General features: G+C 41.6%; 2 protein-coding genes across 4 annotated transcripts; one reads left to right on the top strand and one right to left on the bottom strand.

Moving 5' to 3' along the window:
- Window positions 1-3,123: 3,123 nt before the first annotated feature.
- On the bottom strand, window positions 3,124-8,906 carry gba3 (glucosidase, beta, acid 3). 2 transcript variants are annotated; one of them, XM_034676998.1, is made up of 5 exons: window positions 8,519-8,902; window positions 7,074-7,298; window positions 5,467-6,269; window positions 4,872-4,995; window positions 3,124-4,265 (listed from the first exon to the last, which is right to left on the bottom strand). In XM_034676998.1, the coding sequence occupies exons 1-5, from the start codon at window positions 8,595-8,597 to the stop codon at window positions 4,069-4,071; spliced, it is 1,428 nt and encodes a 475-aa protein (XP_034532889.1). In that variant the 5' UTR covers window positions 8,598-8,902; the 3' UTR covers window positions 3,124-4,068. The 2 variants fall into 2 exon arrangements, with proteins under 2 accessions (XP_034532889.1, XP_034532890.1); XM_034676999.1 differs by having other exon boundaries at window positions 4,095-4,265; window positions 4,862-4,995; window positions 8,519-8,906.
- A 1,937-nt stretch (window positions 8,907-10,843) lies between these two features.
- adgra3 (adhesion G protein-coupled receptor A3) lies at window positions 10,844-51,459 on the top strand. Of its 2 annotated transcripts, none has more exons than XM_034676594.1 (19): window positions 10,844-11,877; window positions 25,392-25,463; window positions 33,223-33,294; window positions 38,692-38,763; window positions 39,537-39,608; window positions 39,862-40,022; window positions 42,098-42,311; window positions 42,396-42,560; window positions 42,896-43,097; window positions 43,198-43,350; window positions 43,854-44,012; window positions 44,886-45,053; window positions 45,168-45,375; window positions 45,543-45,751; window positions 45,983-46,107; window positions 46,438-46,561; window positions 47,166-47,311; window positions 48,927-49,022; window positions 49,743-51,459. In XM_034676594.1, the coding sequence occupies exons 1-19, from the start codon at window positions 11,693-11,695 to the stop codon at window positions 51,172-51,174; spliced, it is 4,035 nt and encodes a 1,344-aa protein (XP_034532485.1). In that variant the 5' UTR covers window positions 10,844-11,692; the 3' UTR covers window positions 51,175-51,459. The 2 variants fall into 2 exon arrangements, with proteins under 2 accessions (XP_034532485.1, XP_034532487.1); XM_034676596.1 differs by having other exon boundaries at window positions 10,872-11,877; window positions 42,896-43,085.
- Window positions 51,460-52,054: the final 595 nt, after the last annotated feature.

The following is a 52,054-nucleotide window of genomic DNA, read 5'->3' as shown; positions in this document are numbered from 1 at the left end:
ATACTCACTCCGGATCTAAAGGTTCCATAAACTGTCTCTTTTCCTTTTCTCACTTTATGTTCACTCACTTACACTACTTCTACTGTTCCCATGAGACGCGGGGCTCGGCTCATTGGCCACCGCACACACGCACACGCAGGGGGGTTCTCTCTCTTTCCCGCCACCACCGCTGGGCTTACCCACCACATTCACACACACCCTGAATACCAATCTCTGCATGTGCCCCCCAACTGAGCACACAGGGTTAGCTGAATATTCTAGGAGCCTTCAATTTTTCAGGCAGGTCTGCGAACCCCCTCCCCATCACGCAGCGCCATCACACTCAAGGGAGTACGATTTTCAACAGTCGTTAGCGGGGTCATCTGCAGTCCCTGAGGGAGGGACTTGAAAGAAAAAGATTTGAATTGCCTTTTCTCTCTTTTTGTTCCCTTCTTATCTCCACTGCTTTAGCTCTCTGTATGGGTCTGTCATAATTCTACTTCCTGTCTTCAAGGCCTCGCAATTTTCATTCCCCACACCCAACCCCTTTCAATCTTGTCTCCGCCGCCAAATTCGTCAATCAAAGACGAGGCCTTCTAAAGCGCTTTTTATAGCTCCGATGTCACGCTTCTTACGCCACTGTCAAAAGTGGTGACAGAGCCGCTGGTTATGCCACGGTAAAGCGTTTATCCACTTGTAAAATGTACTGTAGTGGATCAAATACAGGATGTGAGGAAAATGGCTTCCAGCTGAAAGAGAAAAAGAGAAGGAGGGGGTGGTGGGAAATGAGAAAACATTTCTTCTTCTAACTCTTTTGCACTAAAATGAATTCCCAGTGAAATGTCTGGCGAAGTAGGTCAATGGGATTTAGAAAGTTTGTGCTGTTTTTTTCTCTTCTCTCCCCTCCCTCCCTCTCCTCATACTCTCTTGTCAATGGAAAATGAGCAATGCGATTAGGAGAGAGGAAGATGATGAGCTACTGAGTGGAAAAAAAGAGCAAGTGAAAAAGAAGAAGACAGGCGGAGGGGTGGTTTGGGCCTCACGTGGGTCCCTCACCAGCTGACGGAGACACCCAGACAAAGAGAGAGGGAGAGGAAGAGGGGAAGAGAGAGATTTGTATCTGCGCTCCAGAGGAAAGGAGTGGCTGATGTCTCTTCATCTTGATATTGAAGCAACAATCTAATTATACAATTTCTCCGGGGAATATGCATATGAGGGTAATCAGTAAATAGAAAAAGGTAATTATTTGCCACAAGTCATACCCTTTGCACCTGTAAGCACTGCACCGATACACAAGATTGTGCTTTTTCCTGCTCTTCACAATGAAGATCATCATCTAAATTATTTAGCTAATTTATAAATGAATCTCTCAGTTATTGAATATTTCAGCGCCTGTCAAAATGTAATGAGTAAAAGTTTGGTCAAATACAAATGGGCCTCTCTGGGTAATTTGCCAGAATGTTCCTCGGGGGTAAATCTCCGCCAGCGAATGTGATTGAATGTTACAATTAAACGTGCTAATTCATTGTCAAAAGCAACTTATCTATACACATGATATATTTGGCGCTTAATTGGAAAGCACATTTGGAAATGGTGTCTTGTGTGACTTTCTACATCGCGGCTCTAATCAGAATAAATTCTGTGCGCTGTAATGAATTGGAGTTGAACATTCGTAGTTGAGCTATTAAAGAGACTTGAGGGGTGAATTATTTAAATGCTAATTAATGTTTTAAGATTTCCAACCTGCAATAGGGACGTATTATTCCATGTTATTCCTCATTTCAACGTACTCTAAGCGCAGGGTAATGTATAGCTCATATTTCATTCAATCAATTCAGCAGCACTGGTGTTTCTTCCACCCATGCAGCTACCTCCAGTCAGAGAAAGAGGAAGATGGAACCCATCAATACTGAGAGACAGTCGACGGAATTACTAATCAACTCCCATCGCAGCACTGAGGAACCATGGGCAACAGGAGTCAAACCTGCTACAGTTGAGAAAGTAAGAGCATTTTTGATAGTGTCTTAATTCCTTCCGATCATGAAAAATGCTCACTTGTTATCTGTTTTTTTCCACCACTGTCTCCATGTGACAAGTTGCATCTGTTATGTAAATGTTCAGCAGCAGCTTCTGACACAGCCACAGATATTAGACAAACTTCATTAGCGTTGAAATAGCGTGAGATATGGCTCGACTTTGCGTTCATAGCATCCTGCAAAGAAGTTCTAATGCGAGCGGAAGTGGCATTATTCATGTTTCCACAATAGCTTGTTATTCATCATAAGACAAAGGAGAATCTCACTCAGCTTGACATAGATGGAGGAGGGCCACCAGGGTATTACTCACATCTGTTGAAAACGGTATGCACAGCCAACTGGATGTCACGATACACCATGCTTATTAATGCAAACAAAGTCTCCCAACACGGAATATAAATGACATTTTCCTTCACATCTGACCATAAATATTAATTGTGTTAAGTCTGTGATGTATTGTGGTTGGGGAGCTGCTTTAGTTGTTTATTGTTAAACCAACAGGATGAATTTTATTCATCTCAGCAGCACATCTTGTGACACCATATTGTGAAGTGCAAACACATGCTGAACTCAGGGTTGTAGTTCCATTTAATACCACAAGGTGGCACTGTAGGCTTACAAACAGTTCTTTGAACATGCACAGCAAAGTCTGTTTTCTGATGACTTCAAAGAAGAAACGTGAAGTGGATTTTGAACCTTAACCATCACCACAGATCTACCATATTTGACCTTTTCAAACACACTTCTACAAACTAATATCAAAGCTTTGTATTCAGTGTATTTCCTTGTCCTTGTAGGTTCACTGTGCATTGTTCAGCACTTCATATGAATTATTCTACCTTAACCACAGACTGCACAAAGAATCAACAGAAGGCTTTTCACCTTGTTCCCTCTTTTCCTTCTTTTAGTTGCAAGTTTGCACAGCTGCCCAGGGAACACAAATGGCATTGAAACTCTTTCCCTGTGGCAGGACATCTGTTGCTTTCAGCTGGCATCCCTTCTGAACTTACTGGAGTGTGCCTTACACAGCCTGACAGCATTATAAATACTGAGGTGACTGTTTTATGTTTTTTAAGGGTTGGTTTTGGATGTGTTAGAAAAGGGGGTGCAAGTTTTGGAATAAAAGAAACAGATTGTGTAATGTGATTTATTTCCCTTGGTATGTCAAGTAACTTTATCAAAGAAGTCATGATGCCATTTCATCCAAATCTTTATTACAAGTGCATCCAAAGTACTTTTTTGTCATTCGTCTTTGCCCTTTCAAAGTAAAAGTGTTATCTCAGCAGACCATGTTTAGGCATGGTCTTTTCCTCAGATTAGTCCCTGCATCACTACATTTACTGACTTAAACCTTTCGCTCAACCTGAAACCTCCAGAGCACAATGCAAGGTATTATGCACTGTGTGTCTTGAAGTTCATCATGGTAGCTGTGTACCAAAGACACATTCATCTGTCTCTCACCGGTAGATTGAAGGAGAAGATAAGCTCTTAGAGATGCGAGATAGACGGTCATATCGCGTCATGTTACACCAAGATACACCGTGTGCATACACATACACAGGCAAGTCACAATGTTGCTATTCAAGCGGATACCACCATTGATAATGCTGTAAATCCTGTACAAAACAAAGCATGTATACATATCCCCCTGCAGCCTCTTGAGGTGGTTGTGACAGCTTGGTGTTACAGCTGCGAGGAAGTCTCCCCTCTCCATAAACTCCTCATACAGGCTGACTGGGAGCCAAGCAGGGCAGAATACTAATTTGCATTCCATTGAAACAAGTCTGCGCTCATGTCATCACTTCCCCTCACTTGAAGTCAGATTTTCTGTGAAGGCAACCATGTAAGCCCATTTTTTGGACCGAAGCCTGACCTTTTTAACTGTAACACAAGTCGAAGACAAAAGAGTACTTTACATTTAGGATTTCTGCGAAAGAAAGCAGAGGCCTTGTTGACCAGTTGAACTGGTTTGACTTAAAAATGCAAAAACTGTTAGTTTATGTCGAATGTATTCAAAAATGACATGATCTTTCTGTTCCTCTATTGTTTATCTTCACTGACTGAATTTATGTTTCAAGATAATCTTTGAGTACTCCCGCCCAGACTGGTACATGGTTCGGCTTAGCTTTTCATCCTCGAAGTCCACGTGGTACAATCCAAAGCGAACACTGTATCCATCGGCCCATTCAAAGTTGTCCAGCAGCGTCCATGCAAAATACCCACGGATGTCGACCCTGTCTGCCTGGACAGCTACAAACAAACAGAGTGTTAAATGATAGAAAATGCTTGTCATTTGAAAAGATTCATTTAAAATTATAGAAGTAGTTTTCTTTTGTATTGTGCAGCATTGGCAACCTTGCAAAGGCTTAAACACAATATTATTAATGTCTTATTTAATCTTATATGAATTCTGTACCACCATAGATCCAAACATTAAAGCTCCGGAATTTGGCAGATAACCTGCAGTATCTTTGAAATAAAAAATACACAGATTGGCCAGAAGGTGGGGCTTAAAGGTCGACTTGAATCTATTTGAGCTTTAATTCTTTGGCTCTGAGGTCTAAAAATAACACAAATATGTTTTTTCTTTTATTTTAATAAGCAGAGAGAATCTACTGCACAGTTTTTTTTTGTTTTCTAAACAATAGGTAATCAAATTGTAATCAGACTTTCCAGGTTATCCAGTGAATATCCCACCAAACTTTAGACACAGTTCTCAAAACTTCCCTTGGTGCACAGAAGCAGATATCTGTATACTCCATTAAGGGGTGAAGGTATATGCAAATTTAAACAACATAAACAATATTAACATAAGACATAACTCTTATTAGAAGCTGAAGATTTACCAGCTTTTACCTTTAGCAATTTCCATAATGGTGTCCTTGTAAAACTTTGATCGTTGATCATCCTCAATTTGCAGCGGCCCCACCTGAGAGAAGCCGTTCTCTGTGATGTAGACTGCTGGGTTTTTAAACGTGTCCTGCAAAGTCGTGGGGCAAAATATTATCGTCAAACAAGGCATCTCAGCTGTCAGACATTCCAGACGGAGACAGATTGGTCTACAATGTGCCGTTTAGCTGCATTTCAGCGGTGCCAAGCTCAAACTAATGGTCTGTGACAAGTCACAACAGCAGGAAATTGCAATTGCAAACACTTTCAGCAAAGTAACAGTTTCATTCAATGTGACAGCACTAATGAAGCATCAATGTGTTTCTGGAGGTGTTAAGAGGAGATTACTGCTTAGAAAATCAATAGCAAGGTACTAAACAAATGTCAGTGTTGTTTGGTTGAAGGCCATTTGTCTTCTTGTTACTCAATTCCGTTTGATGCCAGGAGAAAAATACAAGAAAAATGACTTCACGATTTATCACATTTCATCAAATTGAATTTAAAAGACAGGATGAGGCATATAAAATGAACCTTCAGGATGAATCAGTAGTTAAAGATATACCTTGATATACTTGAGAAGTTTCCTTAAACCATCGGGCACAACAGCAAGCCAGGAAACACCGCAAATAGGCCAGGACGCATCTAAAACTTCTCCAGCATCTCTGTCGCTCTTCATGCACAAAATATTTCCACAACCTTCTCCTTGCTTGATTTTACGAGACGTGTAGTAGTTCAACGCAAAGAAGTCAGCTGTGCCCAAAATGGTGGGTTCATCCTTTGAGAAACTGGGCAGTCTCGAGCTGCCGTTGTATCCCAATTTCTTACTTTCTGCATCAATGGCAGATCTCATTATTTCTGGATAATCTCCAGTTACAAACAGAGGCCAGGCGAACCACCCCAGAGTGAATGCAAGGTAGCGTTCAGTTGCGGCAATATCCTCTTCGCAATGTGTGTTTAAAGGCTCAATCCAGTCACTGTTGATGGCCAGAGACACCAAGCCCCGCTGCGCTGTCCTGAAATAAGAGTTGTAGCCGTGCCAGGCCATGGCGTGGGCACGCAGCATGTTATGACCCACCAGGTAGGCAGTAACCCCCGGTTCTTTCAACCCTGGAGCATGGATGCCATCCTCATGGCCCAGTTTGGCGCAGACATACGGCTCATTGATAGTGATCCAGAGTTTGACGCGGTCACCAAATGTTTGGAAGCAAAACTTGGCGTAGCTCTCAAATAGGCTTGCTATACATGGAGACTTCCAGCCACCCTGGTCTTGGAGAGCTTGAGGCAGGTCGAAGTGGTAGAGTGTTACCATTGGGGAAACATTACAGCCCACCAAATCATTTATCACCTTGTTGTAGTACTGCACACCTGTTGGAAACATGAACAATGCTTGTTTATAGGTGAAAAAAAAAAGTACTTTAACCATTAAAAAACTTGTCCCATTCAGACTTCTTTTGGTCAGATATTTAATTGTTCTGAATACCCCCAATCACATGACAGCTATTTTGTCCTGAAATCACATTCAGGCTGGGAAGCACATTGTTTTTAATATTGTGGTGCAGTGTTGATATGGTGTACAGTACTCTGTAGAAATGCCAGCTATCAGTCAAATCTTAAATGTTGTTTCCATATTGATAATTGGTAGACAACTGACACTGACAATCCAGAGGAAAAGTACTCAAAATTTCAAGTTTAACAACATATTTGACAACAAAATTGGTATCCATTAGAAAACATCTGATTTAAAACTTCAATAACTTCCTTGCTAACACTACTCTTAGCTAGAAATTGGCTGAATGCAAACTTACTTTTGGATTGTGTTGTACAATAGAATAGGAAAGCTGTAATTCGCTAACAGTGGTTGAATGCTAACATTAGTTGTTGGTCTGGTGGTCGCTGATAGATTTATTTTCCCCCATAAAGCTATGTCTGTCATTGCCTCTTTGTATCATATTTTACAACACTTTTGGAAAGTAATGTTAACATTAAGTCATTCTTGAGTTATTATTAGTTGGATATGGCTTAATGGTATGATCAGCAGTTATCTTACAGCAGTGGTTTATCAAATATGTTCTTTCATACTTCTGTAAGACGTTCCAAAACCATTTCAGCATGGCATCAGAGGAAAATGGCGGCTGTGTAAATATATGGTCAATAGGGGATGATAAGTACCTTTTTGGTTAACATGTCTTGTAGTCCCATCAGGCAGCAGGCGGGACCAGGAAAGCGAAAAGCGATAGTGCGTCAGTCCAAGCTGCTGGATACACTCCAGGTCCCTCTCCCACAGCTCGTAGCTGTTACAGGCGACATCTCCACTCTGGTCCCCAAACACTCTGCCTTTCTCATGACAAAATGTGTCCCAGATACTTGGTCCCTTGCCATCTGCCTGCCAGCCACCTAGATGTGCACAAAAACAATTGTTTCATTTTCATTAAAGTAGGTCTGTGAAGGATTATGACATTAGAAGAATCACAGTAATGTTTCTTTAGGGACTGAAGTTTCACTGTGGGTTTTATTCATTGTGACAGTGTCTTGAGCTTATCTCCTGTAAGATTTATGGCTATATTTTTAATACAGTTTATGCTCTGTTAGAGGAATACTTGGATGTAGGTACTTGTGCATCAGTGGACCTGTGAATATGTTTATCTTCTGTAATCTAATGCATTTAACCCCTGATATGACTCCTTATGGTTTGAGTGATTGACATTTTAAGGAAATGGGCACAATACTATCAACGATCACCTGTGTTGTGTAATGCAATCATATACAAGTGTTATGGCTGAGAAACATCCTGAAGCCTTTGTTGTTCATTGTGAGTGTGTCAGACTCTTTGGCAGGGGCGTTGCCAGGTATTCTTGGCCCCCTGAAAAGATATGAGTGGGCCCCATCACCACAGCCAACCCTACAAATATAATGCTGCTGCTATAATACTGGTTTATTGACATTAAACAAAAACATATGCTTAAAACTATCCTGGTTAACTCACTCAAATCTAAGCTAAATATCAATATATATATATTTTTTTTGTTTACAATATTAACCTTCAGACTGTCCACCTCTTTAAACAAGATTATTGCAAGCCAAGTGACTTGTTGATTAACAACAAGGGGGCATTATTTGGCATAATCTAACCTCATGAAGTAAAATAAAACTCTAAAAACCTACAGTTTGCTTTCAATCAGATTCAGCCACACATGATGCTATATGAAAATATGACAATTCCCCATTTTAGGCATGAGACGCATATCTCATGGAGCTGGAAATAAATTCCGGAAATGAATTCTGAATGTTTGTTTATTTAATAAGACAATTTTAGTTATCTTATTTCAGTTATAACAAAACAAAAGAAAAGCGTAGTAGAAAACACATTTTATTTCAGGCCCATTAAGGGCCCCCCTCCCCACTTTGGCCCTAGGTAGTCAGTCCCACTTTTCCCCCCACTACGACGCCCCTGCTCTTTGTACACTGTTTCAATTGTAGTGTGCTGCACGGCCATTCCTCATAGTGTCTGCATGTGTTGATAAAGTTTGCTAAGACAAACAAAGTAAGTTCCAAACTGTAGCCTATCATTCACACACTATACGAATCGAATCATAAATGCCATTGTATTTACTTGCCTTCTACTTGATATGCAGCAGTTCCAGCTCCCCACGCAAAGTCGCGTGGGAACATGTTGGCATCCTGAATTAAAGCCATGTTATTGTATTGTCACCTGCATGTTATATTTGAAGAGCGATGCTATGAGACACCTTGCATTTAAACGTGTTGCGCTTGCACTAAAGATAACAACGCGGCCGTAAATCCTCCACTCTTCGACCAGGAAGGACTACAACATGGAGCGTTTAGGACGCATTACGTTTGTTACGCACAACATGTATGACAAGTCGAAGGGGAAATTGACTTTTTGCTTCGTAGTGGGTGAAATTTCAGGAGTGCTGTGATTAAGAAGTCATTAGTAGGAAGTACTTTGTTTAAAGAGTTCAGGCTGTCTATTTTCCCTTGAAAGCTGTATTTGGAATTTGGTGCCTCCATCCACCAAGCAGCACTTGAAAGCAGCACAATAAGCTGCAGCCCAGCGTGATAACTCGTCAAGTTGGAGCTGTGTGCCCAGGCAGCTTTTAACTTTGAGTTTAATGTGTAGTTTTTCCGAGACATAAATTCATGTTTATTATCTTTTTTGAATTTAATGTTAAGGCTAAAGAAAATAAAACATGTGGAATTCCTTTCATTCCGAATGCCTTTTACAACATCCCCTTGCCCCTTGACTGAGAGTGGTAAAATGGGACACTTTTCTCGCTTTAAGACACTGTTTCATCCTTTCTGCTACATGCAACAATGTGACATCTTTTATGTATGAGGACAAAAAAAGGTTAAAGGTTGCTCGTCAAATTGAGTCAATCCACACATGCTCTGATAACAAATGAACCAGTGGAGGTCAAAGCATAATGGCCCGAGGGTATATGTTTCTCGACCTGTGATCACTTCAATGCTATCCTTTGGTTTATTTTCTATAGAATGAAGAGGCTCACTTGACTTGATCATAACAAAGAAAATGTATTGATTGCCAGAGGGCAAGAACACCCATATTAACTAAATATTGACTATAATATTAAAAAAACATTTTATTCTTGGCTTTTCTGTACAGCCTATAGCAAATAGAAAGAAGTTTGTGTCAAGGCTGTAACAAATGAATAAGAGGATTATGAGTTGACAATGTATTGAGAGTAAGTAACCTACAAACCGTCATGACGTCATGAGACGTCTTCCAGAATATATTTTTTAAGCCATCTAAAAGATAGTACATTTTACACATTATATTACAAAATATAGTAAAAATAGTAGCTAACCTTGCAACAAAACCTTGAAAATAGAAAATTTACTGAGTTTTCTGCCTTTCTTCTTGCCAGATGACGCCTTATACAGGGTTAGTAAACAGTTAATTATGGATAGCATCAGTAGCAGTAGGTCAATTCATAAAGGCATAGGAAACACAGCCACATGCTCATATAGGTATGCTAACTTTCTGCAGACCAGCTAAATTAAGTCACATTATATCACTTTGAGGGACATTAGGGGTCACAAATCTTTGGCACCTATATTTTGGGGGTAAAAAAAGGAACAGTGTGGGCAAAGAATCATGGGATACAAACCCCTTAATTTGAAATACACTAAAAGGTCGACAGACAATGGAAACAACTTGAGGAGTAGGCCTTCAAGCAACTACCAACTTTATTCAATTGTTGTTAATTTAACCCAGTGATTCTCAAATGGGGGTACGCATACCCCTAGAGGTACGTGGGAGTACCTCAAGGGGTATGTGACAAATGCAAAAAAAAAAATCAAAAAGTTGCATCACAACAAATAAAACAGAAATCTGATTAAAAACAACTTTATCAACAGCATTTCATTTTAATTTCAATGCAACATCAAATAGGGCACTATTTCCAAATTGAGCATATTCATTCATAACATATCATTTGCAAAACCGCTTGGACCAGACAGCCTTCAGCGAGCAATCACATATATTTGCATGCTAATAAAAGCGAGGCCAGGAGGATAACAATGGACAGCTGGTTGAAATGCTTCTTGTTTGACAGAAATAAACTGGTGTGCTCCTTGGGCAATCAAAGGTATTAGCTGCCTTAATCTTTAACCATTTCTGAAAAATATTGCACTACAAAGGTATAGAATTTGTGTCATCTTTCATTTCAATGTTATTATGACATTGTAAAACCACATGCATACATTTATTCATGTTAATTTCCCATATTATTTCCTGAATTTTTTTCTCGGCCATACAAGGGGTACCGAAATTGTTTTTGAAAAGGGGAACACAAACCAAAAAAGTTTGTGAACCCCTGATTTAACCAACGGAAGTAGAAGAAGAGGTGCGCGAACTTACCGCAGCTGAGCCTTTATTCTGAAAAGCAAAACGGATGTGGTTTTAATCTTCTCCCACTTGACACTGGTGTCTGCCGGGGCAGGACCATGGGAAGAGGACTTCCCAGTGGATTGAGAACTGCTTTGAACACTTTATAAAGACACATTGGAGCTACAAGAGAAACAGCAACTCATTGGATATTTTTTTACAAGCGACAGCGAGTTTTTAATGGAGTGTTATTCGAGCATTTTTAGCATATTTGGAACTTAAATTCGTTGTTGTAAGCGCTTTTGTCTGTTTTTTTTAAAGTAATTTCCTGTTGGTGCCTGGGAAAAAAGATAGGGGGAAAGTTTCCTCCCTCTCGTTTAGTCTTCTACATACCAAAGTACTGGGAAATGAAAGTAAGTGTTTGAAAAAGAGAAGCTTGCCTTTATTTTCTGAACGTACTGCGGATACACTGGGAATAAAACAGCCGTCTCATGTGGAAAAGACAACACTGTGAATCGGTCCCACGCTAGGAGCAACAAAGGAAACCTCCTGGATAAGTTATTTACCAAGCAGCTCGCATGCGCAGCTTTTAAAAACTGAGGCACAGGAGTGTTGAAGGAAATGAACACAACGCCAGCATGGAAAGGGAATTATAAAGGAATCGCTTGATAACAAAGAAGGGGATCTCTTTCCGTCGGACTGAGCAAGGGGAAAGCCCTGCGAGAAATGGAGGAGGAAGGCTCACTTGAGCCAAACAAGATGCTGGAAAAGGTCTCATGTGTGTCTTTAACCTGGTCTGGATTTAAGACGTGTTGTTCATAACAGAGCTGCCGAGTGTTAGTTACAACATCTGCCCTGTTTTTAGTATCAAAACATTCATTTCTCTGCCAATGCTGCAGCGGTTCTGTGGTCGTGTGTGAAAATGAGGGTGGATCTGTTGCAGTTGTTTGTGGTTTTGCTGCTCTGTGGCGGGGCAGGCTCGGCGGTATCATCTGATTGCAAATCATATGATGAACGCTCGAAAAACGAGGGGAAGGTGGTGTGCAGCAACATGGAGCTCCATCAGGTGTTACCCCCGGACTCGTTCCCCAACAGGACGCTCACGCTGTGAGTATACATACATGCATCTTATTGCTTCATATCAAGCTATTGTGGAAAGTCATGAATCCTGTACCTTCAATCTGTTTACAGTCAACTTGTTGTCTTGAGAGTGTGTTCCTCTACATCAGTGGTGTCCAAACTTTTTTCAAAGAGGGACTAATTTGATGTTGTCAGAATATCTCCGGGCCATTGGCTCCCACTGAGACTTAGGAATCATTAAAGTTATACATGAATTATTTTACATTTTTTCTCAATAAATCAGGTAGTCATTAGTTCTCCACAAACCACGTGAACATTAGCAAACTTTATCTTCTTCTGGAGCAAAATGTTTTTCATTAGGGTCGGGCAATGTGGGAAAAATATTGTATAATTATTTTTCTATGGCAGAAACATGATCTGGATTTCATCACACTTCTATTTTATGTTGTTTTTAAGACTTTTCTGTCCAGTAGACAACAATTTAAGAAGCTGGTCTCCTCATCTGCAAACATGAAAACAAAAGTAGTGACTTTTTCAAATAACCTGGACCCGGAAAGTTTTATCTATCCACCCATCCCACCCATCCAACAAATTATCTTTTGTATCTATCTTTATACATCCATTTATTGTACCCATCCATCCCAATTCAACAATCAATCCACCAATTCATCTTCATATCCACGCAAACATCTTTTTCTCTATCCAGTCTATCAAGTCCAGTCTATCTATCTATCTATCTATCTATCTATCTATCTATCTATCTATCTATCTATCTATCTATCTATCTATCTATCTATCTATCTATCTATCTTACCCATTTTTCCAATCACCCTTCCATCCATCTGTCAATGGGGTGCAATAAGTTTTTCATTAGGGTCGGGCATGTTGTTTTTAAGACTTTTCTGACCAGCAGACAACAATTTAAGAACTTAATAATTCTTGTCCTGCATTCTGAACTCTTTTTATTCTCCAAATTTTGCCTTTTCTGCACAATTTCATAATTTTGATCTTGTCTTTTAGTGTTCATCAAGAACATTATCACATCATGATAAAAAAATCAATTTGAAAAATCTGTCAACTTTAAGAATTTGTGTGTTTCCTCCGAATTATATTCTTGCAGAATATCCAGAGCTTTGGCTTTAGTAGTCCATATGAAGTTTTTGAGACGTTTCTGGATTGACTTTAGGTTTGTTTGTGCACGTGAAAGAAACTGCAAATGTACAGATGATTCAGAATACTGTGATTAATATCTGTGCTATAGCACATTTAAGATGGAAGCTTGGGGCCATAATTAAATGGACCTTGGGCCATGATTGGCCCCCGGGCCGTACTTTGGACATGCCCTATATGAACATCTTTATTCACCTTTTGAGGTTTTGTAAATTCAACACTTAAATAGCATGGATTGTCTAGACTTGCACATGCTTTTGTGATCCTTAACTTTACAGCTTTTCAAGATAAAGTAGAGCCTTGTAAACTAAACATGCCCATCTTACTTGGTGTGCAATAAGATAGTCCAGATGGATTTAGCTTTATAGGGTAAAGTAACTATGTGTCTTCCTCTGATGTATCAGTTCTTTGTATAGCTTTTGAAGTCAGGAATCACACATCAATATAACTAGCTAAAAGCCAGAAACTCAAAGCCGTGCACCCAGTGCACTTGTGCTTTGTGGTGTTGATGAGTGATGGGGGGGGGGGGGGATCTGAGAATACCAGGGCAGGGTGCAGGAGCAGAAAGCAAATAATAGACTCCAGGGAGGGAAAGAAAGCGAGAAGATTGTCTGGTAAGTTGAGTGGGTGTGCATGTTTTGACCTGTTTACCACAAGCTGCATTCACTTAAAGTACTTCATAGATTTAGAAACTTTAAGTACATGGATTTCAATCAGACTAACTTGACTTGAGTAATCTTGAATGGATTATACATCTGTTGCTTTATTCTTTTAAGGGATAACACTACTGTCAGAATTTGGTACTCAAACACATCAGAAAATGATGGAAATACAAGAAAGGCCTGTGATGTCATGTTTCTGTCTGGTTGTTGTTAAGCTTAAAGTTTAGGTTGAACTATGCATTCAATTAATTTTAGGACCATGGGCTACTAGGAAAATGACCCTACCTCCAATATTTATTATGCCCTTCCCTTACATTTTCTATACTTCTATAATGTCTAACGAGCAGCCAAAAAGGAGTGTATCATATTGCACATTCCAGAAAACAAAGAGGAACCAAACTCAGGCTTCTGATGAAGCTGGTCTCCTCATCTGCAAACATGAAAACAAAAGTAGTGACTTTGACATATTACCTTGATGCGGAAAGTTTATCTATCCACTCATCCAACAAACCAACCTGTCTCTATTTTTATACATCCATTTATTGTACCCATCCATCCCAATTCAATATCTTCATATCCACCCATCTATCTATCTATCTATCTATCTATCTATCTATCTACCCATCTATCCTGTCACCAATTTTTCCAATCACCCTTCCATCCATCTGTCAATCCATCCGCCCATCCATCTATCCAGCCAACCATCCCTACATCCATCATTCCCACCATCCATCTTTCAGCCATCCATCCAACCACCATCCCTTCATCCATCTTTCCAGCCATCCATCTTTCCAGTCACCCTTCCCCCATCCCTCTTTCCATCCACCCATCCTTCCATCCATCTTTCCATCCACCCTACCCTCCATCCATCTTTCCATCCACCCTTCCCTCCATCCATCTTTCCATCCACCCTTCCCTCCATCTATCTTTCCATCCATCCACCCTTTCCTCCATTCATCCATCCATCCACCCAACTGTCTTTCCATCAATCTTTCTATCCACTCTTCCAGCCATCAAACCTCCCGCCATCAATCCTTTCATCTACCCTTCCCGCCATCCATCTTTCCATCCACTCTTCCCGCCATCCATCTTTCCATCCACTCTTCCATCCATCTGTTGTTTCATCTGTTCTTCCATCCATCCCGTAAAGGATTACTTGTGGGGGCTTGCTGTCGTTTGTAAAAGGCGGGGTACACCTCTGCTGTGTTGCCAGTTCAGCAGTGCCCTGTCTACCTGAATCAGTTTTTACACACTGACTCTAAATGTTGCCATTGTTTTGTGTAGATTGAGGGACATTTTATTGCAGTAAAAAAACAGTTCCCTTTAAAAACAATGAGCATCAGTGACAAGTATTCTGTTTTAGAGTTATCCTTGTTTTCCCCTCAGATACTCAAATCACTGTTCTGTTTTCACCGTGAAGCGCTCTGAAATCATTCAGTAAGCCCTCAGTCTTGTCCTGCTGTTTGCCTTGTCTTCATGTCTTCAGTGAGCTCGGGGTATGTCATTTTGTTTTGACAGCCATGGATTGGATGTTGAGCCAGGTTTCCTCAAGATTTAGCACTGAGCTGAAGAAGCACTGTAGTATTGAGGATGGCCTCTGGAGAGCAAGAAAGATGTAATTAGAGAGCAGAGACAGACGGCAGTGCAACTCTCTGGAATGTTTTTCCTGTCTCTGGATATTTCTATTCATTCATTTTACTACAACAACAGAAGAACTGTTCAAGTGACATGTTTGATAGTCAGAAGCTTTTATTTTGAGAGAGCTTCAAAGATTCATTGGTTGAAAACAACATTTTTAGTCACATATTTCAAAAATAGATAAATTATTTTATACGGATGAGCTTTTTGCTGTGTTGTTACTGGACAGTCTTAGATTCTGAGGCATTTTACGACTGGATTAATGGAGAAATGAATGAAATATTATAGACTGAGTAATTGAACAACTGTTGAGTCGATCTGAAGGTAAGTTGCAGCCCCATAGTTGACTGCATGCAACTTCTTTGGGAGTTGATTTATGACCTGGAAAATCGGCTAACCCACTCCTGAGGTTAGGTGGTCCTGTTTTATGGCTCTCCTAGTTCCTTGTGGCGGGGTTGACCCAGCCTGGACACAGCTGGTTGGGTCTACAATAAACTGAGGCAGGGCTCTGAGCTGCTACGAGAAACATGTCTCTGTTTTGAAGATTGTAGATCATGACAAATCCCACCTTAGTTTACTATCTATCAGATCAAAATTTCCACATCAAATTCACATTAAAAGTGCAGAGAAAGATAGTTAATGTAAAGAATGTTTAGAGGCCGTGTGTGTGTGTGTGTGTGTGTGTGTGTGTGTGTGTGTGTGTGTGTGTGTGTGTGTGTGTGTGTGTGTGTGTGTGTGTGTGTGTGTGTGTGTGTGTGTGTGTGTGTGTGTGTGTGTGTGTGTGTGTGTGTGTGTGTGTGTGTGTGTGTTTTAATGGATGGCCTTGGCAGAAACAGCAGTATAACCTGGATGTGATTGGAGATCATTCCATTCATCATTATTCCTCCCTCTCTTAAGATTCCCTGCTGTCCTCTTCAGGAGGTCTGGATTCCAGAGTTTAAAAGTTTTAATCAAGCATCCAAGAGAACATAAAAAGGAGTTAAAACTCTTTCTTCTGAACAAATCCTAAGGCAGTGTGGAACTTCTTGAACCTTGGATAATTGGTTTTCCTTCATGCCAGAATATTAACCCCAGATACTCTCAAGTAATTGGTTTTAAAGATACTGGGTCCTTCATTTGAACCATTCCTGGTTTTTAACTCACCAGACTCAAATGTTTTCTGGTTTGAGTTCAGTGCTGTTTTGCTGTAAAAGCCTCTCGGTAGAGAAAAGATGGATGATGCATTCCCTGCATTTTGTGCTCTCCAAATGATACCACATGCCAAAGTAATCCGAGAGGAAATGACACAAATGTGTTTACAGCTGGCCTGTTCTCCCCTGTCAGTGTAGGCCTGAGCTAAAACTGCAGGGCTTGAGTTTAACCTCGCATGGGGGGATAAATCTGGTTGTGTGAGCAGTCTGTATGGGTGTGTACATGAGCGTTTATTTCTGTGTTCCTGTGTACTTACTTAGTAGACAGGAACACAGAAATAAACGCTCAGACAGGAACAGCCTATATTTAACCCTATAGTGTTCTCCCAGCTCATGTTTCTTCCTTTCCAGCTCTTGTTTAGTGTAATCAGGATCTATTCACAGGAACACCTGGGTTGGACAGAGCAAGTAAGCACACCTGGTTGTGGCCCCCACAGAGCTGAGCAGCGAAGGATTAATGTCAGGAAGAAAGCAGGGATTTCCTCCCTCGCTGCAGGAAAAGCAAGTTTGATGACACATTGGAGTGCAGTTAACTGTCGTGTTTCACAGCAGTGCAAAGTAGAGGCTAGGGTTACATCTTGTCTGGTTTCCTTCAGACTTCACTTCCTAAAGGTCAGGCTTGTATAAATGATTCTTGTTGGTTTCCAAATGGTGGCAGTAGAAATTAATCCTGGAGTCTAAATTGATGTATTTGCTATGACAGAGTATTAAAGCCACCTTATAGAAAAAACATTGAGGTTTTAAGATAAGTCGTTAATTACACATCACGTTCATCATTTCATAGCTGGCAGTTAGCTGCTCTTCTAATAACCCCCTGTATGTTGTTTTGGCTTTCATAAAGATTAAATTAATCCTCTAATTAGGAACTCTTTCTCATACAATTCAATCAATCAATCAATCAATCAGACTTTATTTTTAAAGCGCTTTTCATACAATGATATTGTAACAAAAAGTGCTGTACAAAAGAAATAAAAATAAAAAGACCCCCCCCATCCTAATCCCAACCCAGCCCAGACTCCAAAACACACCCACAATCTTAAGGTGAGGAAGACAATATATGCAACAATAATAATAAAAACGATGAAAATACAATAAATAATTACAAATAAAAAAATAAGTTGCTGAAGGAACTGAGGAAACGCTCTTTTGATATCTTAATGAGGAAACACTGGAGTTAAAATAAGATGTTAAAACTCAACACAATAAATTAAAATCACCAAAATAAAATAAATTACTAAGATAATAAAACACTAAAATATGAAACCATAAAGGGAAAATAAGATGCTATACTAAAAAAGAAATAAAAAAGAATAAAAAGTGACTAAACTTTGAACTAGATGATAAATAAATAAATAAAACTGTAAGAATAAAACTCAGTTAAGGCGAGACTAAAAAGGAAGGTCTTGAGTTTGCTCAATTGTAACTTAATCATGTACATTTAAGACTTTATTCTTGTAAGTGTTACACTTTTTCCTTGTATATATTTACAGCTTTACTCACATATAATTGAGACCGCATTTTTGTAAATGAACAACAAAATTCTCAACGTATCCATTTTATCCCTTGATGTGGCTGCAGTCCTCCATCTTAATTTGCTAATTGTGTCTTTCTAAAACATTTTTAAACACTTTGCTCAGAATTAATGTGTACAACCTGAGCGATAAAGCAATACAGTAAACTAGAGTCAAAAAATGCTCAAATTTAAGGTTAATGTGTAAAATCTTGCAAAATAACGGGTGCAGCTTTAGCTAAGTGGCTAAATTGCATGCCCCATGTACAGAGACTTCACTCCTCAAAGTGTCAGCTCTTGGTTCTACTCTCACCCATGGCAATTTGCTGCATGTGTTCCCCCTCTCCTCCCTGTTTCCCAACACTATCTGCTCTCCAGAGTTTTCAATAAAGGCACAAACAGGCCAAAAACAACTGAAAAAGGTGTTTTTTTTATATTGGCAAAAATAACAGCAGCACCTGGATAAGGTCCTCTTCCTTCCAGCCTTTTCTTCTCACTCAACCAGTCCTGTAACACTTCCAAGGCCCATGCTGTGTTGTAGCTTGTGCTTGCTTTGTGTCTGTTTTCTTCAATTTGCTAGATGTCTCTTTCACTGAGCTCTTTGTGTATTTTAACAGCTCACTAGTTTCTGCACAGGTTTTCATCCTCTTGTCTTCTTTTCTCCACTGGTGACTGGTCAGCCATTAACCACCAATCTCAGGTTTTGTGCCCATCAAATATACTGACAGTAATATTAAAAATGTCCTCCACATTGCTTATTGATGCAGAAACGAGCACTTTTGCCAGATTGTCAACAGTAAGAGTTGAAATCATAATGACCGGTGTCTTTAGGTTCTCCCTGGCATCGCTCATGCTATTCAGAATTAACAATCATTGTTGTGGGATTTTGACCTGTCAAGTATTGAACACAGCCCGGTGCTTAGGAAGGAAGCTGGGTAATAACCATGTTTCACAGCTTAGGGATACAATCAGTAAAATGTGTTGAGTGATTAAATAAATGACAGAAAACGTAGCTTTCTGTTACAAAAGAATGAAATGGTCTGTAATTTCATTTTAAAGTGCAGCTGTTTCGTAACATGCAAATTAGAGACGAGGTACAAAGACACGAACATTTGACACAACATTTTGAACAACAAACAAGTATTCAGGGGCCTTCAATGTGCTTTTCATGTGGGATGAAGCCTCATATTACATTATAGAATTGACTGATGCATAAAAGAGTAATTGCTATCTAGGTTTTTACAGCAAAACTTGTGAAATGGTATTGAACCAACAATAAAGGGATAACATAAAGGGCTTACCTTCCTGCAGCAAAAAAAAAAGGCTCTGTCTTTTATAGTTTTTATTTGAGAACCATTTTCACAGGATCATGCATCAGCCCTCAGGAGATCTGTTTTCAAGGGTTGAAATCTTACTGTAAACACAGACACATTAGTTTGGAACGCACCAGTCTTTTTGTCAATCATCGCATCTATTTATTCTTTTCTACATAAAGGCTACTGTGCCACGCAGGGAGCCTTTGAAGTGCCTGTGTAACCAGACCACAGTTGCCTGCTGTCATGCATGACCTGAGAGGATTTGTTCTTGTTGCTTTTTAGACGAGCCACTGGTCTAAAGGACCGCTCCTGTGTTATTCATTGTAGCTCTGCAGTGTTTGCAGAAGAAAGCAGAATCCCAAAGGCGAGGCACTGACAGCTGCAAATGAAGTCAGTTCACAGCCTTTCATTTCCACAGACCTGTTGAGCTTTGACTTTGCCCAGGCTGCCGCAGGTCTCATTTAATCCCAGGCCAGCATTTTCAGTTTAGTGCACAGACATGAGCTAAGGCTGCGCAATGCCTCCACGTTTGTGTTAATTTTACTGCTCATCCACTTTTATCCTGGTGTTTGCACGGTGGATCATTTTGCTATTAAAGACGAAGGCTTGAGTTGAATACTTTTTTAATGGCTTGGCCTGTAGGATGTTGGAAGAGGATATTGCACAGTCTCTTATGAGACATCCAAGAGCGAACAGGCAAAAATACCCTGGTGAGGGGCGCTGGTGGCCTAGTGGTCCAAGTGCCCCACATTCAGAGGCTACACTCCTCATCGCAGGGGTCGCCGGTTCAATTCCCAGCCAGTCAACCATTTCCTGCATGTCCTCCCTCGCTCTCTACTCCCCACATGTCCTGTTTCTCTTCAGCTGTCCTGTCAAATAAAGGCAAAAAGGTCACACAAAAAAATACCCTGGTGAACAAAAGCTTTCCTATCAGGTGCCCTTTGTTGCATGACCTAATGGCAGTAAATCCCTTGAAAGGACTTGATGTTATGAGAGCCCAATCGGTCTTCCTTTTTCAAGCCATTGTTATTTCCAATTAAGCTGTAAAAATTCAACAATTACAGATTTGCAGCTGATAAAGTGAAGCAGAGAAGGAAAACAGACTGTCAACAGGTGTATTCTGTACTGGTTTTGCACCATTATGACTCCACAAAAGATACTCAGAGGGAGACTTTTTTAGACAGATGTCCTAATTTAGATAATATGTAAAACATTAAACATTGGGCACAATATTGGATTTTAGCCTATATCGACTATGCCAATATTTTCAAACTTATTTTGGCCAGACCTGATCTATATATATATATATATACTCATCTTTTTATGATTAATAAGAGCACAGTCCCTCCTGTACTCAAATTTACCAACCAGACAAACAATATCGTACTCTACCATAAATGATACATATATTGTTTTTTCAAATATAAACAGTAATGAAAATTAAACGAGGTCATTTCTGTTTACGTATCGCCAATCCACTGGGCAGTGAGACACGTTAACAGGACCTACACTCAATGTCCAGATGTCAGCGTTGAAGCTAGTAGCCTTAGCAAGGAGACTGAGAGATGAAGCTTTGCAGCTTAGCTAAGGCTACATTACGAGAAGTAACGCAAGCTAGTCGCAGAGTAGTGACATTGGAAGTCACACTAAAAGATCGGTTATTGAGATCAATCAATTCTTTTTTCATAGGCTCCTTCGCTATTGGATGGTCACTGCTACATTTGTTAGCTTTGTTGAATAACTCAAGTCGAGGCTGCAGATAGGTTTTCGCTGGCGCTGACGCTTTTTCAATATTTTTTAGAAACTCTTGGTGCTGTTCAGGACAACAGGCCTTGAGATGCATAATTAAATTGATCATGTTTTGCTCATTCTTGCATCTCCTGTGCTCCACAGGTATTTCAAATAGCTATTTCTTAGTCTTAGTTTCTTACTTCAAAATACTTCCATATAGCCATGTTGGAGTTTGTTGTTTAAATTACTCAAGACAATATGGCATTTCTGCACATGTTGAGTACAAATCTGGAGACATCAGAAAACATACAGCTTGTATTGGCCTATATTGACTTACTATTATTGGCTTACCCATATATTGGTTGTACCTTGTGTAAAACAAAACCCTGCAACATTTTCCACCCTTCCAATTCAAATACGACAAAAACGTCTTCATACTTGGATCATTTTTGGACCAAAACGTTCTGGATAATCACTAGAAGTACCTTGGCACGTCACAGATCCTCAACCACTGGACCATTGCCTTCTTTCCACCTGAGCTAAGGCTCTCTTTTCTATCCAGTATATTCAGAGGAAGTCACTCTAGAAGGGTTTTTTATGAGCTGAACTGCAGCCTGAAATTCTTTGAAAACCTGCTGAAGAGTTACAGCTCTCTGGAGTTTCTCGTCTGAAAGCCTCCCAAGCATAAAGAAAGTGTTGAGAGATCATCCATTGGCTTTGTCCTATGATGTACTGTATGTAGTGGCTGGTCATTTTAAGTCCCTTTATGAATGGTGTTCCTATAGCCAGAGGCGCTTCCGAGGTGTATTTTCTTAAGCGACAAAGAACTTGGGACTTCCCTAGATAGTGTCATATTTATTCACTTTGAAGATGAAATCTAGGCCAATGCATTTTATATTACATCATGACTCATGGTAGAAATTCTGCTTTCAAGCTCAGCTTTTCTCATAAAAGTTGCTGAGATTTATAGCATTAGTGTCAGGGGACAGGATGTGAGATTTTGTAGGATCCCCCCTAAAGCTTGTTTCTGGCTTGAGCTAAAGCAGGTCTTATCTATGCATCAAGATAAGAGAGACTCCCGTCCACGGTCGTTTGAGGCCTCGCCTGAAGGAATTCCACAGACAGTTCCTCAGCCGAGAGACTTCAGGCCAATGTCCAGAGACAGACAGTCAGGAAGCAGACCGTCTGGGCGTAGACGTCCTGAAGGCAGAGGAATTGCTGCTGGTTGAACTACCATGATCTCCATGCAGATTTGAGGCTACCCTACATCATAATTGCTTGTTGACAACATTGATATTTATTTTTTTTGAATAATCAAAGCATAGAGTAAACTCAGTGCACTGCTGAAGGAGTTTCCTACGGACTAAGGTCACACTCCAGTCATGAGGGAGAGGGAGGGACAATGATGGGAGGAACAGAAAGGGCTCATGACTGTCAAGATAACTCTCCTCCACTGATTTATTTTGACGACCCGTGGAGTCACAAGCCTGGAAATGTGTATTTGCGTTGCCAGACATTGGGTCTCCCAATACTTTTTGTTGTAAACTCATTATCTGTCCTGTAAACCTAATTTTAAAACTTTCCATGGAGTTCAACGGCCTGCATTTGACCTCAGATAACTCTACTCCATGTTGGTCCAAGGATCTACTTGTGACTGCTCTAGTTGGCTATTAGACTTTTCCTGTTGTCATATTTTCTTGTCACTACATTTCATGATTTAGTAGTTTTTTCTAACCTTGTTCTACCACTATGAATTGGCTAAGGGTTCCATATTGAACCAACTTTTGTGGTTTGAATAACTTTCCAAAAAAATAGGGAGGGGGGTTCTGTCAGTAAACATCCACATGCTTACTCACAATCTTTTTGTTGTAATTTATACCATACTTACATCATCCACAAATCCACTTGACTTGATTTGCCATCTTCCTTTGGGGTATCAGTGGTCAACAAAATGTTTGACCTCTCCAAACTGGTATAACCGCAGTCCTCGTATTCTTTGGGGTGTATTTATCCACTGTCTGTATTATGTGTAATATTCTACAGTCCTGTGTTCACACAAGTCTCATTGGTAAAATGGTATTCCAACTATTCTTCACTTTTAAATGAGGCTTTTGTAACCACAGTTATGGGAGTCCCAGCATCTCCGGCTCAGTCATCAGACCATGTGAGCAAGCAGTGATAAAACTAACAGCCTTGTACATCACCAAGTTTAACATCTGCTTTATCAGCATCCAGAAGCCTGCACAACACAAGCATTGAAACACACAGGCTATGTTTGTGCACACACTATCCTTTTAGAGGCAATGAGCCAAGCTGCAAATCTCCAATGAGCCTCCAACGTCCAACCCTGTAATAAAACAACCCCTCAACACCCCATAATGACTCCAATCTGGCCCCTGGGTTGTGGGTGCCACTAGCATGTATGTCACCCACCACATCCCCTCCTCGCTGGCCAGAAACACATGCTAACCACAAGTCCCTGCTTGTTTCTATTTTTTTTTGTTCCTTTCTGCTGGGAGTTAACAGTGCTGTTGGTTTGCCAGACCCTCAGGGACTAGTTTGGGAGAAGAACGGGTACCCGCATGGAGTTGGCTGAAGAGAGTAGAGTGTTAATTTGCAGCGTGTATAAACTGAATCAGCTTGTGAAAAACAAGGGGAATAAACTGGATAATAAAAGCTAGTTTACTGCCCAGGGAGGAAGCAATTAAGAATTCACACTTAGAATTGAATGTTTTCTCAAGCTCACTTTTATTTTTGTGCTGTTAAAGCTGAAACAATGACAGGAAATATGCTTGTTTGGGGAATATCTGGCTACAAAAGCTTGTTTTATGTAGGAACTTTTTAAATTATAGGCATTTGGGGTAAAATGATCATTTACATTGATTTTTTTAAGGCAAGGCAACTTTATTTGTATAGTGCATTTCATCCATGAGGGCAAACTCGATGTGCTTAACATTAAAACATTAAAAGCATTGGAAACATTCAGAAACATTAAGCATAAAAGTACACAAGTAAAATGACAAATATAATAAAACATAGAAAAGGAAAATTAGAAATATATATAAAAAAAAAAAATTAGATTAAAGTGAGTTAAAATAAGCTAAGATAGGAAGGCAGTGGCAAATAAAATGAAATCTGCTATAACATAGTCTACCAGTTTATAAGATCGATTCAATTTTATTTGTGGCCTTCCAATATGACAAAATATCAAAGACCAATTTAATATTTTTAGTTACATTGATGTTAAACAAACACCTGACAACTGAATTATTGGGCTTTTAATAGACCGTTAAATGAAAAACTATCTTTTCTTTGGTCACAAGAAGTTAGGTTGCTATTCATTATAAAGAAAAACATTCCTCATATTTAGCTGCAAATATTGCACTCGCTCGAAGGCCAATGCTTGATGAAACAGTGCCATTTTGTTCAATTGTTACTGCATGGTTTGTGCCCAGCATTTACATTGTCTTCTGACCCATCTACCCTCCCACGAGGGCAGTTAATGATCTAGCTTTTTATTCGTAGCTGTTTGACTTCTTCTACGTTGCTTTGAGGAACATAGATAATGGAAAGGATCCACGTTAATCAAGTTTTATCTGTAAATATAATAGATCATCTCGCTGCACATAACACCTTTATTCGATCTCTCAAAGCCAAAAGCATGTGTAATACAGTAGTTCCAAAAATCTTCACTTGTACCACAGCTGCTAAAAATCAAACCGCAATGTGTTTACCTCTAAAAAGTCAAACCTGTTCCCAAACAGATCACACTTTATCTCAGCCTGGCTTAGTCTCTCTCTCCCTTGCATTCTGATGCTGCCAATTAAACATGAAAGGAAATACTCGGCTCAAGTTCAAGTTGTTTCTCTTCTGATCTCTTCCTGGCTGCGGTAAACATTCTGTAACTGGAAGCTAAGAGTGGCGAGAGGACAAAGAGTCAGCATTATATCGTTATCTGTCAACAAGTAGCAGTATGGCACCGTTCCACTTGTTGAAAAAGACACTAGACCCCTTTTTTTCCCAATCGTCTTTCACGATTTAATTAGCTTGCATTCCTTGCTGATGTCCTGAGTTCTGTGGCTGCTGCTATTTATGATGGGTCTTGCTATTTGGCACACATTCAATGTAGGTCAGTATTAAAAGGGACTGAGTGTAATAAGGTGACAATAACATACACTGTTCCTTGGATTTAAAAGCTGAACAAAGTTGTCAATGGTTAATTTAAAAAATAAATAACGCAATCATTTGCAAACTTTTTTTTGAAATTCTAATTGTTCTTTTCTGTTTGTTGCTTTACATTGATACATATTTTTTCTCTCCACAGAATTTTGAACAACAATAAGATTCAAGAACTCAAGAATGGATCTTTCTTTGGATTGTTTGCTTTGGAAAAATTGTAAGTATTTTTATTTTCTATTTTCTGTAGTCATTTGCATAAACTTTAATGTGTTGATGTAGAAAGTGATGCTTCAAGTTTGTCTGTTCTCTTATTTCCAAGCATTTAAAACAAAATCTTAATTTAGAAATTGAGCTGCATGCTTGGCTCACCAACGTGATGTTTTCCATCTTGCAAAGCAGGTTTTAAAGGTGTACTTGGTAAGGGATAATGAATAGTGAGCAGGTGGTTATGCAAATTTGAATCCCGACAGGGTGAGCAGGACTCCCGTATTGTCTTACCCTGACAGGAATCTCATGTTGCCCTCACGTCCATGCCGGTAACTGTTTATTTCCCGACTCAAGATGAGCCTGAGTGTCAACAGGCAGAGGTGAAATGTGCCTGACTCATTTCTGCAGTTTGAAGTGTTTGATCAGGTTGTTTGTGGTGTTCCTTTTGCTGTTTTAGAATTATCACCATCGTTATGGGGTTCTGACCAATCAGGATCAAGTATTTAACACAGCCAGGCAACAATCCATAATCAACACTTCCCAACAACTACCAGTGCATTAAGAGGAACCATCCATCACTCCTCTAGTGAAGCTGGGAGTAAGAGGTTCACAAAAACACACACATTGGCTTCATGCCAGTGAAACATCCAGGTCATTGAAAACGTAAAGGAATGCACACAGCACTTAACCTCAGACAAGAATATCAGTCTATGAAGGAAGACCGGAGATGGTACTCGAAAAAGCTAATTATAGGTGTAGCCCTCAGGGTTTGTTGTTGCCTGCCTGGTGACTTACTCTCAACATACAGCTGCCTGGTATTCTGAGGATGGGGCCCACTTTAGAGGGGTAATGTATCGGCAACCTCATTGCTTTGAGAAGATAGAGTAGGCTGTTAAGTCTTTTTCTTGGAGGAGAAACGCTGGCAAAAATCTGAGATGAGATGGAATCAAGATCTTATTGGGGAAGACATTTATGGTGCATATGGGTGTGTCATCTGAGATTCCTGGAACAATAGAGAGTTCATTTATGCCATATGACTAACTTAAGGGACTGGAATGTCATCATCTGTGTTTCCTTCCTACAGAGATTTCAACTAAATGGCTCTTGGCCTGCACACATGGGCCCCGTGGGTGATTTATCGCTCCGGAATGGCTTCATGCAGATAAAATAACCAGACCATTAATGGCCCTGCTTTTACCCAAGGCTACAATAACACATGACTGAACTGATGTGGAATTCTAGGGGCATGTATCCCATATCATTCATCCTTGTCCTGGTTGAGAAGACAAGAAATATTGAAGACATAGGAGGCCCAATAAGCCACATTAAGCCTTGTGGTACCAGAAAGAAGATTTATGCCGCCGTATTTTCCTCACAGACTGATTGATTCGGATTTCTTTGATCGCTAATGCAGTTTAAATTCTACCTTTTTAGAGAAAATATATGCTTTCTGTTGTTCAGGGCTGGACTTGCTTGAAATACATACTTATCTCCTGCTTATTATGAAAAGCACTGACATTAATAGTGAAACCTGAAATCACTGTTGAGGGGTATTGCCACTCATGGCACTCTGACTCACCGTTGTGAGTTGTACTCACAGGTTGGTTGGCCGTCTCTGGTGACCCGTAGATTGGTACATTGGTACATTTTCATTTGTAGGGCTATTCTTGGTCTGCTGCCACACTACCTCTGTTTCCTTATCACACAGAAAAGTGCTGGACAGTACTCACTGCATTCCCAGGACTTTTTAATGCTTTCTGTCAAAGAGCTCGTACAGAAATTGGAAAAAAGGGCTTTTAGGTGTTCTGCACCCTCAGCCTGGAATTTATGCAAAATGGCTTCAAAACTCAAGGAACTGGTGTCACTTTTTTTTTTAATCTTAAATGAAAGACCTTGAAGCTGAATCTTTAGAATGTCGTTTTTAGTGTATCTTGTTACAACTGCCTCCAAGGTAACGGCTCCTTCTGCGACAAACGCTGTGCTTGTTAAGCGTACTTCGGTTCTCTGTATGTCTTTAACTTTGTGTTTTTTGCTGCTAAATTTCTTGGCCAGGTCTCCCTTGGAAAAGAGATCTTTGATCTCAATGGGACCAACCTGGTTAAATAAAGGTTAAATAAAATTAAATAATAAATAGAATAATTGCACCCTGCCAAAACGGTCTTACTCTTCATGGCAAAGATTCTCTATGAGTGATATCTGCGTCTATAAAAAGAAAGCAGGATGAGAACTTGCAGAACAAAAGAAGCAAAGACATAAGAGAAACCACTTTGACCACAGGGGGCGCCAAAAACAACACAAACAAATAATATAAATAAAACGAAAATATTCCGAGATTCCCAGGTGTGCTGCATCTATGAATTTGATTTTACTTGCAAATTCTGATAGTGCTATAGTGCAATTTGCTTTTTTAGGGTGAGCCAATGTGAGGAGGCAGCAGGAAATAGTCAAGAGAATTCCCTGCAAGAGATTAGTAGGGATGATGACGTTTCCCACCAGTGGAAAGAGAGGACTTCAAGCTATGTGAACAAGCAACTTTGGAAATTTTCTAGAAATGTTCAGACCTTCATCTGCCTGATTGTTTATAGATCTGACGGAGAACTCTGTGTGGGCTCTTGAACTGGATCAGATGTTAGTTTTCGGAGCTCAGGCCTGCAGGATAAACAGGAGGCTGTGTGCTGAATGTGTAAAAAAGAAAAGAGAGGCTTTGATCTTCCTCCACCACTTTATATGCTTTGTCTGTGAATGGCCGGTCGATGTGGTTGTAAACTCTCGTCTGCCTGTCGTTGCATCAATCCACAGGCAAGTCTACCTCCAAAAGCAGCTCCCATTGTGCCTCGCAGACCCCGCCCACCTCCTGTCCACCCTCAACCAGTGAAGCGAGATCGCTACACGGCTTGCTTGCTTTTGTCATTGTAATGATGCCAAGCCAAGGCCAGAGGTGTCAGCAGTACCATTCCCAAACACTCTGCATGCTGAAGCCTCTCCCTCCCTCCCAACACCTCCCCCTCCCTCCTTCCTCCCTTCAATCACACTCCCCTTTTCTCCTCAAACTCTCAGAGCCACTTTTGAATGCACTCTCCATCTTGCTTTGCCCCTCTCCCTCCTCCTTCCTTCAGTTTTTTTTTTCCACAAAGAAACTCTCCCTCATTTGGACTGCCTGTGTGCAGTGGTGAAGTCTGAGACAGCAGCTGGCTGTGAGTTGCCAGAGAGAAGAGGGAAGAGAATCGATTACGCCTATCCGGCACTCTGCGTGAAATTGTAAAGTAACTGTGGAGACCGCTGTGTTTTGTCAGGGCCAAAGGTGCCCCTGCCTGGAAATAAGCCACACAGAATCCCCCATTATCACTCTCCTCATAGAAATCGGAGCCAAGCTAGGCGGGCGTCACATGCTAATTCCTGACTAAATCCTCTGCTGTGGAGGAATGCTTATTGTGGAAAACAGAGGCAGGATAACGGCTGCATTGTGCAGTGGATTCCCTGGAATTAATTGTTGTCTGTCCATGAACAGCATAATAGTAGTGGAAGTAAGCATGCAAGTGAGTTAATCATAAATTTAAAGAACATTTTAAATGGGTATTGCTTTCACTTAATGCACCTTTGGTACTAGGGCACTGTTGAAAAGGTCGGAGGAAAACTGTGCAACCTTTTTTAGCATGTTGTTTCAAAAAATGTTCTCATAAGCAGCGTGAATATAAATACAGTCTGTGATTTTGTCCCTGGAGTCTTACTTGGTCTGATTTTCCAAACACTTGGTTTGGCCAATGGTTGCAAACTTTACATTGATGTGACTGAGTCACAGAAATAGGAGAACATTCTGACGAGCGAGTAAAGGAGGGAAGAAATGAGTGACAGAAGGAACAAAGGAAGGAGGGGATGTTTTGTTTATTAATGCTACAGGCAAACTTCTTTGAAACTTTACAATAGTTTCACTTTAAATGGAAAACAAGAATTCAATATGCCATACTTTACTCAAACACATGTTTCTAGATTCCTCGTTGTATTATTCAAACTCTGGACACATTTGTTGTAGAGTATTTTGCAGCTTTAGAGGATAGGACTGTGGATAAAGCTAGAAAAAGGAAAGACAGAGTAGGGAATGACAGGCTGCAATTGACTGAGGGTGGGAGCCAAAGACCCCAGTGCCAAGAAATTATTTCTCTGTTGATGGGGCATGCAATTTAAGCACTGAGGTAACCAGCAGCCCAATATTTTAAAATAAAAAGGAGCAGTAGCCGTGTTTTAAATAAAAAATGGAGATAAAGTTTTATATGGCTGTATCTGGTTAAACTGGCATGTAACTACTCTAAGGGAGCAATGTTTAACCAGCACAGGCACGTTAATCTGCAGATACAGGGTGCTTGTGGGATTAGATCTTCTAATGGTTTGTCACACACGGCGAACCTATTTGACATCATGATCCTGTGTTCAGTCATGTTCAATATCTTGTGTTTTAATATCCGCTTAAACAACTAGGAAATTAGCCCCCTCAGAACCTCCCTCTTTGGTACTATCAGAAGTTTAAACAGCTGAGTAGAGCATCTTTTCATAGGTTCTGATGAGTTATCAATAATTTAATTCAGCTGGAGTCTTGTTATACACCTTTAGACACCTTCAGGTACTCACTCTTTAGAGGGAATGTCGATGTCATGCCAGGAAACTTCTACCAGAATAAGATTCCAAAAAACACAAAAGCAAAAAAGAAACTCAGAGAAAGGGTCGTAATATAAAACAACAACATTGGAGTCCCTGGAAATGGGACCAGTTGCAAAACCACCCTTAGGTTTGGGGCCTTTTAAAGAACAGTCCTGGAACCCACTTACAAAAACTCAGCCAGCCATTCACTGAGAGCATGTTAAAAAACCTGGCGTGTTTCCCCCTGTTAATAGATTTAAAAGGTGCCAGCTCATGCATGGTGAGGGTGTTTTGATTTTGCACCACAGTTATAGATACCTGAGCACAGACTGGATCTATTGGCTTCCCAATTTTTTATCCAGTATTAATCCAAAATCAGAGAACTGTCCTTTTTTGTCATGAGTGGTAGTCAATGCTTTGGACATGTTTCCCAGAGAAATACCTGAACTTTTACAATCAACAGCCATTCTTGTTTAAAAACATTTTCCCTTTGGAATCAGTCTAAGCTTCTTTAGATGTCTTGTTATCGTAAAGCCAACAACAAGAAATCAACTCTCCTGGTAATTGATACCTTGTTTGGTTAGATTCAGAAGAAATAATATTTTGGTTATGATTGGAGAAAAACATTGTAGGGTAGGTTATAACAATAACCCAACAATTAGTTTCAGTAGTTTTGGATCCATATGGAGCTTGAGTCTGGGTCTTTAGTGTTGTTTGGCCCGTCCATCACCCATGACTGTGACAGTGAACAGATTTTGTGAACAAGATCAGTTTTTCTCATCGTCCACATAACTGCAGGATGAATCATTTCTGCATATTTATTTAAAAGCCTCATGTCTCCCGTGAAGACAATAAAGGGTTTCTTTTGCTTCAGTTTTTGAGTCATTGAGAATGAGGACAGGCCAATCAGCAGTGTGAATAGTGTTTTTTTTCTGTTGTAAAACCTTGTTTGGGGCTTGAACATCTGGCCAGTGAGTCATATTGGAGTCTTTGAGACCTTTTTAGTGTCTCTGTCCCATTAGATGATGGCGTTTGTCCTCCTTTCCTCCATCAGAGACAACTCACAGCTAAGTTAACTTGACAATAATTAGCCTCAGTAACAAGCTAATTAATAGACTCAACATGGCTGTTCAAGCACACACACACGCTTGTTGGCATGCACAGTTAATTATGATTTCTTTGCCCTGCCCTCTCATTACACCGTCAACACTCCTGCACACAAAGCATGCTAGCTCACATCAAAAGCTCCAAAAGCAATATATTTTTTTGGTCTCTGTCTTATCTATGACCACCTACCTACCCACCTTCAGATGACAGGTCCTCCACTTCAAACAGGCAGAGTTACCCAGAGGCCCTTTGTGTGAGTTCAGGTGCTGACTAGAAAGCCTGATCTGTAATGAATGACTAGGCAGTGCCAGCGCAGGTGAGCACCACAGGAATCCTGCAACCACAAGCCTTTGAACTTGAGGAGAGAGAGGAGTCTGAGTGCATCTGTGTGTGAGAGCTGGAGAGGATCTTTGAGGGTCAGGTTGTCAGGGCCAGCAGCTGCTGTGATTGGGTAGGAAAAGAAATGCATGTATGAGCAAGATAAGTAATCAGACCCCGTATTATTAAGGGTGTTAGTGAAAATGTGTCATTATGTTCAAAGGAGTTATCTAAGTCTTTCACTGCCACTTTTACATCTGTACTGTGTGGATGCTTTCATCCAGGAATAATCATTTCATAAGTCCAGTGTTTGATGTTACTTTGATGTTTGGGCGGCTGTGGCTCAGTGGTAGAGTGGGTCGTCGCCCAATCGGGAGGTGAGGAGTTTGATCCCAGCTGCCGCCGTCACATTCTGTTCTGTCCTCAGGCGAGACACTGACCCCAAATAGAGGTAACTTGGAAGGAATCTGTTTGAGAGATCATGTTTAGTGAGTGGAAGAATTAGCATTGTACACAGAAGGTACATTTCGACCAAGCATTCCGGGGGGCTTTTAGCCCCCAGAACTATTTTACCCTGAACTAAAAGGTCCCTGTGCTCCCATTGTTGTCTGCGTTTCGACCGCGAGCTGAAGTTCCGGGTACATTATGCAAATCAGGCCAGTGACGTATGGAGAAAAAAAAAAGATATTAAATAATATTTTGAAATCTTAATAAAAAACTAAAATAGTATGCATTCCCAGGAACTCCCTCTGGGTTTCAATAACTGTGTAAACTCTTTAAAGTACTACCCCCCCCAAGCAGGGGCTTTTCAAGGGGGAGATTATCTACCCCTGAACTAAATTTAGACCCTGGTTCCTCCATTCGAAACGCACGTAGTTCTGGGGTAAAGTCCTTAGTTCCCAGGTAAAGTTCCTGCAGTCGAAAAACGCAGACTGTATAAATAACGGATGTAGTATCCGTGACGTCACCCATCTGTTTCTGAACCGCTATTTTGAGGCTAATCGTAGACGGCAGCCATATTGCTGCTGTTGAGCAATTGTGACGTAAAGAGGCGGGCTTTGAGCCTCCTAGCCAACAGCTACACTGTTCCCGCCTGTCAATCAAGTCAGCTGTACCTCTCATTGGAAGAATCGTAATCTCAATATCTTTGAAATCGCAGCGTTTCAAAAAAATTCACCCCCGTACAGTGAGTGCCGGTCGAGACATGAGCTATCCAGACTACACTTGTCTTTTGTACCAGGCTGTAAACATGTTTATTTCTGCTGTAAAGATCGGCTTTTTTGAATTGGTGTGTATGTGGTTCCCGGTACTTCCGAAGCCAGCCTAGAGCGGATCCTTGACGAACTGTAGTTTTTAGCACTTCCTCATTGGACTCATATTTTTAGACCAGAGGTTGCCGCTTGGTTGTACATGGTGCGTTCGTGTTTGTTTGTATCATACTTATTCATGCATACAGCACATATATCTCCTAAATTGAAATCACATGATCCCACACATCACATTTTGTATTTAGTAGTTTATAAGGAAGTAAGACAATGTTCAACATTTTGATGCCTGAAGAAGGGAATCCTTCAATCCTAACTTTAAATAGCTTCAATTATAAGATTTAGCCTCTGTCTTGAGATACCATTGATAGACTGTTGTTGCAGCGCTGCTGTTTTGTTGCTGTTTCATTTCATCCTGACCTAAAACTCTCTCCTTTCCCCCTCCAGAGACCTGCGGAGTAACATGATCAGTCGTATTGAACCAGATGCCTTCCTTGGATTGCCGGCGCTCAAAAGACTGTGAGTAGTTGTGTTTCCGTTTTATGTGGTTTCTGTGAAAGTGTGTGTGCTCTACATTTACACGCTTGGGCTCCTTTGGGATTTTAACTTGGGTGTTCCTTTTTATCAATGCAGAGAAAAACTCTCAGTTTGAGCTGTTTTAAAGGCAGTTTGGAGTGTTGGTTATGAGGATTTTGATTGGAGCGACGCCCTCGTGTTCGATGTGTCTGCTGTTTAACTTCAAAATGTGGTTAAAGCAATTTAACTTTTGGAATTTAAATTGGAGGATCTCTTGTGTTTTTCAGAAATGCTTCTCTGCCTCCAGTAATTACACTGGTTATAAATATTGTGTTTAACGCAGCTGCTGCTTTGTATCTATGAAATGTGCTGTGCGTGTTCTAGCAGGTCTAGAGCATATCCAGCATCCATAAGGGAGCATGGTCAAGCAGCAGTCTATTTCTATGGCCTTGTTTTATCTGGCCCACTGCCAGCAACCACTGCAGACAGTATGAGGCCTTATAGACTTTCACACACTTGGAGAAGAAGGAGGCTGTATACAGTAAATGTGTGGGTGTCAAATATGACTATCATGTGATGGAAATTTAGCCTAGAAAACACAACAGTAGAGTCTATCTGGGGGAAGGTATAAGTGCACAGTTGTGTGTTTCCGTGTTTGTGTGAGAGCAAGAGCACGGCGGGAATTGGAATCACCCGACAGCACCCAGACGCTGCCAACACAAACTTGAGTTTGGCTGCTGCTATTGAGCAATAAGAGCGAGACAGGAAGGCAGTCAGCTCCTTGGCTGCAGCCCCGCCTCATTTTCCCAGCACCCCCTTTCTCATCAATGCATATTCATGTCACACTTAGATGGATTAATGCCTGCCTATAAGTCCTCTGCATATAAAAATCCTAACACACATACATACACACACACTTTTATGAAGAGTGATCGACAGCCTTATGTGGATGGTGGTTAGCTTTTGCCTCATGGTAACAGAGCTTAATTAGCCCCACCACCCGGCTCGGTTCATATCAGAGGGGGGTTGTCACTCACTCAGCAATGAAAGGGAGGGAGCGCAGAGAAAGGAAGAAGAAGGAGAGAGACGATGAGGCAGAGCTGGACCCTGGGAATGTAAACACAGAATCCATGTATCAAGAGTTGGCATCCAACGCTTACACATCCACCCAACTTGAGAGGAGTTGAGAGAAACTAGAGAAGAGTTAATCATCTGCAAAAAGTATTCAAAAATATTTTTTTTCACATTTTTATTTTACTTTTTGTTTTTCATGCTTTGACACCTTTTCTTTTGTCTTGAGTTTTGAATTTATTTTGAAAATAGGGATTTAATACACCATGTGTTAGTCTGAAAGACACTGAAGGATAGATGTAGTTAAGATGCAGTTTAGCTGATTTTGTTGACAGCAAAGATGATACCTCAGTTTTTTGGCCTGGAAAATATGAGTCTGGCACAGAGGTTAATAGGTTTGGCTTTGTACATCCATCCATCCATCCATCCATCCATCCATCTATCTTGACCGCTTATCCCGTTAGGGGTCACGGGGGGCTGGAGCCTATCCCAGCTCACTTCAGGCGGACAGGTCGCCAACCTATCACAGGGCAAACATAGAAAGACAGACAACCATTCCCACACACACTCACACCTATGGGCAATTTAGTGTAACCAATAAACCTGGAGAGCATGTTTGTGGACTGTGGGAGCAAGCCAGAGAACCCACGCATGCACAGGGAGAACACGCAAACTCCACACAAAGGCACCTGCCCGACCGGGGATTCGAACCAGTAACCTTCTCACTGTGAGGCAACAGCGCTGACCACTGGACTGGAAGGATTTAACAAAACGGTATCTGTGAAGTTAGAGCACTTTTTGTCATATCAGGGCCTGTCAGGAGCTGCTGATGTGACAGTGAGCAGAGCAGAGACACACAGGACAAACAAGCAGACAAACAAAACCGGTTAGGTTCAAAATATGAGTGTAGACCTTTTTTGTCATAAGCTTCTGAAAAACTATCAAATGTAGAAATAATGGATATTATGTTTTAAAGCATGTGAGTTTGAAGAGTATGGAAGTATTGAAACATTTGACAACCTTATCACACTGTAAGCGATGCATGTGTCTGCTTTTGTTTTCACTAAAAGTTTCTCCCGCCTGAAGAGATCATAAAGATTGCAGAAATCATGTGAAAGTTTCTTCACTTTTCATGAGCTCACATCTCTCGAAGCCATCTCTCTGCACATTCTCGTCTGAGTTCAACCCACACCCACTATGACATAAAACGGCATAAACCAGTGTGTCCTCATGGTGACCTCATTGAAAGCAAAGAAACAAGTCAGACCACTGCAGCTCGTATCGCAAAGTCAAAGAAAGAATGTAAACTCTGTTACTGTGGGGAATGTAATTACTGCACGAAGCAGACGGATCATGCAGGATACATTTATCTGCTGCTGACGCACAGCTGCAACGACACATCAAACATGACACTGAATCAAAAGCTTGTTATCCCTTTGACCCAAAGTTACAACCACAAACTTCAGTTGGTTAAGCCTTAAGGTGTTGGACACTTCCGTCGCACAGTTTTCTTCATCATTTCGGAATCAGAATCAGAAATACTTTATTTATCCCGGGGGGAAATTCAGTCATTAAAGTTGCTCCTACACACAATAATTAAGAATATCAAATAATATTAATAGAAGAAGTAATTAACAAGATATAAATACAAATACAATGAAAATAATGATAATAAAAGAACAGAAGACAGAATAAGCTATGTAGAAAATACATGGTTTCAGGAAAGCGTTTAAAAAAACTGGGACGAATCTTTTTTGATAAGATGAATTTCGAGTTCACCATCCAAACTGAAACACAAATCTTAAATCTGGAGAAAAAAACACTTTTGCACACAAAATACTTCAAAATGTTAACCCACTGTAGATTTACCATGCAGCAATTTTATTTCTGCATTAGCTTCCAGTTGTCCAACTTATTAATGTTCATACCACTTTGTTTACACTGTTCATGTTCGGCAAAACAATGCAGAAAAAACAAATCTTTCCCTAACTCAACTCAACTCAAAACTTTATTTATAGAGCACGTTTAAAACAACCGGGGTGGACCAAAGTGCTGTACAGATCAAAAGCAGCATAAATGACAAACATAACATACAATACAATACTAAAATACAATACTATAATACATAAACACAGTGCTAATATATAATAAAATAAGATAGTATAAAATAAAGTTTCAAAAATAATGTAACTTTTGTCCCCGGTCTCTTTTTAAAAAGACTGGCATGCAAAGAACTCTGCACTCGCTCCCTCATCTGATCTGGAAATAGTCGTCTGGTTCCACTTGTCTGGGTTCAGTAATCGGCACTAGAAGCTCAGGTTTAAGGTGCACTGTTGCTTACACCCACAAGGAAAATACATGTATCGCATACTATGACTTACAATCCACTCACACACACTTTTCACACAAATTTTTACACTCCACAACACGAAAAACTCAAACACAACCCTTGATTCAGCTGCTCTTCTCTGGCCTCAGCCCTCTCTACTCTGCATTCCACCGACAGCTGCACAGTCGCTGCTGAAGAGCCTTAATCACATCAGACTATTTTTGCATCTGCTGGTCTTATCACTGGCAGGAACTGAAGCACTGCACTCAAACAGTGTGTAGTGCTGTTAATGTGCTGCATGCCATTGGTTGAAAGACGTATTTGAGATGAGGTTTTAATACTGAATACGAGTCCACTTGTGAAAGCAGATGTAGAGTATAAAATTGGATACGGTGCCGCATAGGAAGTAAGGAAGCTTTAGTCGCATTTTTTGAATGATCTATGGAATCTGTAACTATTCCTAAGTTAGTGAAAATAAAAGTAATAACCGCGTTCATTGAATTGTCCACAATCCCTTGATGCAGCTGTAACTCTCGTATCTGAATCCCGGCGATAAAGTGGGATGAAAGTTTGCCTCGAGCTACGTGGGGGGGGGGGGGGGGGGGAACGCCTCCCTCCCCTCCTTCACCTCCACTCTGTTATTTCTCTCCTGACACACAATGCTCACACAAATTGGCAAGCCCACAAAAGGTGGTTTCTTCTTCTTCATCTCCTCCGAGTGTAACTAATAACCTCACACAGTAAATTCCCCAGCTGGTACCTTAAGGAGCAACACCAATAATTACATAAACGCTTGGATGTTAGCATATGCCCGGCAGTCATTTTCCAGGTATCACTTTGTGTCAGCATCGCGTTCCTCCAGCACCCCGGGATGTAGTTGAGCTGCTGGGCTGAGGTAATGATGTGTCTGCTCTCCCAGGTTCTTGTTTCTTTACTTGGCACATTTCAGTGATTAGATCATTACAGAGGAGTCTATGTAACAGCCATTGAGAAGGTGATGTCACTGTGAGCCCTGGCTGCTTTAAATGTTATCCCTCTGGGGAAATTACAGAGCCACAAGATGATTGTCAGATAATATCAATGAAGGAAAACAGATCAAAGCCATTGTGGTTTAGCATTCAGCTACTTAAAAGCTGCACTAATGCCGTTTTTGTTGGACTGGTGTGTCAAAAGATAACTGTAAAGAAAGTCTTTGCAGAGTATTTTGGCACCTTTCAGTTTCTCGTTCCGGCTCCCTGGCCTGAATGAAAAAGTCCCCACAAGATTGTTTAAGTGATTAAGTTCTGAAGGTCAAAGAGAAGTAATCCTTTGTTTTTTTTCTTCCTCACACAAAGACTGTTTTAACTTTAAGGCCAATCAACTTCCTATCAAAGATCTGACCCACCTTGTAAGATCTCCTGCAGCAGTGGATGGGTGTGCTGCATCAGCTGTCTCTAACTGTTTGCACATTGGGAGTACTTCACAGAGTAAAGATCAGCCTCTTTCATGTTGTCTCTGCTCTTGTCTCTGATTGCTCCTGAAAGGCGTCAGGAGTCTCAGACACCACCACCTGATGTTTGCCAGATACATCATGTCAGGTCACATCCAGAGGAAAAACACACACCTTTTGACGTGTTAGACATCAATCATCGATGATTAATCGTCTGCCGGAGCGTTACTGTGCCTTTGATGTGGAGCTGCCCCCCGGAGGCCCACACAGACACATTATCGAAAAATCACCTTGAAAGTTGTAAACCTGTCAGATGGACTTTTGAGGCTGTTTGCCAAAACTTGTCTGTGTTGAACTTGACTCTATCTCTGCGTTATCTCAAGGGCTTCAGCATATTTCTTCTTGATGACATTTTCTCACGATATTATCACATTTTCAAGTCTTACATCATGAACAGATGTTCCCATACAGCCTTTTTAATGCTGATTTTTTTTTTTACACTCTTGTACTCCTGTTGTGTTATTTTTGACAAAAGTTAAAATTAAACTATTTTTTTCTGTGTGCTCAACAGAGACTTGTCCAACAACAGCATCGGCTGTCTCAATGTGGACATCTTTAAGGGCCTCACTAGTCTGACCAGACTGTAAGTTAAGATTTTTTGAGTATGATGTGCCCTAAAAATGACAATTATTATTAGGGATGCCCGATATTATTGACATATTATTGGTATCAGCTGATATTGGCTTTAAAATGAACTATCAGATATCAGCCAACACGCCGATATCTGCCGATAAAATAATGGGCTGCTGCACACATGTTGAGCTCATGTTTTAAGTTAGATTTGAGTTTAAGCAGCAGTCTGTAAGGTACGTGTAGCTGACTGATTTAGGAACATTTACTGTCAAAGAGTAAACAATTTTATTTAATTTGGGTTTTATTGCTGTACAGTTGCACTTTTCACATGTTGCCTGTGAACAGAGGTTCGGTTTACTTACTATGTCAAATGTGAAATTGGCCAAATTTGCCCTGTTTGTGGGTATTGTTATGATCGTCTCAGGGAGAGCATCATCCAAGTTTGAAGTAGGATGTATCTTTTTGCATGAATTTTGTTTGAAAGCAATAAATAAACATTTTTAAGTTTTAGGTATTTTTATTATTTTGCACAATAAATTAATATTACATAACAAATGTGATAAGAGTATCACAATAATTCTGTATGCTAATTCCAATACAGAAGAGAATTGATGATCTCTGCAATTAGGTGTGCTGAAAAAAATATTGGTATCAGTAAATCGGCTAAATGTGTTGTAAAATATCGGCATATCGGAACTCGGCAAAATATCCAATATCGTGCATCCCTAATTATTATCATTGCAGGATCATTTTTTAAATTACTTTGTTGTTATTTCTTTCCAGAAACCTTTCAGGAAACATGTTCTCCTCGTTGGCACAGGGTACCTTTGACAGCTTGGTGTCTCTGAAGTCACTGTAAGTATAATAAAGGAGCAAACATCACATGAAAGTATCAGTGTGTGACTGCTATGTTTGCTAAGAAACACAAGAGAAATGTGTGCATCAAAACCTTGATCATAAATGTTGTTAAATGATCACAAATGTCATGTGTTTGCTTAATTTCTAACATGACCCTGGTGGCTCTTTGTCCCTCAACTGCCAGTTTATCATCCCCCCGCCACTTAACCCATCTCCTCATGTGTTTCTGCGTTTGTTCGTGTTCACGTAGAGAGTTCCAGACGCCTTACCTGCTGTGTGACTGCAACCTTCTGTGGCTGCTGCGTTGGATCAAAGAGAGAAACATCACCGTCAAAAACACCAAGTGCTCCTACCCACAGTCTCTCCAGGGGCAGCTGGTGACCTCCCTCAGGGCGGAGCTCCTCACCTGCGGTACAGACACACACTCACGCCTCAATTTGACAAACATAAACCCTAAAATAATATTTATTTGAACACGGGGAATCATTCATCATTTCAGTGACACTATCTGAAGTGTAATTTGTCCGGTGTGCGACACTTCGGCGGGTTAGAATAAGTCATGTTGAGTTGTGACACAGATTACAGTGTCAGAACGGCTCACTGTGTCTTTAATTTCTCTGTTTTTGGTGTCAGTGAGGCTGCTGGTGTGAGGGGAGCAGGGGCTTGTGCAATGACACAGGAGATAAGAGAAGGGCTGCCCAGGCCAGCGCCGCCTTTGTTTGTACTTGCTCATGTCTTATCAGTTTGGCACTCATCACAGTGAGGGATTATGAAGCACATGGCTAAGATCGAGCTGGAGCCTTGGCCTGACGTGAATGACAAATAGCGCTAATGTAGAAGGATTTCAAAGCACTGTTTAAGTGCCTGTGTGCAGACGAGAAGTGCAAAGACTGACACGTTAAGTCCGGCAGGGACCAAACAGAAACTCTACCCGACAGAGCGTGAAGCACATACGTACATTTCAGCACATCTACAGACTAAAAATGATAATACCTACACTAATGTTTGTGTTGAGCTGTAACTCCACCTGTTGTTTTAAGATTAACAACAGTTAGCCATGTAAGTTGTTTGTGTTTATTTGCAGGTTGTACATGTACATCAAAGTATGATACACCATTAGTCGCCAGTGAACACCAACAGCTAACAATCAGGGATGAACTGATCCTACTTTTTAGGTCCCGATACGATACTTGGGCTTTTGTATCTGCCGATACAGATACTAGCCGATCCGATCCCGGTATTGATTTAACAATCTCTATTCCTTAATGTGAGGATAGAATCACGTTTTCAGGCTTTTCTGACTTGATGGTGAACTGTACCTGGGTTCCAAGTGCTATGCCAGTGCTGGATTCCCTTAATTTCAAGGATCCGGAACAATTAATCCAATAACCTGTCCGTTTTTTCACACTTTGAATCCATTAAACGAAGATTTCTTGCTTCTCTGCAGTAAGCTATAGCTGACGAAAAACTTCTTCCTTTGGGCTTCCATTATATTTTTCAGCTCGACTGCCATCCGTCGAAACATTACTGCTGCACATGTTGCAAGTTTCTGGCAGAGTTATTAGCAAAAGAAGCAAGATATGCACCTAAACTGCAGAGCCTCTGTAGTTATCCTCCACCATGCTCCACCGGGCAAAAATGCACAGACTGGCCGGCGCTGATGATGTAGGAGACGCACATGGCTGTTGTAAACACAGAAAAGCGTAGAACTGAGATGAATAGATCTGCCATATGGATCTGCACTATATATCGGCCCTTTGTCATCGATATCCGATCTAGCTTTTTGAGGCTGATCTAGCCGATATCCGATACCAGGATCAGATCGGTGCATCCCTACTAACAATGTTGATCTAACAAAGTACGAACTTGTGTCGATTAGCGCTTGTGTGTCTTTGTGTGAGAGGCTGTAACTGACTTTGATGCTGTCGAGGTCCAGAAATTGGTAGCTGTACCCAAGTCTACGAAATCTATGTTTATTAGACTGTTTATTTAGGATGCTGTCACTTTTGTTCCATGCATGCTACAAGGATTAATCACCAGCAGCGCAGTGTCTTTCCCTGGAAACTTCTTGCGACCCCCACGTTTAAAAAACAACAACAAAAAAGGTCACATCTGCGCTGAGAGGCAGTGCTGCCTGACGGTTTTTGTTGCAGAAATTAATCAGATTTTGCATTGACATTTGTTAATGATGTTGAGCTGTATGTATTAATAAATGTGGTAAAAGCGCAAGGTGCAGGGGGCAGCTGAGATTTAACTTTTGAATCATCTTGTTGAACAATGGGTGCCATCACAAATGCTCCAACATATGCATTGATTTTTTTAGCTTAGCTCAGGTTTTAGGTTGAAGGTTCACTGCATGCATAAAAAACTCAAAAAATGGCATCACAATAAGCAAACACTGTGAACTTATTGGTAGACCGTTCCTAAAGCAGAGTTCAAAGAGTTACTTTTATTGAGAGTTGACTCTCTTGTCTGATTTTCCTCAGATGCTCCTCTTGAGCTGCCCTCCTTCCAGCTGACTCCGTCCCAGCGTCAGGTGGTCTTTCAAGGGGACAGCCTGCCCTTCCAGTGTCAGGCCTCCTTCGTCGCCGAGGACATGCAGGTGCTGTGGTACCAGAATGGCCGCATGGTCAAGACCGACGCAGCGCAGGGCATCTTCATTGAGAAGCGCATGGTGCAGAACTGCTCTCTGATTGCCAGGTAAGCCTTCTAACAGCTACATAAATATCTCTGCTGGTTAACATCTGAAGATTAATCTGATTTTTATGTCATGTTTCCTCTCAGTGCGTTGACCATCTCAAACATTCAGCCTGGTTTCACTGGGAACTGGGAGTGCCGGGTCTGGACTAGCAGAGGAAACACAACCAGGACTGTACACATCGTGGTTTTGGAGAGTTCTGCAAAGTACTGTGCACCTGAACGCGTCTCTAACAACAAGGGAGAGTTCAGGTACTTGTAACACATACACCTTAAACACAGCCAGACTATAAATGTTGTTAATTATGTTAAATCTGATGTTTGCATTTTAAAACATCAGTAAACAAGGTTTATTCACTTTTATCACGGGTTGATATGTCTCTGTGTTTTGTTTTTATTTCAAAGAACAACCTGGCAGGTATCATGTCAAGCACTGTAGCTCCCCCTTGTGGTTAAACATCTAAAGTCCCCCATGGCTCTGGCCTTGATCATGATTTCACTTTTGATGCTACACATTAAGGCTCGCACAATCAGGACATCACATGCACCACTTAATGAGGACTGTGATTTTACGTGTCTCCCTCCAGGTGGCCGCGCACCCTGGCAGGCATCAGAGCCTACCTCCCCTGCAACAGACTGACATCCAGCGCAGGCTCCTACTCGGGCAGCTCCGGCGATGAGCAGCGTGCATGGCGCTACTGCGATCGCAATGGGCTGTGGGCGGAGGAGGACTACTCCCACTGCCAGTTCCAGAATGATGTCACAAGATTTTTAAAGGTCATTAACCAGGTCAGTCATTCACTGCCTTTTTTCTGTCTTTATACTGTTTTCTCAATGTATTACCTTTGGACCAAAACAGACTAACTTCATCTTTCTTTCTTTCCTTTAGATGCCTCTGAATGAGAGCAATGTTGTCACCCTGGCTCAACGCCTGCTGGGCTACACCATCGATGCTTCATCAAACTTCTCAGACAAGATGGACATCATCTTTGTGGCCGAGATGATTGAGAAGATCGGCAAGTTTGTGGAGAAATTTAAAGACGTGAGTCCTCATATAGGCCCCACTCCAAGCGATTTAACTTCTGTGTAAACTTTTAATAAGCTTACATTCACAGCAGATGCATGCAAGTTGTGTATTACCCCTTTGAAGGACAAATAGATTAATGCTCGACAGCTGTTTGTTGTCATGTTGTTTAATGAGAAAGGATGTCTCGTCTCGACTTTCAGCGCAGCTGTAGGCCAACTAAAAGAAAAGTTTTCAAAGTGAAGGAGCTCTAACATGTTGTAACGTCTGCAGGCGAGCGCCATATTAAAGTTTATTTGGGTGACAACAATGTTTGAAATGTGTTTCCAATAGTCACTTAGCTGTCTCCCTCTAGCGTGTGTTTCATTGATGCAAACAAGATGCTGGCTGAACATATTCCCTCCTTATGTTCCACTGTTAGGACTTAAAGTATAAGCTGTCGAGCTGCTGCTGCTGCTGCAGAGAAAGTCAATGTGTTTTAGAATAATGAAGCCATAATGAAAGCATTCCTTGTGTTCCAGTTGGGTGAAGTGATGGTCAGCATGGCTAGTAACTTGATGCTGGCAGATGAGCGGGTGCTCTGGATGGCTCAGCGTGAAGCCATGGCCTGCTCACGTGTCATCACCTGCCTCCAGAAGATCGCAGTGTACCGTCTGGCCACAGCACAGGCCTTCTTCCTGGTGAGTGTCTATCATCTACGGTTACTTTGTAGTGTTTTGAAAAGCTTCTGATCCCTGCAGCAGATTGCTGCATTGATGACTCTGCAGCCTCTGATTTTAGAGCACAGAGGGGGAAAGTTCACTAAGTATACAATGATGTTAGCAGGTAAAGGCTAAAATTAGACATTTTCTGTCATTGTTTGTTAAACTAATTATCAATTTTCCTATCAATGTTGGGCGATAGTGGGATAGCTGGAGCGGGAAGACGCAGCACTGTTCAAAACTATACCGGTGTTCCAGTTTAATGCGTGACCCTGTTAAATGGCGACTTTTAGACGAATGTACTCTTGGTTGTCGTTGTTGCAACAGCTGTTAAAAGCCCCTCTTCATTATAATGTTAAAAGTCACTCATCAGCTCGGTCTTTAGTGAATAATTGCACTCAGAGACATCAGCTAGGACGTTTCATTTTCAACATCTGTCGTAACAACGATAACCACAGATGCATCGGCTGAAAGTCACCAGTGAAGAGTGCACCTCTGCAGACCGAAACACTGGCTTTCACGCTGATATCTCTGTGTGCCAGCTGAGAGAGGTTTATAGCTGCTGGACTTAAAATTAATAGATATGGTTGTGGACTTTGAACAGAGTATGCTGACATGTAGATTTCACTGAACAGAAATGTTTCATCCGGGCAGTAAGTTCCATGAGTTTATGTGTGTGTGCTGGCTCTTTAATGTTTTTAAGTAACCTACACACAGTGAAAGTGAAAGGCACACCTTAATAAGTTAAAGCTACACTTGAGGACGTCTGCTGAGTCTACTTTTCTGTTGTTATTTGCTCTTGCACATTTTTGTCCCATTGCCCTATAGAACTTGTTTCCATTGTCCTTCCAGACTTCCCCCAACATCGCGCTGGAGGCCCACGCTGTCAGGGCCAACGAGTGGAACGGCATGACCTGCATGTTGTTCCAGAGGCCGAGCCCGGAGCGCACACCCGGTCAGGACCGCCAACTCACCTTCAAATGCAACACAACCAGCTCTTTCTCCAGCATCCTGCACAAGGTCAGCTCCGACTATGGCTACTTATATACGTATTATATTTTACACTTCACTGCCTCAGATATGCAAACAAACAAACTCATTAACCTGTGATGCAACTGGTTTGTTGTTTTAAAGAGCACCTTAGTGGAGGCCTCCCTGCAGCTCCCCCAGTCTCTCTTTACCCAGACTGCACTGCCTGGGCAGGTAGATGACACGGTCTACAAGCTCCATCTACTCGGCTTCCGCAATGGAAAGTTTTTTCCCTCAACAGGCAACTCCTCCCTTCTTGCTGATGGAGGGAAGAGACGGAGTGTTGCCACCCCTGTCATCATGGCCAAGATAGGTGAGTCAATCTAGAGAATGCTCTGCCATGTAAAGAAACCGAAAATACTCAAGAACTCAGCTTTCATTCGGTTTATTCATCCAGCTTATTTCCCACCTTAACGCAAAATCCATTGAAACTAATGCAAAAAGGTTTTCGTTTTCTTGTGTTTGTGTATTTTCCACCAGATGGCATGTCATTGCGCGTACTGAAAACCCCAGTGAACATCACCCTGCGGCGCTTTGCCCGCGGCTCAGATGCCGTATCGGCCTCCTGGAACTTCAGCCTGGTCGGAGGCCACGGAGGCTGGCAGAGCGACGGCTGCCGAATCCTGGACCACCATGACAACTTCACCACTATATCCTGCAACTCTCTTGGCAACTATGGACTGCTCATGGTAGGCTGCTTTGATTTGTGTTATGGCTGATTTGCCCTCTTGTGGCCATAGGGTAGTACTGCAACAAGTTATAACAGATCATAGGGCAAAACAGATCCTGGAAAATACCCCACGGTCGGGTGCAGGAGACTTAAGGATTTGCTTTTTCTCATCTTCTCTAAGCACTGGAATTCTTGGGTTTGTTATTTGAACAGTTGGGCCTCAAACTGAGTATTTGTCTGTGTCCTGCAGGATCTCAGCAGTGTGGAGTATTTCTCTCCCAGCATCCAGCCTCTGCACCCTGTCATATACGCCACTGCTATCATACTCCTCCTCAGTCTGGTTACTGTTATCATCAGCTACATCTACCACCACAGGTAAGAAACCATCCCGAATCTTGTTCTCATTTTTACTTTCTTGCATTTTTATTTAAGCAGGATTTTTCTTGGCCACATTTACTCCCAAGCTCCAACATTTTTAGATTTTTAAAGTTGTTCTTTTTTTCTATTAGTGACAGATTCTCAGTATGTTGTTGTTAAAGTATCTTCTGTAGCCAGTAACAACCCCTTAAATATACTCTATATAACCCAGCCTGCCACTCGCCTTATCAGTTTTGACACAAACATCTGCACCATCCACGGGTAAGCTTGCGCAGCAGATTTTTTTCCCCATCTTAACTCTGTGACTTGCTGATTCTGTGACTCCAGGTCCGTCCGTGTGAGCCGCAAATTTTGGCACATGCTGGTCAACCTCTGCTTCCACATCTCCCTCACCTGCGGCGTCTTTGTAGGCGGCATAAATCAGACGCGACACGCCAGCGTCTGCCAAGCGGTGAGTATACACCACCCGCACACCTCCCATCAACTATCACGCTGTTTATGCTTCCCTCTAAATCTAACAGTCAGCAGGCAGAAATGATGCAGGGCTTTTTGGATGCTTTCAAGGGAAAAAAAAACAACTTAGAAAAAGTGGCCTTTAGCTGAGTTCCCTCTGCTTCTGAAACTTGTGAAAACTGTAAAAGATGCTTCGAAAGATACTGTAGATTGTTTCCAGCGCTGGAGGCAATCCTGCTCCTCTCCTCCTGGTGTGTTGCACTGAGACACATCACTCCTCCGTTTTTCATCGCACAAAGTACCTCCAAGGGGGATTTTGGCAGATAACTTTTTTGTTTATTTATATAATCCCCTCTGGCATAAATCTCTATCTTACAGGAGGATTTTTTTAGCTCATGCTGGTAATGACATACTCAATATTGTTGAGTTGTTCAAGGATCATCTTGTCATTTAAAACCCTCCCATGCACCGCTTTCCATCATTTTTATTTTACCTCTGAAAGTTTACATCAGGTGCATTCAATCATCCTGATGTAGGAGATTAATTATATCTCTTTATTTCTAGTTAATGTCAAACTTATCAAATGATGTCATCTCTTCTAGGTGGGCATCCTGCTGCACTATTCAACCTTGGCTACAGCTCTCTGGGTGGGTGTGACGGCACGGAACATCTACAAGCAGGTGACGCGCAAAGCCAAGCGCTACGAGGAGCTGGATGAACCTCCACCACCACCACGGCCGATGCTGAGGTAGAAACAAACGCCTCTTACTGTAACAGATGTGTGTTCAAAGGAGCTGTGTTTCTGAGGCGTCTCGTAACATGTCAGTAAAGTGCTACAGCTTTTATGTTTCTCCAGCTAGGCTTAATGTTAATATCTCACAGTACAAACAGGATGAGCTCCAGTGATGTTAATTAGAGCCTTTCCCGTCCCTGGCTTTCATTTCACATCAGGATCCTGTTACGGATAAAAACTTCGACTTTTTTTGAACCTGTTTCAACATTTTTACACAAATATAAACAACACTTTAGCTTCAAACAGATAAGATTAATAGGGCAGTATTTTTTATGTGTTTATAAGGTGATGTTTTTTGATTCAATGAAGTAGTGTGTGAGCTTTTTTCTTCATTAAAGGAATTAGAAATCAGAAACTAGAACTACTTTACTTATCCTCAGGAGGAATACAGGCATTAAAGAAGTCAAGCATGAAAATGCAGACAATTTGAGTAGAAGTGTGCAGAGAAATAAGAACACAATAAGAAATATCACTAAGTTAAAAGTTAGAAGTATGAAGGCAGTGTTAAAGCTCCTGTAGGGGGGACTTTCTGTTTGTACCTCTTACTGCTTCACTTATTTTATCCTGTACATGTGTAATCTCATCCTCTCATTAACTGTATCACTCATTATGAACAGTGGAAACCGTAAAAGCAAGCATTCAAAACTGCGATACAGAACTAATCAGTCTTGTTGCTGGTGGTCTTGTTTGCTTTAGTAGCTCATAATGAGTCAGCATTTTTAATTGCAGACTGTTTCGTAACCAGATAAAAAGTCCTCTCAGGAGCTTGAATAGTTGATGTTGCTCATATATTTGACACTGATCTTAACTTAAAGGGATAGTTAGATTTTTTAAATTGGGGTTGAATGAAGTACCTGTAAATAGTAAGTGTATTGCCCACAGAGGATGATGGTCAAGTCAGCCTGCTTGTTGAGAAGCGGACAGAATCAGAAGATTCGCTATCAACTGCTGCAGACGAGGTCAACTCCTCCATGTTATATAGCTCATTTTAAGAAACTCATACCAAAACACTATGTCTGTGTAAGTGTGCGTGCTCAGTGCCGTCTGACGCTACACTGCTCGTTATTCTTCCACCTCAATAGCCCAGCTTCCCTTTCTCCAGCTGGCTGCTCCCCTGAAGGTAATATACTCACTATTGACTAGCGCCTTATTCCACCCAACTTAAAACAACCCAACTGTCCTTTTAAACAGGCTGCATCTATATGATGTAATTTGTGCTGTTTCTTTGTAACCCACCGAGGGACTGCAGCTCTAACCGAGTAATGTTATTGACTCTGGCATGTTTATATCTCCTGCTGTGCTCGTTAACTTGCTCTATCACCGTGAAATAAACAAATACATAACAACAAACACTTAGTATAATGTGGCTTAGGTCAAAAGTAAGAAATCTTCAACACAAATACTGCTCCTGGTCCCTGGATTAGTTCACCTCAGAGTTTTCTTTCTGTATGAATGCACTGGTTTGTTGGTTAACCTGCCACATGGTGTCACTATAGAGTCCTGCTATACTTTGAGACCTCTGTGCAAGAACAGTGAAACCAAACCCTCCTCTCTGTGCTTTCTCCAAAAGGTTCTACTTAATCGGTGGAGGGATACCGATCATCGTCTGTGGGATCACCGCAGCAGCAAACATCAAAAACTACGGCAGTCGCACCAACGCACCATAGTAAGTAGACTCTGCATGAGGAGCAGTTAAAGTTCCCGTCACTCAGTATGTGCTCATGAAAGCTCAGAGTTATTATATGTGGACAACAGCTCAATAAACAAGGGTCCACCCCCCTGAGATTCCTCTCACTCTGTCCTCGGGAGGAGTCGTGTCTTGTTATCGACCCGCCAAAGCTGGTTGCTTCGCTAAATAATGCATATTTTTACGAGAGCAGGAAAAGTTTATTCCCTGAAGTTGTGATTATGGAGGCCTATTAACAGTGTGTGCATCCAAGCAACAAGCAACTGCTGCCAGTTTACAGCCCCCCTCTCCTCCTCCTTATCCTCCTCCCTCTATAGTGGCAGCTGTTTAGATTGTGCAACGTGGCGGACTAATTGAGGAATCTGGACCCGTATCTGTCTGAAGTCTTTGGAGTTTAATTAATTTTTCGGGAGAAAGATGAATCCAGCCTTTGTTATTAAACTTAACGGGTGTAGTACTGTAAATATTAGATGGGGAAGTTTTTAAAGAGTCATTATAAGTTGTAGAAGTGAGTGATGATGGGGACAGAATGAGATAAGAGGACGTGGTGTTGTTTTGTTAGTTATTCCTGAAGGTAGTTATGTGTTTTGCACAAAGACGTGCTCAAAAGATAAGAAATATATATCAGACTCTAAACATCCACGTCCAGTATCAGACTGTTCATGAGTGCTTCCTCTGTCTCTTCTTCTCTCTTCATAGCTGCTGGATGGCGTGGGAGCCCAGTATCGGCGCTTTTTACGGCCCAGTGGGGTTCATCATCTTTGTGGACTGCATGTACTTCCTCAGCATCCTGCTCCAGTTACGCCGCCACCCCGAACGCCGTTACGAGCTCAAGGAGCCGTCCGAGGAGCAGCAGCACCTCGCTTCAGCCCACACGGAACCCGTGGCTGACTCCCACCCACTCACCCTCCATCTCCAGCCTCACGATGCCTCCTCCTCCATTGTGTCAGCTCCCCACGCTGTGCCCCTGTCCGCCCTGGAGAACGAGCACACCTTCGCCGCACAGCTGATGGGTGCAGCGGGGGCATTAGGCCTGTACGCCGCCCTCTGGATTTTCGGGGCCATGGCTGTATCCCAGGAGCACCCGTTCGATTTAGCTTTCACCTGCCTGTTCGGGCTTGCTGCGCTTGCTCTGGGGGCGTTCATGGTGGCTCATCACTGTGTGAACAGACAGGATATGAAACGCTATTGGTCCCAGGCTTGCTGCTCAGGGAGACGAGCTTACTCAGCGCAGGAGGATGTGCTTCTTCCTCAGCCAGGGGTGGCGATGACATCCACCTCAGGATCTGCTGATAAGCCAGATGGGGAGTCGACAAAGTGTGGCCACAGCAGTGCGGAGTCCTCTTACACCAATAAGAGTGCCCCAAGCATGCGTAACTCCACCCATGGCAGCAAGCTGACCAATCTGCATGCAGAGGCCGCTCAGTGTAAGCCCGCCTTGGCCCCAGTTGCAGCAAATGGTGCAGCCATTCTGGACAACAGTCTGACTGAGCATTCCATAGACAATGAAATAAAAATGCATGTGTCACCGGTTGAGGTTCAGTTCCGCCCGGTGAACAACATCACCAATCCAGCACCAACAAACGGACACACAAGCAGGCATCACAAAAACAGAGCTCGAGCGCACAGAGCGAGCCGCCTCACCGTGCTGAGAGAGTACGCCTACGACGTCCCGACAAGCGTGGACGGCAGCGTGCAGAGCGCCCCTCAGAGGCGACACCACCATTACGACATGGCCGCGAGAAACAGTCGCAGAGCCGCCTACATGGCATACAGGGAGCGGCACCAGAGCCAGATGCAGCAGCAGGACAGCAGCGACAGCGCCAGCCTACCGCGCCGCTCTCGCTATGCAGATAAAGGAGGAGGAGGCTCCCTGGGGAATGGGTCGGTGGTGACCATAGAGACTGAGCGGGAGGCGACCCCAGTAGCATCCAGCTCAGGTAAAGAGTCCGACCCTGTGAAGCAGCCTGAAAGCACAGAACTAGAAAGTCAACCAAAGTCTTACGGGCTCAATCTGGTGTCTCAGAACGGCGGCACACTTAAAGAAAATGGACAGCCTGGGCCTTTAATTAGCACGGAGAATACAGCCAGTATAAAGACCGGCCTGTGGAAACATGAAACTACTGTGTAGCTACAGTTTCCGTCCCAAAGACTGCATCTGCCTTCAAACTGTGAAATGTATTGTTGTTGTATTTGATTGTAAGGTTTGAGTACAATCAAAGCATACTGCCACTGAACTGTCTTTGTAGATAGGTTTTGTAAATGTGTCTATTTTTGTAACTCTTTATCCAAACCTTTTAATTCCATTTAAGAGTTGTGCATGGTCTGAGCTGTGGCCCTGTGAAGACAAACCCTCACCCTGGGGAGGTTTTTCCTTTTTCTAGTTTGTCCAAACAATAATAAAAGAAAAAGTTTACAGCTTGAATGTTTTTATTCTTTTGATATCACCTGAAATATCCTCTCAGGTCCCTGCAGCCAGAGCAAAGGTGAGTCGGAGCTGTTTTGTTTCAAAGAATTACTCTCTCTGACAATATATGACAAGCTGGTAATTGGGTTTTTTCGCTGACCTCCAGGTGGCCTCGGGTTCCTCTCGCTGCAGCCGAGCAGTGCTTTAATTGCACCTGGCCGCGGCTTTGGGCTCCGTGGGTGTTTTCTCCTCGCTTTCTGGCAGATTTGATGGGTGCAGCACACATTCTGGGCGCCCGGGCTGTGATTGACAGCCGACTCGCGGGGCAAAGTGAAGCTGCCATGAGAATAACGGATAATGAGAGCAGTGTAACTTCTTCCTCCTTCACCTTCTTCCATTTTGCCGACAGCTGAACTGGAGTCCCTCTCACAGCTTGACATCCCTGTTGGGTAGTGAGCACAGAACAGACACGAAGTTTGGTGTAAGTTCGGCTGCTGACGACTGTGAAAATGTAGTTTGACTTTTTGCAGGTTGAATTTATGTAGCTTGGGAATTATGTCAACTTTTATTTGTTCAAGTCTGACAGAGCACCATATCTCTGCAT

Source organism: Notolabrus celidotus, chromosome 23, assembly GCF_009762535.1.
Source record: "Notolabrus celidotus isolate fNotCel1 chromosome 23, fNotCel1.pri, whole genome shotgun sequence".
Taxonomy (NCBI): domain Eukaryota; kingdom Metazoa; phylum Chordata; class Actinopteri; order Labriformes; family Labridae; genus Notolabrus; species Notolabrus celidotus.
Note: the sequence above shows the minus strand (reverse complement) of the source record. Positions and strands in the feature narration are given on the sequence as shown.

Excerpts from the sequence above, each read along its gene's own strand:
- gba3 (XM_034676998.1), bottom strand. The coding sequence starts at position 8,597 with ATGGCTTTAATTCAGGATGCCAACATGTTCCCACGCGACTTTGCGTGG. Across the intron at positions 4,996-5,466 it reads AACTTCTCAAGTATATCAAG|GACACGTTTAAAAACCCAGC; the intron begins GTATATCTTTAA and ends ACGACTTTGCAG. Across the intron at positions 4,266-4,871 it reads CATTATGGAAATTGCTAAAG|CTGTCCAGGCAGACAGGGTC; the intron begins GTAAAAGCTGGT and ends GTTTGTTTGTAG.
- adgra3 (XM_034676594.1), top strand. The coding sequence starts at position 11,693 with ATGAGGGTGGATCTGTTGCAGTTGTTTGTGGTTTTGCTGCTCTGTGGC. Across the intron at positions 11,878-25,391 it reads CCCAACAGGACGCTCACGCT|AATTTTGAACAACAATAAGA; the intron begins GTGAGTATACAT and ends TTCTCTCCACAG. Across the intron at positions 46,562-47,165 it reads ACGCCAGCGTCTGCCAAGCG|GTGGGCATCCTGCTGCACTA; the intron begins GTGAGTATACAC and ends CATCTCTTCTAG.